General features: G+C 35.5%; 3 protein-coding genes and 1 long non-coding RNA gene across 4 annotated transcripts; 3 read left to right on the forward strand and 1 right to left on the reverse strand.

The window, feature by feature from the left end:
* Nucleotides 1-22,733: 22,733 nt before the first annotated feature.
* Nucleotides 22,734-29,294, forward strand: LOC121235390 (CBL-interacting serine/threonine-protein kinase 9). Its single transcript, XM_041131740.1, has 14 exons — nucleotides 22,734-23,132; nucleotides 23,810-23,872; nucleotides 24,742-24,813; nucleotides 24,982-25,089; nucleotides 25,226-25,306; nucleotides 26,627-26,680; nucleotides 26,766-26,891; nucleotides 26,978-27,067; nucleotides 27,234-27,356; nucleotides 27,606-27,713; nucleotides 28,040-28,156; nucleotides 28,312-28,368; nucleotides 28,482-28,556; nucleotides 28,908-29,294. The coding sequence occupies exons 1-14, from the start codon at nucleotides 22,926-22,928 to the stop codon at nucleotides 28,980-28,982; spliced, it is 1,356 nt and encodes a 451-aa protein (XP_040987674.1). The 5' UTR covers nucleotides 22,734-22,925; the 3' UTR covers nucleotides 28,983-29,294.
* A 5,464-nt stretch (nucleotides 29,295-34,758) lies between these two features.
* On the reverse strand, nucleotides 34,759-38,296 carry LOC121264998. The gene is made up of 6 exons (XM_041168454.1): nucleotides 38,072-38,296; nucleotides 37,500-37,608; nucleotides 36,453-37,332; nucleotides 36,240-36,318; nucleotides 35,915-36,151; nucleotides 34,759-35,715 (listed from the first exon to the last, which is right to left on the reverse strand). Exons 1-6 carry the CDS (start codon nucleotides 38,294-38,296, stop codon nucleotides 34,759-34,761), a joined length of 2,487 nt encoding a protein of 828 aa, XP_041024388.1.
* A 7,158-nt stretch (nucleotides 38,297-45,454) lies between these two features.
* LOC121244096 (3-ketoacyl-CoA synthase 1-like) lies at nucleotides 45,455-47,161 on the forward strand. Its single transcript, XM_041142169.1, has one exon. The coding sequence runs from the start codon at nucleotides 45,534-45,536 to the stop codon at nucleotides 47,112-47,114; it is 1,581 nt and encodes a 526-aa protein (XP_040998103.1). The 5' UTR covers nucleotides 45,455-45,533; the 3' UTR covers nucleotides 47,115-47,161.
* A 22,805-nt stretch (nucleotides 47,162-69,966) lies between these two features.
* Nucleotides 69,967-71,006, forward strand: LOC121250725. The gene is made up of 3 exons (XR_005937844.1): nucleotides 69,967-70,008; nucleotides 70,435-70,493; nucleotides 70,953-71,006. It is a non-coding gene; the product is annotated as an uncharacterized LOC121250725 (long non-coding RNA).
* Nucleotides 71,007-72,089: the final 1,083 nt, after the last annotated feature.

Here is a 72,089-nt window from a genome sequence, read left to right on the forward strand (position 1 = left end):
TGTTGACTCACCATTGGAACATTGTCCACCTCAGATAAGCTACATGCATCGGAAACGAAGATGGAAAACCAGACAAAGAGTGGCGTAACAAGCAGAATAAGACCAAAGGGCACCATCCAGAGTTGACTGTTTTTGGGGTGGTATTCATACACCCACCATCCCAGAGTTAAACCCCCCATCATCATCACCATTAACGACCATAGATAAACTATTCTTTTCTTCAGTACTCTCTCCTGCTCGTCCCTGAAACTTCCATCTCTCTCTTCCTTTCCCATCAAACTACAACCAAAACGGCTTCTGGGAAGATTTTGAAGTTAGAAAAAGAAAGAGAAAACAGTTGTAGTACTGCTGGTCTGTGTTCCCCAAAAAAAAAGAACAGAAAAAATAACATACCTGAGGGATTTTGTTACTGGTTTATGCTGGCCGTGAGAATTAGAAGAACTCGAGGTTTGGAACTACATATATATATATATATATATATATATATAAGGTGGGTGCTGCAACTGCTGGTGATCACGCAGCGAGAATATGGGAGAAAAAGAGGGACGGATAGCCGGAGATAATATGGTGTGTGGCGCGGGAGGCTAAGAGGCAAGCTGAGACCCATGACTGATGCTTTGGATTTTGCAATAAATACAATTAGTTAAATTCAATTGAGGGTAGCACGAGACGTGCCTTTTGATCAAAGTTGTTACATGTTAAATATTACATACATATAGAGGTAGGAAATCAAGACAATTACGTCTCAGGTTTTGAAACCAGGTACGTACGTGGGGATCGAAAAGGAGCCATCTGGGGTAGATGATCTGTTTGTTTTGATCTATTCAGGTACTATCTCGTGGCTCTTTTGACGAATGGTTTGTTTGTTTTTAGTAGATTGGATGGGTTTGCTATGGAACTCCCGTAGTGGCTTAATTACATCGTATCTGCCTGTAAACATCATGCAATAATTAATTAAACTACTTAATTCTGATTAATAAATTACAAAACTAGTGGGATAGATTAATAGATAGATACTTATTTTAAATTATTATATACAGTTGTTAACAAAGGGTATGGTAAACATTCCCTTTTAGTTTTTTTTTTTTTTTTTTGAAAAGGAGCTTAAAGCTCATTCATTCATTCAACAGAAGATCAGAAATACACGAGGGAGGGTCCTCAATGTCTACAAAAGTTTCAGATGAAAGGAGAGCCTTTCTAGCTAGCACATGAGCTACTCTATTGGCTTTTCTATAAACATGCTTAACGGACCAGACCTCAAATTGACAAAGGAGTTTGTGTGTATCTTGGGTAACCATAGCCATTGAAGACTCATTCTTGGCCTTTGACAAAAGAGCCGAAACAACCTATTGTAATCCCCCTCTAGGACCACCTTTGACAGACCAAGCTGCAGACCAAATTTTGTTGCCTCATACGCCCCACAAGCTTCAGCTAATGTTGGATCAGGATACAGGGGTCTACTCACTCTCAGTGCAGCAATCATAAGACCTTTGTGATCCTTGATAATAACCTCTATACCAATTATGCCTCTATATTTATCCACTGCAGCATCCCAATTCATTTTGAACAGATTTTCAGGGGGGGAGACCACCTTTCCATCTGGCCCTCTTTTGGTTGATGACTCCTTGAGGACCTGCACGCTTCCAATTCAAGCAAGGCTTCTGAGGCCTGTCTAGTCACCACTTTAGGATGCAGTAAGTCCTTTTGGAAGATAAACTTGTTCCTTCTATGCCAAATGAGTCTCGACACAGTGGCAAATTCTTCCAGGACCTTCATCTTAGCATACTGACAGAGTAAGTGCCATAGCTCTCTGAATGACATGGGAGGAAAATATTTCTTCTGAAGGAACCTAGAGCATAGGCCCCACACATCCTGAGCTGCAGGGCAGCTCCATGCCATATGGAAAACAGTTTCCTCTTCTCTCAAACAGATTGGGCACCAAGGCTTCTCAGAAATTCTCTTTTTGAACAAGTTGCTTAGTGTGGGAAGACCATTTCTACATGCTTTCCAAAGAAAATTCTTAGCAGCTGGTACCACATTAAGCTTCCATAAGACCTTCCATTCCTCAGAGAGCTACACTCTATTAGAGGATTGACCTTGACCTTGAGACAACAATTCCTTTTGGAGGTGGTATGCCCTTCGAATTGTGAAAAGGCCATCTGCAGCACTCCTCCATATAAGCTTGTCTGGGCTGTTAGATGCACTAAGAGGGATTTGAGTAATGAGTGTAGCTTCCTCTTCTCCAAACACCTCCTCAATAAGAAGCTGGTTCCAAGTTTTAGTATCTGGATCAATCAAGCTGCTAACTCGAGCTTGGATATCACTGTCCTGCCTTGCACTTACCACTTTACTTGAGATAGTCTGAGGAAGCCACTTGTCCACCCATATTTTAATACTGCATCCATTTCCAACCCTCTATATTGTACCCTTTTCAACCAAAGGTTTAGTAGCCAGAACACTCCTCCAAATGTATGAGGGTCTATGACTAGCTTCTGCTTCCCCGAAAGAAGAATTAGGGAAGTATTTCAATTTTAATACCTTAGAAACTAGGGAGAGGGGGCGTTGAATAATACGCTAGGCTTGCTTTGCCAACATGGCAAGGTTAAAACTTTCAATGTCTCTAAAGCCCAAGCCCCCCTCAGCTTTAGACCTTCCCATTATATTCCATGAGACCCAATGCACCTTCCTCCCCTTATCTTGCTGTCCCCACCAGAAATTGTACATAACAGAATTCATTTGTTTAATAAGAGACCCAGGAAGCTTGAATACCCCCATGCAGTAGGTAGGAAGGGCTTGGACTACTGCCTTTAGCAATATTTCTTTGCCCGACTGAGACAAAGTTTTAACTTTGAAGTTGCCAATTCTTTTCTTCATCCTGTCTAGAAGGCTTTTAAAGGAACCCACTCTTGATCTACCCACCAAGGCAGGCAGCCCGAGATATTGCTCATATAAGGTGCTGGATCTTACTCCAGCAATCTGGAGAATCAAGGATTGAGGTAGTTGAGGGGTATTTCTGTTGAAATGAATGGAGGTTTTTTCTTTATTTAACCTCTGGCCTGAGGCCTTCTCGTATAAGGAAAGGATGTCTAATAGTCTGCATAACTCCAAAGCATTTGACTTGCAAAAAAGCAAGCTGTCGTCGGCAAAGAACAAGTGGTTAATGTGAAGCTGACCCCTTGCAATTGGGATGCCAGAAATATCACCTCGAGCCTCAGCTAGGATTAACATATTGCTTAGCACCTCTGCACAAAGAATGAACAAGTATGGGGACAAATGATCCCCTTGTCTAATCCCTCTCGAATGAGAGAAAATTTGCTGAGGAGAACCATTCACCAGTATGGAGTAGGAAACAGTTTCAACACAATTCATGGTCAGTTTGATCCACTTCTCTGGGAATCCCATCTTGGACAAAACTGCTTGGAGGAAAGGCCATTCAATTCGATCGTAAGCTTTGCTCATGTCAAGTTTTAAAGCCATGTAGCCTATCTTCCCTTGTAGCTTGTTGTTCATGGAGTGAAGAGCCTCAAAAGCCACAATAACATTATCAGTTATTAATCTACCAGGAATGAAAGCTGATTGTGTAGGAGAAATTATCTCAGGCAAAATTTTTTTAAGTCTGTTTGCAATGGATTTGGAAATGATTTTATACAGGACATTGCACAGGCTTATGGGTCTAAAATTAATGACCAACTTAGGGTCTTTTACTTTAGGAATCAAAACAATATAAGTTTCATTCAGATTCTGAAGGCTACCCCCTTCATTGAGAACAAAAAGGGTTGCCTCGCAAACCTCCTTACCTATTGAGCTCCAATGGTGATGGTAGAAAATTGGGGGAATCCATCTGGTCCCAGGGAGCTAAGGGGAGACATTTGGAAAATGGCCTCCTCTACTTCCTTTTCAGTGAAACTTTTTGACAAAAGAGAGCTCATATAACTGTTAATTCTGGCCTCTATGCTTCCAAGGCAGACCTCAATACCTTCTGGCCAGGAAGTAGAAAACAAGCTTTTGAATAAAACCTGAAAATGGGCAGCTATTTCCTCTTGAGAGACAGCTACCTTTCCCTCTTCATCCTTTATGAGTTTAATCGTGTTCGTCTTTCTCCTTTGGTTAGTACACTGATGAAAAAACTTTGAGTTTCTGTCCCATCCTTTAGCCACTTTTGTTTAGCTCTCTGCTTCTAAGAGATGTCCTCTTCTTTCAATAGATGATCAATTTCCCCTTGGATTCTCTTCAACTCCTCCCCTAAGTTTCCTGTATTGGCTCTCTGTAAGGTATCTAGCTGCTTGAGTTTGTTGTTGAGCCTCCTCTTCGAATTTCCAAACTCCACTCTGCTCCATTTAGCTAGCCCCACTTTGCAGTTTGCTAATGAGGCCACTGACTTGTCTACCTTATTAGTGAACAACTAAGGACTCCTCCAGGACTCTGCAACCACTTCCTCACATCCCTCCCTAGTTACCCATTTTGCCTCATACCTGAAAGGTTTAGCCCTCTTTAAAACCACTGTGCCCTTAGAATTCCACGAGACCAGTACAGGCCTATGATCTGAGGAATGGATAGGTTCCCCTTCAACTGAGTGAGATTTCCAGACATCAAACCATTGTACATTTCCAAGGGCTCTATCCAGTCTCTCCTTGGTGAATTGGGCTCCTTCCCTCCTGTTACTCCACGTAAACTTGTCCCCCTTATACCCTAAGTCACTCAAACCACAGTCATTGAGAGCATCACAGAAGTCTTCCATCTGGCAAAAAGGCCTGTCAGCAACTCCCCATTTTTCATTAGCTAGCATAATTTCATTAAAATCTCCCACACACAACCAAGCCAATGGGGAATCTGGCTTTAAGGCCCCAGCAGTCTCCAACTATCCTTTCTACCACTTGTAAATGGAGAGCCATAGAAGCCAGTTAGCATCCAGTTCAATTTCACTGTTTCATCCTTTATTAAAAGTGAAATATGGTTCTGTGAGTAAGTGTCCAGTGAAACACAGAGTTCTTCTCTCCATATGAAAGCCACTCCTCCACTACAACCTCTACTATCTACCACGAAGCTACACTCCAACGCTAACCTATTCCTTACTTTTTCCACTGTTTCTCTCCCACATTTAGTTTCTATTAGGAATATGAGAGATGGGTTCTTACACTTCACAATCCTGTGAAGCTCTCGAACTGTCCGAGGGTTCCCAAGTCCTCGGCAGTTCAACTTAAGCACATCATTGGTGTTGGTGGTGCTGCCTAGCAGCCACCACCATTTGTTCGTCATCCTCTTCCTTTCTAGTCGCACTAGTCATTTGTTTCTTGTTATTAAGCACATTGGTCACAGGCTCACAGTATGTTTGCAGACTTCTTTTTACTCCACACTGGGATGCTATGTTTGAGGGGACTAGGTCAGCCATGGAGTAAGACTTGTCCCGGGCCCTCCTCTTCTAAGAGGCTCTATTTCTTACTTCTGCCAGCTCTTTGATCTGCTGGTCCAGAAAGTTGTCTAGAGAGCTAATGTGACTAGCCAGAGAACTGGAAGTAGGAATGGGCACCTCGTCTGCCTCTCTAATTTTCTTGGGCAAAGTCAGACCTTCCTTTCTATTTTCTTCTTGAAACTGGGTCCCATCAACTGTAGGTCAACCTTCCTGAAATGGCAATATCCCCTCTACCAAGACAGGAAGATCTTGAGGCACGTGGGAGGCCTGCTTTTCTATAACAGTAGGATTTTGCAGATTTTTGCTTATGGCTCTCACCTCTGGTTGTACTGTACCTGTCATAGCCTTTTTGTGGTCAACAGACCTAGCTCCTTGATCTTCACTGTTTGGAGCCTGCCCCTAGCTTTCTTCTTGGTTTCCGTGGTGTGGAGGCTGGAACGAGTTCCCACCATAGCGCTGCGTATTAGAAGCTCCTGCTCTAGGAGGGGCGGCCCTAAGCCAAGGGCCATACTGGTGGCCTGCTTCCTTCTGAACAAAACGACTATTCCCTTAGCAAAGCCTGGTATGTTTGATAGCTCCACATTCAAAATAGAAAGATGGCAGCCTTTCATATTTGAAAGGGATCCAGTGCTGCATCCCTTCCAACTCTAAAAACCTCCCTCGGATTAAAGGCTTTGTGATGTCAACCTCTACTCTAGCTCTTAATGTGCTTCCCCATCCACAACCTGCATCGTCGGTTTCAACCTCCTCCACACTTTCCATTCCAAAAAACAGCTTCACCCCAATCTCTCTTGTCATGCATGCCAGGGGCATATCGTGTGCCTAGACCCAGAAAAATTCTCTAGAGAAAGTTAACTCTTTTAATGGGGCTTGCCCGTCAATCTCTTGTAAACAAATAATGTTTCTATCAAAAGACCATGGCCTCCCCTGAAGCACCTTTACTTTATCCCGTTCATGCTGGAACTCGACAAGCATCCTGTTTTCTCCCACGTCTTTGAACTAAAACCACCCCTCAGATCTCCAAACCTTTGACATGGTTGTCCTGAAGGCCTGACGATTCACTACTCTATCTGCATTGATCATTAAGAGTAAACGTCTTTTGCCTTTTACCTTTAGCGGTTCCAGGACTTCACTCTCCACTCTCATGGTATCATACTCACGTTCCGTTAGAGAGAGCCCTTCCCATTTCTTCTGCAGTGCCTCCTCCATGATTGAAAAAAACAACTGAAAACTCCCTAGACCACGTCCAGAAGACTGAACCTCTTTGCCGAGCAAAGACTCCTCACCACCCAGTGAGACCCCCTTTTAGTTGTTTTTTAGGAAAAATTCTTAATTATATATATATGGGTCCCTATTGTTATGTAGAATAATTCTAAATTGGTCTTTGCATTGAGAATTTTGACATATGATCATCCTATGTGAAAGCATCATATGAGAAACAAGTCTCTTAATTGTTTGCCCATTTGATAAATTGTGAACGAAAAATACTGATGTGATCGATACTAATTTGTCGACGTCTTGAGACTAATAATGTGATTACACGTGTTAAGGATTTAATATGGCTAAATTTTAAAAAGAGTCATGCTACCGCCACTGAGAGTGTAGCCTGAGGATGGGTCCAGATAAGGTCATTTGGTCTTTTTTTTCATTCATTTGTTTTAACTCTTAAATATTTAAAAAAAAAATTCACAATATTATTAAAAAATAATGTCTTAATTACTAAGTAAAAAAAAAAAAATTATATTGGGGCTCATTCTAGGGACAACTAGCATTTCCCTTTTAAAAAAAAATAAAAATACCCCAATAGCATGCTACGTCAACAAAAAGTTTAAAACATAAGAAAATGCAATAAGCCTCCGTAAATGACGAAAAATTCGATGTAGGCACATGTGGTTTTCAAAGAAGAACACACTAGTGATCCGATGTGGCCATCTAACAATTTGATCTTTTAAGCAAGACAAACCCCTTTATTGCGATTGAAGACTTTATTCTGATTCTTCATTCTTCACCCATGGAAATTGTTGATGCTCTACAATTACACAACAGGCTAGAAGAGGAGAAATAGCCATTCCCGACCTCTTGGGGAGACTTGGGCCTTGATTGGTGTTGTTAGGAGCCTCCAGCAATGTTTCGGTGCGGCTGTACGGAGTAGGTGCGTACGTCCATGACAGAGGATAGAACATAAGTGCAAAGAGATAAAGAAAGATAGACACAGAAGTTTACGTGGTTCGACATAATGCCTACGTCCACGGGCGTTTGAGGAGGAGAAATCCAATATAATGTTTTAGTTTACAATCTCTCATGATCTCTCATACCTCACTGTACAATGGTGGCTTCAGATACATTTATTAGAGAAAAAACAGCTCCTTGTCCAGAGGTTGAAGGAGAAGCCGAAGATCCCCCTAGACGTCGCTCGGACCCCATATTTATTTGACTGCTTTTCCCGCGTGCCCTCTGCAGTGGTGGGACAAGACCTGCTTCGCGTTTCCAACAGATTCTCCTTTTTCCCATTTCTCTTGACAGCCCACCCCACTTTGTGACACCATGGCTCCTACCTCCCTGACACCCCCTTACCTGCCATCTGGCACTCCTCTCACCTGACTCCCCCTAGCTCCTAACATGGTGGGCTAGGTTTGGTCTTTGGGCTTCATTATTTTTAGCCCCTCACAGGAACTAACGTCGGTGACGCTGCGCTTGTTAGCAACAGTCGAGCAAGAAATGTTGTTGGAGCCATGTGGACGCTACTCAAATTTAGATATGCATTTTCCTCGCCTATTCATTTCCATCTCTATCTGTCTATGTAAATCCCACTGGCGCCATATAAACATAACTAGAGCCATTTACAATATGCCACCCAAAAGTCGCTGACTGAGTGGAAATATTGCGGGAGCCTGTCTACTGACCATCTCCATCGATCTCATCTATCTCTCTATACCTCGCATTTCTCCAGCCCTCTAAACCAGTCTCTAAGGTCTCATTTAGATGTTGAGATGAGATGAAAGATTTATGAATAGTAATGAAATTTTTTGAGTTCAGATATTTTATAGTGTTTTAAAAAATGAGAGATAAAAGGTTAAATAAAAATATTATTATAGGGGTCAAATCATCAACCTAACAGTTAGCCTCGAGATAAAGTCAAAAGTCAAGCTAAGAGATAAGAACAAACACTCAGATTTCTAAAAGGAAAGAGACTCAAACTCCTAAAAAAAAAATTCACAAGGCAAGTTGAACTCAATCACTCCAAAGAATAAACCTCTATATAAGGCAGAGATCCCCACAAATCTATCGATCTCTCCACGAACTCTTCACAAGCTGACCACAGAAGCTCCCTATGCCCAGACTCACCACAACTTCTCTACACTTAGACTAAATTCCTTCATTATACGTATTGTGAGATATGTAAAGCCATGAGAGATTTTAAAATTACCTATCATAGTGAATTTTGCCCCCAAACAACTCGTGGATGTAGGCATTATGTGTTTCTCTATGTCCCTGTTTATTTATTTTTATTTGTTTATTTGCTATTTATTTTATGGATAAAAACGAAGAGCACTGTATCAACGCCCAAATCACCATCGTGGGCTGGAGATAATCCTTTCTTCCATTCCGGTCTGTTGTGCAATTTAAGTCATTAATAATTATAAAGTTAAAATATTGTTATAATATAATTTTTTAATATAATTTTATTTTTGAGATTTGAAAAAGTTAGAATTTTTTTTTTTTTTTTTTTTATGTTTTATTTGAAAGTTTGAAAAATTTGTAATGATTAGATAATGACTAAATGAAAAATTTGAAAATTTGAAATTAAAATTTTTTGTGTTTGAGTAATATTTGTATGTAGTTCTAAGTCATACTTTGAGATTTCATCAAAGTTTCGTTGAGGGGCGGGCATAAGATAGACAAAAATGGAGCATAACACCTAGTCTCTCTAGGGCTAAGAATGTTAGTGGCTTCTTTCAAAAACTTCTAAGCTCCAAGTATAAAAGATTTCACAATGTACTTTGTTAAAAATTAAGAAAGAGTTTATGGAAACGCTTACTAAAGTTTTGTCTAAACTATGTGCTAATTAATAAAATCACTTATTAATGAATGAAAACATAAATTGATATTCTACATTTCTTGATTATGTTTTTCGTCATTGCAAGGCCATGCATCTACGGTCTCAAAAAAAGCATCATGTGTGCATGATTTGACATATTTAATACTTTTCTTATTTTGTATTGGATTCACTTGTGGTAAGGCGACTCTTCTCTCTTAATTTGTTCCTCTCATTCCTCTCTTGTTCTTTCACTAGTAAATGTTGATGACATTATTATCATAGCAATAATTTTTCCATTTTACAATTTCTTATCTGCCAACTTAATTTGGAAGGAAGAAACATAATGAAGATTGCTCAAGTAAGCAAACAAGATCAATGTACATTGAGTCGTGGCGTCCATCCGAGATTAACATATCAGGTGCTCAAAAATAGCTCAAGATTATAGGGTAATGTTTATATAAATTACAATGCAACCGAAGTTGAATTCCCAATTAGATTGAGCAACACAGGTTAACCCCATAAACCAAAAGGTTAAAATGGTTAGTAATGCATGTTAAAATATTTTGTAAGTGTGACTGTATAATGATGGTGACTATAGAGAATCGAAGTCATGAATTCATGCTTTTGTCCTTAAATAGTGGAGAAGATATGAAATGCTTCACAAAGTAAACTACAAGTCAACTTACCATATGAGACAGCAGGTCTACACCTCTCAGACACCTATAGCATAAATGTCTTGCATATCATCAATTTTCAAAAGCATATCACCAACACAACAAGATAATTTTGGAAAAATTAAAGCATACCTCTAGTACTAGAAAATTACTATGGGAAGAAGCCCCATTAACCTTTGTTGGTAAATCCATTGGGATGAGAGTATCTACAATAAGAAAATCTCATATTTCGCACCTTTGAACATGCTAAAAAGGCCAACCTAGAAATAGAGAATTTCCACCTTTGGACATAACAAAGCTTGTTCAAAAGTAAGGGCAATAATACAAAACCACAAGCTTAATACTACTTGCAAGGCTTACCACATCAAGGTGTTGCTTTTCACTGATTTTCATGGCATCACAACTGAGTATAGAGCATGGAAGGGCATGAATATATGAAATCAAACTGCAATTTATAATACAATATGCAAAGACTACAAAAGCAAATACAATCATGTGCTCTCCCTATGAGTTTGACATGGAAAATTACAATCATCAGTCTACCAAATTTGCTTCTTTGGACACCTTGATGAATTTTTTTTATTCACTTTCCAATGCCCACAATGGACACACTTTGAGTGACGTTAGTTCACGTTTAGGTTTTAACAATTAAAAATATTGATTACCAATCTCGTGATAAGGTGCACGGGATACTAGGCTACAAAGGTTGCGATTAGATATTGAGTTGAATTCAATTCTTTATGAATAGTAGTAAGTTGAGTAGTGGAAGGTGTTATATGGGGTCCATCTAAATTGAGTTTAAAGTATGTTTGGATATTAAGATGAGTTTAGTACTTTTTATAGGAAGTTGAATAAGGTTATAGGTCCCATGTTTAAGTAGGTTTTGAGTTGAGATGAATTTAATAATTTGAGAGTTGGTATTTGGATGTTAGACTCAGCTTAAAATTAGACAGAGTTCAGCTGAGTCTTGCAACCAAACGCAACCTAAGTCTATAAGTCCATAGATAATATGCAAAATGATTTCAATCATACTGTGAAATCTGATTTGCCTTTTAACCAGGAAATCATATACATAAATGCATAATTTACAGATTTCACTCTGTTAAACATAGAATTCACAACATTCAATGTAAATCATATTATCTGCGCTACAAGGACTGCCTCAAAATCATGACAGGCTTATCAAAATTATTCATTCAAGAAACTACAAATAGACACGACATCCCAAAGACTCCAAAGCATTTTGCTAGTAATCGGGGTAAAATGAAAAAAACTAAATACTCGTAAATAAATTCGACAAAAAAGGGGTGCAACAATAAGCTCTATTTCTATTCTTTACTCTTCTTACATGAACAATTCTTAAAACTTTCTAATGATGGCATATAGTATATGATTTTTAATGGACGTGGAATTGTATGAATATAAGCCCCCGTATAGACCCATTAACATGTACTGGCTTAAATCTATAATTGGAACTGACCATAACATAACTACATAGTTCATGTTGACCATAACTTCATACCAATATGATTTTTTTAAAAAATATAGGTGAAGACTCCATACCAATCTGATGAAGCCTATGCCAAACTGTCAACCAAGTTGAGTATAGCCCACAAAAAAAAAAAAAAAAATCTAGTCAACAATATTTCACTCTCCCAAATTACATATATCACGTTCTCCAAAATAGGCTAAAAAAATAAAGTTATATACAACAAACTCATCACCACATATTACTCTCTAAATCAGCTATAATGCTTCACACTATTTTGCGGATACATTACACTTCCAAAACATGGCTGATTCATTTGGCAAGGAAAGAGAATGTCATTGAAAAGAGAATCTTGCACTTTTTAAACACCTTTGAGAATATCAAGTCAGTAGAAGTGAGCATTAATGAAGCCAACTCCAGCCATTTTTTCATTACGGGCTTCCAAGCAAAGTCTGGTAACATGCAGCTCAGAAACCTAACCAATTACCGAGACAGACCATCTTTTTATAGGCAATTGAAAATTTTATTGATAGAAAACAACAGGTCATGATTTTAAGAACACTAATTTTCCCAACATGTAACAATCTTAACAAACATAAACAAATTAAAACAGAGGTGTGCCACAAATCCATACCGAGCCTAGTGAAATGATACGAGAAACTAGTCTTTCTATATCAAAATTTCCTTTATCTTCCACATCCTCTTGGTAACCAAACATAGAATTATCGAATTAATGAGTATAGGAAAAAAAAAACAACTTCCACAACCCCAAAGCAAAATAAGATGTACACAAATTTCTTCTATCTAAATAAATAAATTATCCGTTATTAAGTATGGAAAGGAAGAAGAGAGGTCGATACCTCAAGGCCTGCGTCGGCCCAAGCGAGCTCAAGAGTGAAGCGGACAACGACGGGCGCAAGATCTTCATTAGAAGTTGTCCTTAGAAGTTGGACCATGGTCGTCATTGTTCAAGCAATTTGCAATGACAGAGTTATACCAAAACTGGAGGTTTGGCGAGAGAGAGTTGTACCAGAACTGGGGGTTGGGAATTCTCTAACCACATCATCGTGGGTCTAGATGTGTAACAAACCTGCTGTAATGTAAAGATTGATAGAGAAATATCTCACTTCCAGGGTGAAAATACCTCCAAGAAAATAGAAAGAAGATGAAGGGAATAGACGAGGAATTTCTATTACTTTTGGATGATTCTTTTAGAGCCTCCCAGGCTTAATACATACAGGGTAACGCTCACCTCAGCTATCCCTCAAATGGGCCGGACTAAAAGAAACAGTAAATAGCAAAATGTAATGAAAAGTATTCTAAGGGCCCACAGTCAATGTAAACTAAACTAGGTCTTCTACTAGAGAGTTACCAGTAGACAATTTCCCAACCTTAAGATTAAGCTCCTTAAGAAGATTGGGAGAGGAGAAGGCTTGGTGTAACCTAACTCCATACATATCGACCATGGGTATATGTATTCTTCTATTATGGAAAGCACTAGCAGATGTAAGAAACACATCACCAACACCTGCTCCTCTAGCCTTAAAGCCATTGACAGTGCCTACATTTATAATCAGGTCCGGGTTTAATGCTTGGATAGATGCATAGGTTACAAGAGAAGTTGACACTGTGCCTACATCTATCAACCCCTAAAGATAAATCTTTCACTGGCCAGATCAAATTGATGTTTAGATCCTTGTAAATACCATGATACCATACCCAAGGAATCCTTGGAGAGGTCATCGATAAACTGGCACTTGTTCACTAATGGAAGTGCCTCTACCTGCATAGCTGCCATAGTTGTCATATCTTGAAGACCTTGGACAATAAGTAGAACGAGCTATTTGTCGCCGCTCAGGGCATGTACATTAACCAGTTTGTGTACTGCGGCAGGAAGGCCACTCCCATGGTCGGTAACATCTTGCCTCTCAGAGCTGTCGTGTGCAACGTTGAGAACCACATTGGTGGTCGCAACGTCCTTGCTAGGGCTTTTAAGGACTACACTATTGTTATCAACCACAACCCAAGTAACAACACCACCATGGTCAAACTCTAGTGCCAAGAAAATCGTTCCAAGTGGTTGCCGAGCAATAATTGGTCACCTAACAGATGGAGAGACAACTGAGAAACCACTTCTCAAGGTTGGGAATGCATACCATAAGTTTAGAGGAGAATGGCGGAAGAGATCGATGACACCCCAGTCCTTGCCATTGGGATTAAACCCTGGAGACGCTGCCCCTTTTGTGGATGTCGACCAGAATTTTCTTATTTTTCAACCACTGCTGCTCATTCTTCTTCTTCTTGAATTGCACAAATCTAATGCACCAACTAGGTTTAAGTTTTCTTTAAAATTGTTTATGAAATCATTTAAATGTTGCTGGAAGACTTTGTGGTATTCTTGTGTTTGATCTACTAGTACCATGATCTTATTAATTGATGCAAGAATTTCTTGCATATCATGTCGATTTCTTACTATTGTGACATGGGAATCAGATTTAACTAGATCGAATTTCTTTGTAGTTTGATAGCACAGAGATCGATATCTCTCTTATATCAATTGTAACAAACCTGTTGTAATGTAAAGATTGATAGTGAAATATCTCACTTTTAGGGTGAGAAAACCTCCAAGAAAATAGAAGAAAGATGAAGGGAAAGGATAATGAATTTCTATTACTTTCTGGATGATTCTTTTATAGCCTCCAAGGCTCAATACATATAGGGTAACGTTCACCATAGCTATCCCTCAAATGGGTCAGACTAAAATAAACAATAAATAATATAATGTAATGAAAGTATTCGAAGGGCCCACAATCCATTAACTCGCTACAACTACAGTCCAAATAAATAGCAAGAATATAATATGTAATTGAAATAACGAAATAGCAAGAAGTGGCCCATGGCCCACATTCAATGTAAACTAAACTAGGTCTTGTACTTCTTTCTTAAACTGTGACAAGATGCTCAAAGACTAGAAAATAAAATAGAAGAAGAGAAGAAAAAGAAAGGTTTCAGAAAATTACCTAGAGATAGATCGAAATATATCTTGTGGAAGTGAAGAAATACTGACCTGAGGTAGATAAAAGAAGAAGGTGTCAAGTAGAGAAATGAGGAGACAAAGAGGTGAATGAATGGATGAGTGAAACAATTAGGGTTTCAAAATCGTATTTATAAGTCGTTAGTTGTGATGGCTCTTTTTTTGTCTCAAAAAGTCTATATTATTGGCAATTTTTTTGCGACGGAGTGAAAATGGATGGAAATATCTCTTTTTGCGGCAATATTTTTCTCGCCACCAAAACAATTTATCAAAATTGCCTAATACTGGCTATAGTTTTCTTGCTATGCATTTTTTGCCGCTAAAAGTATACAATTTGTGACAAATTTGGAGTTGCTAAAAGTTTCCAATTTTGTTGTAGTGAAAGCTTCAACTAATGAAAAAATATGAATTGTATAATTTATATTTTGACTTAACAAATGTATCCTTAAGGCTTGCCTTAATAACACCAATTAACAAAGTTCTTGTACAATACCCACTCTACATATTAAGTTGTCCTAAGAGTCATGCTTTAATCTGGATAGTAAATAGAGATGAAATTAGAGGGAGCCACAAAGGGCCATGGCCCCCTTGCTCCCTACAACTTTGAATTTTTTTAATAGTTAAATATCTTTAATAAAAACTATGTATTCTACATATATTTTAATATGGAATTATATTTGGTAGGCATTTTATTTTTATAGTTTTGATACTTTCCATGTAATTTGCATTCATACATATATTTATATGTACATAACTCAAAAGAGATTCAGCCAAAAGGAGAGGAGGATTACATATGGGTGCTTCTTCAACATCAATAACATTATAATTTATAGAAGTCGCATGTTTTGCTATAGTTTAGCAACTTGGTTGGCTTTGAAATTACATGCCTTACATCCCATCACTGACAAGTAGATAGAATAACCTTCATAGCTTTAAATAATTTGCATTTTGTACTCCAATTAGTTGTTTGCTTCTTGATCCCATCACATGATCCAATAAAGAGTCGCATTCAAAGTAAATTTATTATAGTTCCAACTCTTGGCAATACTTTCTTGCATGGAAAGTTGCACTTCAGTTTTAAAGTTCTTGAAGCCCTTAAGAGTTGCCAGAAGTTGACCCTCATGATCCCTAACTACAAATCCAATGCTTCATTTGTTCTTCTTGGTATCAACAATTGTATCCCATTTGGCTTTAAACAAGTCTACTTGAGGTTTCTCCCATGGAATTGATGGTTTGGTCGATAATTATTCTAATTTCTTTTTCTCATCCTAAACTCAGCTTAATTTGCATTTATATTCCTCACTAGAGTAATAGGATGAGTGAAAGCACCATGTGTTTGGTGGGTCCCTCCACGTGAGGGAAGCCTATGTGAGCCTCCCAAGTGGCATTTTGGTAATTTTAAAATATAGGTTTTGTGTTTTAGAGGGAGATGTGTCGTGCATGTGTCAGAGTGAGAAAGAAAACTTAGAAAAGAAAGAAAGGGAGGTGTGTGGCACCATACGTACAAGAGAGAGAATTTTGTCGATTTCTTATACTTCTATTAGAATTTTGGATATCATATTTGGTTTAATTTGCTAAAATTTCAATATGTTATTCGAGAGCTTCACTTTGACTAGTGTTGATCATTTAGATTCCTCTCTGGTTGTTTACTACAAATACCTCATTGGTGAGGTCTTTCTTGTTGCTTTGATCAATATCTACTTGTATGGTGATGATTATGTGTTGAATCATGAATATATATATATATTTTTGTTATGGTGGCCTCTAGAGAAGACAATTTTTATACCTAGTATTGTTGATATTGGAAGTTTTAACTGAACCAGGTCCTGTAGCTTTTCCTTTCGCAATAGAGGGTTTTCCATATAAAACTCTTGGTGTCTTAATTGTGGGTTGCTTATTTTTTTATTCTATTTGTGGGTTTATTTTTACTAAATTTCTAATTTAATTTGCACTGAGAATGGTAAAAAATATTCCGCTTTGTATTTGGCCATCCTAACAAAGTGGTACCAGAGCTTGACTGTTTGTTTGTGCTAATTATCTGTATAGATTAAATGGAGGCTTCACCTTATAGCAAGATTAAACTCATTTCGTCCAATTACTCAATTTGGAAGACAAGGTTGGAAATGTTCTATATTGCAAAGAGTTGTTTGAGCCTATGCATTTGGCTATTATTAAACCATAAAAGAAAACTGATGATGAATGAAAGAAATAGAATAGGAAAGTCGTTATTCATATCAAGCAATAGGTTGATCAAAGTGTCTTCCATCATGTAGCCAAACAAGTAGATGATTATAGTCTTTGCATGAAATTAGAAAGTTTTTATGAGTGAAAAACTACCCATAACAAAGCCTTTCTGATAAGAAGGCTTGTGAATTTAAAGTACAAGGATGGAAAAAGTATTTTAAAGCATCTGAATAAATTTCAAGAATTGTTAAATAAGTTTTTTTTTTTTTTTATCATGAAACTTATCTTAGATGATGAGGTTCAAGTTTTACTTTTATTGAGTGCCCTGTCAGACAATTGGGGAACTATTGTTATGTGCTTAGTAATTCAGCTCCCAATAGTATGATGAGGTGAAAGACAGAATGTTCAATGAAGATGTAAGAAGGAAAGGGCATGGTATTTCTTCTCATTTAAAAGTAATTGTTACAAAAAAGTGTGGGAGGAGTAAAATCAGAATACTCCATGGTAATAACAAGTATGACAACTCAAGAGGAAAATTCACTTCAAGAAAATAGATAAAAATCCTCTACTATAGTAAACTTGGGTGTATGAAGAAAGAGTACAAAATTTTTAAAAATGAACAACTAAATAAAAAAGGTGAAGAACAAAAAGAAGAAAAATAAGTTGCAGCTGTTGCACCTGATGATAATGTGGTCATTGTTTAAAAGATTTATACTTGTTGTTTAGCCTAAGTGGATAGGGATTTAATCTCGTGTTACAGTTGCTAAGGATTGTTATAGTGTGTATTTAAGGGAAAAGCATAAGTTGAGAAGTGCTCTTTAAGGGCATCGGATTTCCTTTACCATGGATACATGGACATCCGTGTAAAACCTTAAATACATGGGTCCCACTGCATTTTTCTTTTTGTTTAGTTGAAAATCAAAAGGATGATACACTTGGTATGGTCATAGAGATGTGCTCAATTGATTGGGTCGATAAAAAATACTTGCAATCACTCCTTATAATGCAAGTGCAAATAATGGTGCAGTTACTTATCTGAAAAATAAAACCAAGTATAGGAGGGACACTATTTAGAACATGAATTCTTGCATGTGAGATGTGCCCACATCATAAAATTGTTTTTGAGGGGTTGAAAGAATATGATTATTCTATTGCAAAGTGAGAGGTGTCGTGAAATATGTTAAGTCATTTCCACAAAGATTGAGTGCATTTAAGTCATGTATACAATTTGAAGATATTACTTGCAAAAGTCATGTATGCCTAGATGTACGAGGTGGAGCTTTAACTTTCTTATGTCGGAGAGGGGTGAGAATTTTCAAAAAACTTTTGAACGGTTGGAAGAAGAAGATCCGGGGTTCATTCTTAGTATTGGAGATGAGAGTGATGATGATGATAATGGGATGAGGAGGAGAATGTCAAAAAAGTTAGGGCCTCCCAATAAGGATGATTGGGAGAAGGTAAGATTGTTTGTGAAATCTCTTAAACTATTTCATGATGCAACATTACATTTTTAGGGTGGTCAATATTCAACTTATAACTCTTTTTTTACGAAGCTAGTTACAAGTTAAGAAACAATTGACATGGAGTGTGAAGAATGTATAGTAATGATTTGACAAATATTGAGAAACTTTGATAATATAAACATGTTATGTTGGGCTTACTCTTGATCATCGGTACAAGATGTGATATCTTGAGTTTTCGTTGGAAACAATATATACTAATGATTTTACAAAAATGGTTGAGTTGAAATTGAAGGTAAAAAGTAGTTTGACCCATATGTATGATGTGTACCTTGAAACTATATAAGGGAATAATTCATATCCACAAGAACAACACACAAGTTCCTCAACTGACGATGTAACTACTATACGCAGTAGACTTGAGGATAATGTAAGCAACAGTTGCAATCTCAAAACTTTTTGTAAAGAAAGTCAGAGGCTGATAGATACCTACCCAAAAAATGTGAAGAATATGATAGGAAATTCAACATTCTATCTTGGTGGAATGTTAATTCTGTTAAATATTGCGTGCTTTCAAAAGTCGTGCGTGATGTTCTTACAATACTTGTATTTACAATGGCCTCTGAATCTGCAATTAACATAGCAAGTCGTGTACTTAATCCCTTTCGAAGTAATTTGTCTTTGATTATGGTAAAGGGCTTCATTTGTGCATAGAATTGGTTTCATTCTTCTTTTACTTTAATAGTCTTAGGATTTTAATGGATGATGTGAAGGACTTTGAAAAGCTGGATATGTGTATGTAACAAATTTATTTCCTTTTATATTTTTTTATGATTTATTTATTATTTGTTAGATTTAGGGGAATTCGACTTGTGTAGGCTCTAATCCGACATCGACTCTGACTTATCAGATCGGAGTCGGATATGGGCTTTCAACTTTGGGCTTCTTTTTATTTTTAACTTCATATTTAGCCCATTTAAAACAGAATTTTTTGTGGGCTTTAAAATATCGTTTTTTAGAAAAAATTAAAAAATAAACTCACCCATTTATTGTTAATTTACTTTTATACTAATATCTAACTTATTTTTATACTAGACATATATTGTAGTGTTTAATTACATTTTATCATACTGTAATATTACATATTATTTTTAGTGTTTAATTACATGTTATTATACTTTAATAAATTGGTATTGTATGTTATTAACTTATTATACTAGACTTATTAGTCATTTCTATACTAGTATCTTGGTTAATTCTATACTAGTATCTAATTTACTTATATACAAGACTTATACTATAGTGTCTAATTACATGTTACTATATTAATGTCTAACTTATTTTTAACTCAATTATATACTAGACTTTTTAGTGTCTAAGTACATATTATTATACTTTAGTAAATTATTATTATTATGTATTATTAATTTATTATACTAGGCTTATTTAAATATTAGTGTCTAACTTATTTCTATACTTGATTATGTATAGTAATACTATAATGTTTACATATACTAAATTATCATTAGTCTATTTGTATTAAAGTATAAGCATATTATTGTATAATAATTAGCTCATACTAATATATTATTGAGTTTAATTATATAAGTTCTAGTTATATAACTATATAATTATACTAGGATATATGATAAATATATAAATAAACACATACTTTTATAACATATATACATATTAGAGTCGGAGTCGGAGTCGGAATCGGAGGGTAAAGTCAGAGTCAGAGTCGAAACATAAAATCAGAGTCAATCCAGTGACACCTCCGACTCCGACTCTGACTGAAAAATTAAAAAAGAAATTTGAATCCGTTTTGTTGGAGTCGGATTCAGAGTCTAATTTTTGAATTTTCACTTTACCATATTGTGGAGACTTGGAGTTTTGGCCTCATTTGTGATCAATGATTCCTGTTGGTTATTTGGGTGGTGGTTAGATACATTTACTCTTATTTTAGGTGTGTAGTAAAATGGTTATAAGTGTAATTGATCCAGTTTCGGAGTGGAAAATGTATAGACTGAAATTTTTTATCTGGTCCAAAAATCCTCATTTGGATCGACCCGACCGAATCGATTACACTCCTACTTGTAAATGATTTCAAAAACTAGAGAAATAAAGTTCTCTTTTGATTAGGAGTGTAACTGGTCCAGCTCGGTCTGGTTTTGGACATTTATTAGAATTGAATCGGTATATCCAGATTTTAAAAATTTAATAACCGATATCAGACCAATTCACCATTGAAATCGAAACTTTCGATTTTTTCAATTTCGGTCTGACGTTACAGATAAACAAAATTTTATTCCAACAAAACTTTTGCAAGCGATTGACTCATATCCTTCATTTTATGTTATATTATAAAATTAAAATTTATAAAATATATCAAAATTCAAATGTTATTTTAAAAGTTATAAGATTCATTTATGTTATATCATAATAAATTGTTATACTACGATCTATAAGATTGATTTTATATTATATCAAATTTTATATTAATTTTATGTTATAAGATTAATAAACATGAATAATAAGATGTTAAAGTTTTATATTAATCAGCAGTTCAACATATAATATATATAATATAATAAAAAATCATGTAAAAAATATTTTATATATAATATAAGAAATTAAAAATAATCTATATATATTTGTTCGGTTCGGTTCAATTCAAAATTGTGTTTTAAAAATCAAAATTGGACACAGACTAGTTTTTAATTTGGTTGATTTAAGTTTGAGAATTTAAATATATTAAAAAATAATGTATATTTTTCCTTTTCTTTATTTATACTTAGTTGTGAATTTATTCTCAATATATTAAATTTAGCTTAAAACTTATATTTTTTCATATTTATGTTTTGAAGTTTAAAATTTTCAACCAAGACAATTTTATCCTTATCTCAAGAAACCCAAACAAAACCACCATATGCGGCTGCAACCAATGTAGTGATTGGATGCATTATCGTAACTATATTACTTTCTAATATTATCTTTATTGATAGTGGTAAGGATTCTTTTGATGATAGTATTGTAATTTAATTTTGAATAATGATATATATATAATATATTATAAACATATTATACAATAATATTTTAAAATGAGGTTATTTTTATAAAATTATGTTATTTTTATAAGATATTTTATAAAAATATTTTTCATTTAAAATATAGTTGTGTAAAGTATTGTAACAAATTGTTGTATGGTTTTAATTTTTATTTATATAAATATGCAAGCTTATTCAGAAAAAATAAAAATGCGGCCGCCTCGGGTAAAAAGAATAAATCTTCACAATTTCTTCACACTCCACCCTCTACTTTTTTTTAATTTTTATTATTTTTTTCTTTTATCAAATATTTATTATATGAATAATGAATAGAAAATTTGAAATAATTTTAAAAAAATAAATTAGAAAAAAATATTAAAAAACTTAAAAATTTAAAAAAATATAGAATATAAAATATGGTAGAGGTTATAAAGCAAAATTCCGGAAAAAAATTCTCTGCCACTCAATAACGTGTGGAGAAAGTTGCGCTGTTCAACGTCCACATAAGAGGATAAGCCAAACAAGGAGGGATTCAATTGGATATTCCAAAGAATCGGAGCTTTTGCAGATATTGGTCAACCAATAATTCTTCTTTGGACGTTCTCAATTATTGCACCATCAACATAAAACTTTTTTTACTTTCAAATGTCCTTTCAATTTAAAAGTTAGTTTTTTTTTTTTTTTTTCTCAGCAATTTAAAAGTTAGTTACTAGGCTGAGAGAAATATTTTACTTATTTTATGTGATAACTCGTATAATATTTTACTTATTGAAAGCCGGATAAGAACCCAAACAATATTGATTGATTTTCAACTGCCTCAAAATATGTATAATATTACAAGCTACCCCAAAAGGATATATTTTAAGTGCTGTTTAGATAGTGAGTTGAGATGATATGAGTTGATTTAAAAATTGAAAATTAAATAAAATATTGTTAAAATATTATTTTTAATATTATTATTATTTTAAAATTTTAAAAAAATTGAATTGTTTATTATATTTTGTGTGAAAATTTAAAAAAATTATAATTATAAGATGAGTGAAATGAGATGAAATGAAATCCAAACTTACTTATTCAATACTAGAACTACCCTAAAAGGAAAAGAAAATTTGAATATTCTTATACGTTTTGATCATCTTATCATAATCCTCTTTTATTGTGAAATGGAATATTTAAGAATTAAAAAATAATTACTTTTGTAGAGGAGCATGATTAACTCATTAAATAGCAACTTAAAAGGTAAACAATAGAGATGGGATTCTTTTGAAAGATAAAGAAAACGGAAAGTAAATACGTTTTAATCATGCGTTATTTCACTCAGAAAGATCCGCAGCCACGGAACCAGAAAATAGACATAGGCAAAGCAGTGGGACCCACTTATTATCTGGGCTTCCAAGTACTCCTCGTCATCGCTCATATCTAAAAACGCGTCGAGCATACTCCATATCCGACGAAACACTCCCGCTTCCGTCCTTTACCTCTGCAAACCAAATCATACACACCATCTTCTCTGTGAGCATTGCTATTTACGCCGTGGGTGGCATCTCTCTTGGCGTTGGGGAGCCCTCCGGTGTTTCGGGTGTTGCTTATGTTTGATCGGAAGTCGGGTAAGAAGATGAGCTTGAAGAAGACACCGGCGACGAGGACACGCGTCGGGAAATATGAGCTGGGGAGTACACTGGGCGAGGGCAGCTTTGCCAAGGTCAAGTTCGCAAAGAACGTCGACACCCGTGACAGCTTTGCCATCAAAATCCTCGACCGTGAGCAAGTCCTCCGTCACAAGATGGTCGAACATGTAACGGCCTTTTTCTTACCTTAAACTTCTTCGAGTTTACTGTTTGATTTATTTATTTTTTTTAAGTTTAGAAAGTGATTATTAATAAATTTATATTTTTCTAAATTTTTAAAAACATGTAAAAAAATTTAAAAAAAGAAAAATACAATTACTAATGATAACCTTCAAAATGATGGATTGAGAGCGGCACAAAAAAAACGTAAAATCACGATTTACGCCTTAAACAAAAGAATAATTAAAGAAAAAGCCACGTCCTGTAACCGAGAGACCCACATGCCAACGTGCGCTTATAGTTGAGAGCCACGTGTCACTCGTGGGACCAATGTCGTGGTGGCAGTTGTTGCTCTGTGAGAGGAAGGATTGTTGATTTTGTATGCATTTTTGGTGGGTGTCTTTCTTCCGAGGTCTATAGTACTAATGATGGGGATTTGTTCTGCATTAACTACTATTTACTCTACACTCCGTTCTCGACAGTTTTTTTATTAATTTATAAAATATAGAGTGTGAAGTAATAAATAGTAACTGATGAGAATAATTATTCTATAGTGGTGTTTTGCATTTCACTAGCCGTGTGCTTCGTTAGTTCAGAATAATGTGTATTTATAATTAGTTACTATTAAACTCAGGACAGAGGGGTTGGGTTTTACCGTTGTTGATGCTTTTTTTATTTTTTGCAGCTAAAAAGAGAAATTTCGACAATGAAGCTGATCAAACATCCAAATGTGATTAAGATTTTTGAGGTACGAGGATTCTCTTGTATTTCTTCCCATTTTGTCCGTTATTTAGGTATGGTTCGTTCAGCAACGTGCATGCTGGTTTATTAATACATTAAATATTTTTACGTCATGGTGAAATAAAAGAGTAGAATTGAACAGCTTGGTTATAGAAAATCGAATGGCAAGATGTCTGCCGGCTGAATGTTAATGCTTTTGAAAAATAAGGAAATTATGATGGAAATTGGAATGAAGATCTTCTAGATTTCTCAAGGTTATGTACGAGTAGGTGGGTGTGTGGGTGTGAGAATTTAATAACAAAATGAGTAGGTGGGTAAATGGAAATTCAAAGGGCACAATGCTTGGGCTTTAACCTTTGGTTTAAGTTATAGCCATCAATATCATGTAGAAGATTGGGCTCAAATCCTATCTTTTGCAAGGGAAAATTTTTTATTTGAGGAAAAATTGTGAAGATTACAGGAGATAGGTCTAAATCAAGTGAGAAAATGTAGGTTCTTGGACGGAGCTTTTTACCTTAACTTTATACTCTATCTCCGTACTTGGGGCCACCTGAAATTTTGTTGAGTTTCATGAACAAGGACTGAAATTTTGTCAGATGTCTAGTAAAGCATTTAAGCTTGTGCTCCATTAATGGTTGAAGCATTATCATCTGAACATATAAATTTCTGTTTAGGGAAGGCCATGGATAGAACAAAATTCCTAGAGTTTGCAAAAATGAATATGCACACAAATACACATGTATCTGTTCTATTCTGGACATCATAGACTACATCATAAGGTAAAAGTGGTCGATATGAAATCTCTGAGTAGCACATTAATGAGATGCTTTTTAATGTTTATGTCTGTATTTATATGTCTTCTATGCTTCTGCATAGGTTATGGCAAGCAAATCAAAGATCTACATCGTTCTTGAATTTGTTGGTGGTGGCGAGCTCTTTGACAAAATAGTAAGAAATTTATCTCTATACTTGGATTATATTATCAGATCATTTTTCATCTTTTATGGTTATATATAGAAGTTTCTTGTTTTGTTAGTATTTACTAATCACCAGTACTATTTCTCTATTTAGTATTTACAGAAAACATATTCGCTTATTCGTTTTTGATATTCTCAGGCCAAAAATGGGAGACTTAAAGAGGATGAAGCCAGGGGATATTTCCAACAGCTCATTAATGCTGTGGATTACTGCCACAGTAGAGGCGTGTACCACAGAGATTTGAAGGTTTAACAAAATTGCTTACCTTTCCGCTTTGAGTTATTACCAACTGGGTTTTTTCAGTAATGATTTTTGTTTCTTCTGTAATTAATTCAGTCAGGCAACAATTGATCATTTCTGTAGTATTCTGTATCTTTTGCAGCCTGAGAACCTTCTCCTAGACTCATATGGTGTTCTCAAAGTTTCAGATTTTGGATTGAGTGCATTCTCACAGCAAGTACGGGTGAGTGGAGTTCAACTATAACCTAGATCCTAAAGTTGTATATCATGTAATAGTAGCTTTCACTGGATAGGTGCACATATTGGTAATCTCAGAGGTTCAATTTCTGGGAAAGAGTGTGTCTTGTGGCCAGATTGAAATTTCATCGTTGTTAACATCTTGCATTTCTTATTTTCCCAATTCTTTATGGAAGAAATCTTCTTTCTGTTGTAGTTTAGTAAACCTTTCTGTTCTATCATTCTTTCTTCAATCTTGAACGTGCCCTTGAAGTCCTCATTCTTTTTTTACTATTATTTGAATTCATACGTATTGTCTTCTTTTTTACTCCATGGGAGGGCAACAAGGATATGTGGAGCTCTTTGAATTCTTAGTTTACACAACATTACACTGCGTTAGTAACGATTGAGGAGCTACATAAAATGCGGTTTCAATTTTACATTACATCTTTAGTCTTAGGATGGATTTATTTAACATTTTAACTCATTTATTATATCTGCATTTAAACTAGTGATTAGGCCATGTTTAATATCAGATTCTCCGGCACGTTTGGATGCTTAAAGTATTTCAAAATTTTGTGAATAGTAGTGAAATAATTTGAGTGAAAATGTTTTATTGAGTCTTCGGAAAGGAGAGAGAAAAAGTTAAATAAACATATACTTTAGAATAAGTACTGTATTGGAGTTTGTGAGAGTGAATAGATAAAATTAAAAAATTGTTTTGAATGTAATTTTTTAATATTATTTGTCTTTAAGTTTATAAAAGTTGTGTCAATTTTTGTGTTTTTGTTTTGAAGTTTGTAAAAGTTGTATTATTTTTGTGTATGAGTAATGATTAAATAAAAAAGTTGAAATTTTGAAATTGAAACTGTTTTGTGTTTTGAGTGATATTTGGGAATGAAGTTATGAGAACTTTTGAGGAAATTCTCATGTTTGCCAAACATGCAACAAACTCAGATATTTTCATGATAATAGTGCATATAAGTTGCCTTGCCCTAAGCGGTGAGAAATCTGAGTTCTAGAGTTTTGAATGGTGGTTTTAGCTTTTGAGCTTTTTAGGATATTGTGACCAGTCTCTTGTTAGTTACCTTGTGGTAGAAGCATGGGGAACTCTCATGAATCTTTATATTTTCCTATGCATACTTTAATTTCTATTTCACTTATCTTTATTTATAGTTGTATGTGGAATAGATGTTTATTCCCCGTCTGTAGATAGGACCTTTTTGTTGTATTTGCAAAAGTTGTGTGAATTTTCCAAGGTGAATGGGAAATTTTGGGGCATTATAGATAACGAAGGCAGACCTTAGTTAGATTCTTCTTAATGCAGGAGGATGGGCTGCTTCACACTACCTGTGGTACCCCCAATTATGTTGCTCCCGAGGTATACCTACAAGTTTATGGATGTTACAGAATGAATTAGTGTAACTCCATGCTTGATTTCGATCATGTTTCTGTTTTTGTATCAGGTGCTAAATGATAAAGGTTATGATGGCACAGCGTCTGATATTTGGTCTTGTGGGGTCATTCTCTTTGTACTTATGGCTGGTTACTTGCCATTTGACGAGCCAAATCTCGTGGAATTGTACAGAAAAGTAAGTCTTTTCTAGATGCTGCATCCTCTTTTTTGCATACAATGAATCTCATTTAACACATAATCGTGTTCATGTATGAATTTCAGATTTGCAAGGCTGACTTCACATGTCCATCATATTTTTCAGCTGGTGCGAAGAAACTGATCAAGCGTATTCTTGATCCTAACCCCCTTACAGTGAGCTCCAGGCCCTTTTAATTAGAGATTTATTTACTCTATTTCCACCCCTTCATTTCCTGAGACTCTGTGAATAGATAGATAATCTAGGCTGTTTAAATGTTTAAAATGGTGCCTTCATTGCATTGAAGCTTTTAGTTGTGAAAATTGTGGTACTTCATTTCAGCGGATAACAATTCCTGAAATCTTAGAAGATGAATGGTTCAAGAAAAGGTACAAGCCAGCATACTCTGAGGAGGAGCAGAATGTAAATCTTGATGACGTAGATGCTGTATTCAATGACTCGAAGGTAAGAGGGATTAACCCATTTCTCTTTTCTTTCTGTCGGTGAAGATGTCAGTGTGCTAGTTACTGACTCGTTTTCCATAAAGATTATTGCAATGTCATTATGCAATGGGGCTGATAGACATCCATGTTCCATTGCAACTCTGGAAACCATTTTTTATCTTCCGTAACATCACAATCAAAGATCTAGTCAATCTGTAAACACAAGGTCAAGTTCCACCCAAAATTTGTTATTTGTATGTTTATTGTGCAGGAAAATCTTGTTACAGAAACGAAAGAGAAACCTGTATCCATGAATGCTTTTGAGCTCATATCTCGGTCCCCGGGTTTCAGTCTTGAAAATTTGTTTGAGAAGCAGATGGTATGTCTCAAGAGTTTCTCTGCGTTCTGTTGTGAATATGAGAATTCTATGGTAAATCAATGAGTCTCACCCTTCCAAAGTTTGGAAGATTGAAATATCAATGATGCACTATATTGGTGCCTTTGTATTTTACGTTTGCTGTTTGAAAATCAATTGTGGCGATCTGTTCTCATCGTGCCACAGCCCAAACGATCCTAAAATTCAGATAATTAATTTTTCTAGATCGACCACTCTCTGTACTGATTTATGTTATTTATATTATTGATATCTGTTATTTCTGAGTACTGATCCTTACTCCCCTGCATATTCTAAACTTAACCGTGCAGGGTCTTGTGAAGCGAGAAACCCGTTTCACTTCCCAGCGTCCTGCAAATGAAATTATGTCTAAAATTGAGGAAGCGGCAAAGCCCCTTGGCTTTAATGTTCACAAGCGAAACTACAAGGTAATGATTCTCACGTTAGACATATGGTTTGTATTGTTTAGATTTGCTTTCTTTTATCTGTGCTACGTTGTATCCAAGTTCTCTCATTCTGAACTGCAAGTTCCACGTTAAGAATTCATATTTGCAAGTCTTTCTTAATTTTTCAACCATCCCAGATGAAGTTGCAGGGTGACAAAACTGGAAGGAAGGGCCACCTCTCAGTTGCAACTGAGGTATTGAGTTATTCCTTGGTATTGTATTTTAAGAACACTCTAGGCTGCTGCTTTTAAATTTTATGGTACCATACCAAAATACTTTCTGCACATTGACTTGTTTTTAACTTCAGGTGTTCGAGGTGGCTCCCTCCCTGCACATGGTAGAGCTCCGGAAAACTGGCGGTGACACGTTGGAGTTTCACAAGGTATGCCAATTTTTTTTTTTCATTTTTTTCAACTTGTTTTCTTTGCTCGAAAGCGTAGGAAACAAATGGATGAAAAATAGTTTTTTTGAATCTTGAATTTTCATCATCTAAGATCTATTACAACTGCTTCACACAACTCCATCTAACACAACTTCTGGCTAAATCTTGCTGAGTTTCCAAATTCTTAGGAAATAAAAATATAGTGGACAAAAATGCGAAGAGTTTGCTGCTGTATTGAACTTTTTCCTCTTGATTTCTCTGAAGTAAATTGAAGGTTGATGCAAATGTATGCCAGTGTTTAAGTTTTGCTATTAATGATTTGGTTGTCAATGCTCTCTGATCATATGGCAGTTCTACAAAAGCTTCTCCTCTGGATTAAAAGATGTAATGTGGAACGGTGAAGAAAATGCTGGAGGATTGAAGTAATCTCTCTGTCCCCCCTCTCTCTCTCTCTGGAGAAAGTAGCAGAATGTGTCACCCTAGTGTCGTTTCAGGAGGGTGTAAGCAATATATATGAAAGACAGGCCCTGGGAACAAGAGTCTTTGGTTCTTTCTCCTTCTTAGTTTAGCTTAATTAGTTTGAGAATTGCAACCATTTTTGTCATTTATAAGTTGATGGTTGAATAAGATTGATTACAGAAGTGAGAAAGCTCCTCCAGCTTGTCGTTGCAATGGAAAAATAGACATTGTAACTGCTTGTGATATGTAAAAGCCTATCTAGTGAAATTTTGTTAGCCATCATGTCAAAGTATTCCCAGTTTTCTAATGATCATTATTATTCAAGTCTGTCCTCTAATGCTAACGGTCATTTATAAGTTCATTCACTTCATTCTAAATTTCGTTTCCATTAAATCTCAATTCTTACTTATTTTTAAAGGTCATTCTTTCTTTCCCAATATACTTATTAGAAAAATGCTATTTTGCCCACTCAACTTGCCCCCTTATTTTGACACTTCATGTATTTTAATTTTTTTTTAACTTAATAGGTAAAGAAGTGACTATTAGTGTATTGATATATTTTTTATATTTTTTTAAAAATGTTTTAAAATGATAAAAAAAATATGAATAAAAAAATTGAAAAGACAAATTTGGCCTAATGGTCACTTGGAGTGGTGCTACTGAGGCGGCAGAGTAGCATCACTCTACTTATTAATAATTCTAATGTCTACTTAAAGTTTAATGATTAGGCATAATCATTTGCATTGCCGTAAAAGGTTTTTCATGGTTATTTCGCCAAATCATCGGGTATATCCTTCCAAAATATCTCATAAGAGCTTCCTAATGAGGTCGAAGCTCACAATCTATATTTTGTTTAAAGAAGAGACAATGCTAAAAGATTTGGTTCTACTCTTCAAAATATTATAACTACACTAAAAATTCAAGCATACAAAGCAACTGGGGATTTTGTGAATGAACATTTAAGGATTTCATAACCCACTACAATGGAAAGTATAAAACTATTTACTAAAGTGCCAGTTTCTATTTTTGAGGTCACCGACAAAACGAGCTTATTTGTTCAAGTGGCATTCTTTTGAGGTGTGATTTCCTAACCAACGTAGAAATCTAAATGGCATGCTTATACTTATAAATTTAACAAAAAGAACATAGATGAATAAATAAATCTTAGGATTTACTGTACAAATCTTAAAAGATAGATGGACTCGTGATTGAAACCATATATGCAGTTTTTGATCAAATTTGACAACAATTACTCAACAAACCTTGGCTGAAAAAAATAAATAATAACACACCCAAAGACAAAATCTACAGACAAATTAGACAAAATCTGAAGAAAAATTAGATTCTGACCTAAAATGAATTTGAAAAATAAAGTTAGAAATTTCTCTTGATCGGAGATTCGAAAGGATTGGAGCTAAAACAGTAATGTGGCTTGGTTGTGGATCCTTGTCGTGCTTTGCTTAGCCATTATATGCAAGTTACAGACGAAATTGTTGCCTCTGGGTGGAAAAGAAGAACAAAACCAGCAATGGGAAAGCAAAAAGAATTTTATGGTGACATGAGCTTCTGTTTTTTTTTTTAAGATAGTGCTACTACGCAGCCTAGATTTGACCATTCCCAATGCCCTTAGTGCAAATTGCACTAATTTTTTCAATATTTTTTAAACATCTTTAAACATTTTTAAAAAATACAAAAAAAAAAATCACTAATATACTAATAATCACTTCCTTAACTATTAAGTAAAAAAATTAAAAAATAAAATACATGAACAGTCAAATTGAAGGGTAAACTCAGTCAGCATAGTATGATTTTCTTTTTCTTTTTCTAAATAGAAAATCTGAATACTTTAATAATAAACTTATCTTTTATTGAGTCACCAGTGCTAGTAATCTTTTGTTGATGTTGTAGTAGCTAGCAAATTCAAGGGCTACTTCTGGTAACCGGCTAGAGTAAGTTTTAAGTTACTTTTTGGCATCTAATTAGCAAAAATAATCTTTTGCTGGTCAATAATAAGACTGTTAATCCAAATCAGATTTTTTCCCTAGCTAGTCTGGAACCTGGATAATCGGATTCCGGTCCAGATCAAACCTAGGCCGGAATCCGTGTTGCAAAACTCTGATCTGCTCGGTCTAGATACAGGTATGACACTCGGGTACTAGGTTTTAAACCCGATACCCAGTTAATTTTTTCAGCCCCAGCATTCTCTCTCTCTTCTCAATTCTCACCCCCTCCGTTCTCTCTCTCTTCTCACCCCCGATCTCTCTCTCTCTCTCTCTCTCTCTTCTCACCCTTTCTATCTTGTGTCGTCAGATACCTTGGAATGACGACGATGAACTGCTATGGCTTGGAGGGATGCTAGGATAGGATGCCCTTGTTTTGATGCTATTATGGTTCAGGATAGATCTCTAACATTCATCTTCTGTAGCTTTTGACTCGTGGAGATCTGTAGATTTAGATGCATCATCTAGCACGACATTTTGTGCTAGCATATTTTATTGGAGATCTATAGATTTGGAGATCCGTAGATTTCATGGAGATATAAAAAACATATTTTAAGAACATAATAATTTGAGATTTTTTTCGGATTTTTAGTGCTAGCATTTTTCTTTTTGGTTCAAGTTCAAATCTAAAGCAGTTGTTAGTGTTCATATACCTTCTTAATCTAAAGCACTTGTAATGATGGTTATTACTTTGTATGTCTAGCAGGTAGTGGTGGTTTTTTTCCCTTTTATTACTTTGTTGATTTTCGTCTATTTTGATGAAAATGTTTGAATGGAATAATCTTTGAGGAGTATTTTTATGGGTTAGATCTGGGTGTATATAATCTTTGAGGAGTATATATATGTTTGATCTTCAGGTTTGCTCGTTTTATGGATACACTTTATCAAACTCGAAGTATTGAATAAAGGATTGGTTCATTGATTCTTTTTTAAACCTTTTGATCACCTGTGGTGGGATATCTAAACTCTGTTTTATGTTCTTTTTTTTTTTTTTTTTAAGCTTCACCGTCTGGCTTTAAATATTTCTTATTATTGTGGTATGAAATGCTATATTTCTAAATTTATTATATTGGACAAGGGATGAGAAGACTTCCAAAGAGCAATGTCAATTTTTGTAGTCCATTTGTGGGTAGTGGTAGCATGAAAGTTCTTAGCCAATTAGTTCATGTTCGTTATTGTGTATTGGACTTTGATTAAAGCAACATATTGTGTTTTGTAATGTAATGTATAAATATCAAACAATGTAATATGTAGTGGATCGTATCGTGTATGTCGCATGCATTTTACATGAAGAATATTGTTTTCTGTTTTACATGCATTTTAGTTAAAAAAAGTTAATTAGTTGTCATAGCTTTAGTTATTTTTTACATAAATTTAGTTTTCCATTTTGATATATTTTGTTTATTATAAACAGTGTTCAATCTATTAGTATTATGTATTTTAACATGAATTTCTGAAAAAATATTAATAAAATGTAGGCTTTTATATAAAAAATAAATAAATAAATAAATTATGCTTTTTAACAACATTATTTTGTTGAAAAAATTGTAATAAAATATGAGTGATGCTAGTGTGCCGCCTAGCTTTGACTGCTGGGCGTGCCCACTAGTACAAATTCTATATTTTATTTTTTTGTTCTTTTCCTTTTCACATTTTTTAAACATTTTTAAATATTTTAAAAAAATACATCAATACACTAAAAGTTATTTCCTTAGCCATTAAGTAAAAATAAATAAAATAAATAAATACATAAGCGGTCAAAATGAGGGGACAAAGGTGGGCGTAACATTTTCCATAAAATATAGGCTTTTATATTTTAACAAAAAATGCTTTTTAACATTATAATTTTTGTTGAAAAAATTTAATAACATAGACATTTGTTTTTTTAAAAAAAAAAAACCCATCGAGCCTGGAATCCAAATTTCCATATTTCAAAAATCTAAATTCATTTGGGTTTCGGCTCGGTATAACCGGGCTAACTCAATAGCCAGGGGCCGAGAAAATGCTCTAAGAGGGAAATGTCATTTGCTGAATAGGGATGGGTGTAATTGGTCTGATTTTGATCTGGATTTTTTGGAGTTCTAAATCGAAACTTGTTTGGTTGGTTAGTAAGGGTTCATTTAGATACAGAAATCATATCATCTCATTATTACAACTTTTTTAAATCTTCACACAAGATATAATAAACAATTCAATATTTTCAAATCTCAAAACAATAATAATATTAAAAAATAATATTCTAACAATATTTTATTTAACTTTTACTTTCAAAAACCATTAATTTATAGTGCATATTTAATTAAAACTAATATATATTATAAAGTTACTAAATTAGATTACTTTAGAATTAATACGTTAGTAATCTTAAACCAAAACTATCACTGTCCTTGGCACAACCAATATGATCTGATCAATCTTAAAACTTTAGTCTTACACCCAAATTACATCTCAGATCACTTAATTAATTTGTGTCCAGTACTATATATTTGGAATAAGAGTTCATATATAAATATATATACACTACTACTACTACTAGTAGTCATACTCTTTGAAATGCTAGAGGGATAGCTACAATGGACTACATCGATCTGTTTCCTTCAAGTTTTAGGTCTAAATTAAGGGCTTGTTTGAGAATTAATACTTCTCATCTGATCAACTCATCTCAAAATTTATCATAATTTTCTTCATCTCAAACGTCACTAAATCACAAATACTTTTTAATTTCAAATCTTCAACTTTTTCATCTAATCATTACAAATTTCTCAAACTTTCAAACAAATTGCAAAAGTCTACTGGTTTTTTAAATCTTAAAATAAAAAAAAAATTATATTATAATAATATTTTAAGTTAATAATATTTTTTATTCAACTTTTTTTCTTCTCTTTCTCAAAACTCAATAAAAGATCTTAATTAATTCAAATTATTTCACTATTATTCACAAAATTATCATCTCATCTCATTCCGCCCAAACATCTCCAAATTAATTACGTACCCAAAAGCACTCACATAAACATAAAACAAAAAATAATATTGAAGTTTAAAAGAGTTCAAAGCTTTGGAATAAAAAAAAAAAAAAAAAGGAAATTCATGACACGAGGCTTGCTTATTCTCGATCGACTTCATGCATGCATGGCATCATGTATGAGTACTTTTTTTTTTTAAACCTCCAACTTCATTTCAAAAACCATCACTGTGGCATTCAGCCATTACATTGTTGAAGACATTATCAAAAACTAAAGGAACTTCAGCATTTACATTAGTTTGTTCTACATTTACTAAACTAGGACAAAAACTAGATCTAGTTCTATCTGCTATAACTAGAGCACTAATACAAGGGCTTATAAACTCAATATCGATAACCTCAAAATTTTGAAGGAGTGCTTGCTGAGCTAGCTGATGAGCTACTTGGTTGGCCCTCCTTCGGACATGTCTAATCTCCCATCTTGTATCTGCCATGAGGTAGTGAATATCATCTACAAGGTATTGGAGCATACCATTCTCTTGTTGGTGATGTCTTACTGCATTAACAACCTGAAGTAAATCTCCTTCAAAAATAACTTGCTGTAAACCGAGTTCTTTACATAGCTTCACAGCTGATATTAGTCCTCTAGCCTCTGCCATAGTAGCTTGTGTGCAGAAATTTATTGGTTGCATACATGAAACCAATAGATCCCCTTCAGAGTCTCTAACTGCAATCCCTACTCCAATTGTTTGGCTGCTTTCCCTTGTTGCAATATCCGAATTTATCTTGATCCAATCTGATCAGGAGGATACCAAAGATCATTGGCTATTTGATCCTCATTACCATGACTTCTCGGTGAGCATTGTTTGTGTTGCAGCTGTTGGAACTCAGTGCACGCCTGCTTTGCTTTCTGCATCAAAATAGAAGGTGCTACAAAATAGTCTTCAAACAACAATTTATTTCTTCTTAACCACAGCATTCTAGCCAGTTCTGCAAACACACATATCTCATCTTTGCCTATTCTTTGTAACATATCCATAAAGATATCTCCAAACTCATCATGAGTGATTGTAGCTTTCTGCATTTTCCTGCTTCCTAGCATCCATGCATCCTGTGCAGATGAACAAGCCCATAAAACATGCCCTAGAGTTTCTTCTGTTTGTTGACAAATTGGACATAAAGGTTCCTCTACAATCTTCCTCTTATACAGATTTTGCTTAGTAGGTAAAGCATTATTGCAAGCACGCCAAATGAACACTTTGACAGCATTTTTAGTTTGCATTTGCCATATATGCTTCCATAAAACTTTATTCTGCCCTATTGTTGAAGTTTCTCCTTTATCTTGATCTTGCCTTTGCTTGCACAATTGATAGGCACTCTTGACAGTAAAACAACCATTGCTTGTATACTTCCATGCTATATTGTCCCTTAAATGAGTGGTTTGTGCAACAGGTATTCTTATGATTTGTTGCCTATCTTCTATCCAGAAAATGTCATGAAGCAACTGCATGTTCCACCATCTGGTATTAGGATCAATGAGCTCTGTTACCTTTGCATTCGAGGACAATATTTTTACAGGGGACATTACTTTGCCAGAATTATTAGTTGGAATCCACTTATCTTGCCATATTTTAACATCTTCTCCATTGGTAATTCTCCAAATCATACCCTCTTTAACAATGTTGATTGCTGAGCTGATACTTTTCCATGTATAAGAAGGTCTGGATCCAACTTTAGCCTGGAAAATAGAGCTATTTTGTTTTTACTCAAACTATCCCATCATTTCCAATGAATCTTGGCAGTTTTGTCATTTGTACCCCACCAGAAATTTGAAATCAGAGAATTCAACTTACTGCATAAAGTTCTTGGAAGTAAAAACACATTCATACTGTAGGTAGGAATAGCTTGAACAACAGCCTTGATGAGGATTTCTTTACCAGCTTGTGAGAGGAACTTAACCTTCCAATTCTCAAGTTTTCTACACACTTTTTCACTATACCTTGAAAAGATGTGACTTTTGATCTTTCAATCACTGAAGGCAAACCCAAGTACTTTTCCATATTTGATGCAGCTCTCAACCCAGCAACTTGCAGAATATAGTGTTTTGTTTCTTGCCTTATATTATTGCTGAAATATAATGAAGTCTTGTTTCTGTTGGGTCTTTGTCCTGAGACCTGTTCATAGCTATACAAAATCTGATTTAAATTGACTCACTCTTGTATATTAGCTTGACAAAATAAAATACTATCATCAGCAAAAAACAAGTGGCTCAGCTTCATCTGTCCTCTTGCAATTGGAACCCCTGAGATCTGCCCTTTCTGTTCTGCTGTTTGGAGCTGGTCTGTTAACACCTCAGCACATATGATAAATAAGAAAGGAGACAAAGGACAGTCCTGACTAAGTCCTCTAGTAGGTTTAAAACTTTCTTGAGGGACACCATTTAGTAACACAGAAAAATATGAAGAAGAAATGCACCTCAAAATAAGCTCAATCCATTTAACATCAAAACCCATCTTCACCATAACTTCTTTCAAAAAATTCCACTCTATCCTGTCATAGGCTTTGCTCATATCTAATTTCAAAGCCATATAGCCCTTTCTTTCTTTCATCTTAGTTCTCATAACATGCAAAGTTTCATAGGCAGCCAAAATATTATCTGAAATTAACCTACCAGGTACAAAAGCACACTGGTTTTGAGAAATTATAAAAGGAAGAATTTGTTTGAGTCTATTGGCTAACATTTTAGTAATGATTTTGTAAAGCACATTACATAAACTTATAGGTCTGAAGTCAGTAATGTTCACTGGGTTGCTGCATTTAGGGATCATCACTAAATAGGTAAAATTGATGTCTTCCATGCCATGATCAGAGTGCATAAAGTCAAGAATGGCATCACTAACATCCTCCCCTATCACAGACCAATATTTTTGGTAAAAACAAGCCCCATATCCATCTGGTCCTGGAGATTTATAAGGGCCCATCTGAAAAACAGCTTCCTCAACTTCCTCTTTTCTGAAAGGTGCTATGAGAGCTTCATTCATTTGAGGAGTAACCTTTCTCTTAACAGTGTTGATCACATCTTCCATTTGCTTTGGATTGGAAGTTGCAAAAAGTCCTTTAAAAAACTGAGTGAAAGACTCTCCTATTTGCTTTTGATCAGAAATTGTCTTGCCAGTATCATCAACAATCTTGGAGATATTGTTCCTCTTTTTCTTCTGAGTTGCACTAAGGTGATAGAATTTTGTATTTCTATCTCCTTTCGGTAGCCAATTCTCTTTGGCCCTTTGTTTCCATTCCACATGTTCTCTTTCAAGCTGGTTATCAATTTCTGTTTGTAACTCTCGAAGTTGTTGTACTGATTCAGCAGTAACAAATTGTTGAAGGTGTTTAAGAGATTTGCTCCTCTGCTTAAGACTGGCTTTAGAGGCATACTCTTTTTGGTAACTCCATTACTTCAGCACTTGTAGGCAACCTACCAGTTTTGTATTAATCTTTGTGAGGCCTTCCTTGTTCCTCCCATGCCTTTGCCAAGCATTATGGATAACTTCTTCACAATCTGTAAATAGAGACCAACTGTCTTCATATCTGCAAAGCTGAGCAGGTTTCCCTGACCAATCATTCTGTTGCCCAACTGTTATCAAAATAGGACAGTGGTCTGAAGTAGAAGATGCTAGAACTTGTACTTCTCCCCCACCAAAAGCTGCACACCATTCAGAGTTGGCTGTGGCTCGATCAAGTTTTTCTTTAGTAAAATTATGATCGTGTCTAAAATTAGACCAAGTATATTTGCCTTGAATAAAACCCAAATCCTTCAACTGACAATCCTGTAAAACCCCTCTGAAATCATCCAACTGTTTTTCATCTCTTCGAGCCCCTCCATATTTTTCACTGTGATGTAATATTTCATTAAAATCTCCTATACACAGCCACCTTTGAGGTTTGAGAAGATTTAGATGTCTCAGAATATCCCACCCTTCATGTCTTTTTTCTGTTTCAGGATTACCATAAAAACAAGTAAGCATCCACTTTGTTTCTGAGTCAGAAATCCACATATTTATGTGTCTTTAAGAATAAGTATTTATATTAAGTTTAACCTCATCGGCCCATAGCAGAATCATGCCTCCACTTCTTCCAACACCTTCAACTGAAAAAACACATTGGAACCCCAACTTCAATTTAAAAGCTTCTAAGTTCTTCATATGCAACTTTGTTTCCATAAGAAACAAAATGCTAGGCTTGTGAATCTTAACCAAGAGGCTAAGATCTCTAACTGTCCGAGGGTTGCCAAGCTCTCGGCAGTTCCAACTTAGTAGCCTCATTTCTCCCGGCGGGGCTGATTAACAGCCTCTGCCGATATATCAAGATCAAGGGGTAAAGCCTGTTTCTTGCCCCTACCATCTTGCTGATTTTCCATAACATACATACCAGAGTCTTCATCAATCTTTCTCTTTCTTGTAGCATAATGAGGATGTTGTGGCAATTCATTGATTTGCTGTCCCCTTGCCCTTCTCTTCCATCTATTAGCACATACCTCAGGAATTTGCTGCATTTCACCCACATGTTGTTGTTCCTGCCTTGTCTCAAAAGGAGCAAGTTGACTAGTTCTCATCATTGCTTCTGTAGATGTTGTAACAGACTGATCCGGTAGATCTTTTGCAGTGTCAAGAACTATGGCTTTAGAATCTGCCTCCCTATGAAGCACATGTATTTCAATAAGTTTAAGATTACCTACAATGCTCTCTGCTGCCTCCTCACCTATTGGATTTTGCGTCATTAATTCCCTGCTTGGGTCAACTTCAACAGACTGAAATTCTTTTTGTGTTGAAATTTCCATCTTGTTACAATTCCCTTGCTTTGGTACAGTAGGAAATATAGGAGCAAATGAACTTCCATAACTTGAAGCTACATTTGAGCTTGATGCTCGCAGCCATGAGCCATACTGTTGCATATTATCATCTTTCTTTTCTTCCTGATTTGCCAACATTCCAACACATCCATGCACTCCCGGCTTGATGGCCCCACATTTGAAACAAAATCTAGGAAGTCTTTTATACTTAAATTGAATAAAAATTTTCTGGCCAAGTAGTTCCACAAATTTCCCTCTAATTAAAGGCTTCATTAAATCCATCTCTATTTGCACTCTAATCCACTTCCCTCAACAGTTTCCATCAAAGTCAGCCTCCACCTCAATAACTCTACCTATCGTGGATCCTATTCTACCTCCAATTTCCTTATTCATTCATCCAAGAGGTAAATTATGTAACTGAACCCACATAGTGGTAGAATTAAAATTCAGTTCAGAAGGTAGAGTAACCCCCTCAAACTTTTTCAAACAAACCAGATTTGTGTCAAACAACCATGGCTGACCTCCCCAAATTTTGTTCAAATCTCCCTTAGTTTGGAATTCAAAAACATAAAGATTATCACCTACTTTAATAATCTTTGTTCTAGCACAGGCTTTCCACACCTTTAACATCGTATTTTTAAAAGCCTCTTTGTTAATCTTTTTATTAGCAATAACTCTGCCCACCAGACATAACTTCCCTCTCTCCATGTTATTCTCTATATCTTGGTTAGTTATGACTATCTCGTACCTTTCCTCTTCAGTTAAAGAAAACTTATTCCACAATTCTGAAATATCTTCATCCATTTGATACCAGAGTTCGAGCTTGTATAGACTTGAAGTTAATAACTATTGAAGATAGAATTAAAACAAGAACACATGTAAACAAAACCTCAGACCAGGTAACACGGCTAGCTACTGTCTTGCCTAGGGTAAAAAACCTTCCACCGAAAGTGAAGGACACAATTCTACCTCACTAGAAAGTTCTCGAGGAGAGGAAACTATTTTTATGTATGAGTACTGTTGTCTGCGGACATTCCTACAGAAATGAAAATAGAAAGTTGTTGTCATCTCGATGTTATACGTACAACCGAGCCTTGAATTGAAGTCAATATTTACCCTTCAATGTGAAAGCAATTAGCACTGAAGCCGAGCTATTCCCTAGCTAGCTTATAGCTAATTAGCTAATTTAACTATCCTGTTTCCGCGGTGCCCACCGCTGATCATAAATGTCATGCATGCATGGGCCGGGTACGAAATAGTTCTCATGGTCCCAGACTCCCACGGAAGAGAGAGAGAGTGGGAGAGTTGGTACGGCCGGGTGATATGGTTGAAAATAGAAGTAGTCTATAAATATTAAAAAGTAGGTTATATACTACTTAATTTCTTATGTATCTTATTTTTATCGTATCATATAAATGGTCATGCTATTGGACCCCATCTTAATTCTACGGCTATCAAAAAATTTATAAAATAAATTCATAAATTGACATAATTTTATATGATATAATAAATATAACTTTACAATCTAATATATCATATTAAATTACATTAATTTATAAATTTATTTTTATTAGATCTCTTGATGACTAAGATATTTATCATTTTTTTTTCTACATTGATCCACTCAAGTTTAAATTCTTAGAGTCACGATTTTCATACGAACATAGCAAATTTGTGAAGAATAATGGATCAGGTGCTTTATCATTGAAAATTTCTACTTATCATGGTCTAATTATTATCCTAATGTTTAGATTTGTAAATAGGGGTGTAAAAATTAAGGGTGCTACCCGACCCCTACGGGGCGGGGGCACCCCTTCCCCACACCTCTCCCCATGTGGGGCGGGGTGTGGGTCGGATTGGACCTGTCTCTTTTCATTTAAAAAAAAATACTATATTTTTTTATTTAAAAATTATTTATAAGTGTAAAAGTAATTAAAAATACATTTTTAGATTCAATTTATAAATTTAAATTTTGTAACTATGACTATAATTTAAAAATTATGTAATTTTTAAATTTGCTAGTGCATATTTTGTGTAAATTGCAGTATATTAGTTTTTAAACTATGTAATTTTTAAATTTGTCAATGTATATTTTTTGAACAAGTCTAACAAATTGTAATATATATTTATATATACACAATTTGTAAAATATAAATATATATTTATGTTTATATATATGTATATAATATATATATATATATATATAAATGGGAGCGGGGGCGGGGCGGGGTTGGGCCCTCCCCGTCACCCGCCTCCACTAGAGGCCCTAGATGAAGGGCGAGGGGCCCCGCCCCCGCATGGGAGGAGCGGGGTTGCTCGCCCCGACATGCGGGGGCGGAGCGGAAGAGGGCGGGGCAGCAGAGGCGGGACCCTGTTGCCCACCCCGAGTAAAAATTAATTGGGAAACTGAAAAATTGGCACGGACCGGTGGAACCGGTCTGGTGGTTCATTGTATTATATATTTTAAATTAATTTTTTTCATATTATATATAATAATATAAATTATAATTATATATATATAATAATTTTATTATAATTTATAACATAAAATTTTAATCTTAAATATGAAAATTTATTTGATCATATGCTATAAACATAAAATATATATTAATAATATTTTATGGCCTAATAAATTCTCAACATATTATTTGATAAATATATAATACATTAGTAATACTAATATATTTTAGTATATTAATTATATTTCGCTTTAATTAATTAGTATACTAATGTATATTAGTATATTAATTACATTTTATTCCATAATACTAATACTATTAAAACTAAAAAAAACCAATCCAGAACCGATAAAATCGGAGGAACCGATTTAAGAGGGTAACCAGTGTGTAATTGTTTTCGAAAATGCAAAATCGATACATATCGATTCGGTTCTAAATTTTGTTTAAAACCGGACCAGATCGGACCGGACCAATTATACCACAATACAAAACATGATCATATATAACAAGTATACATTAAAAAAAGAGATTAAAATGAAAAGATTATCTTAAATCATTTTTTTATAATTATACTAATTAATGTGATATTTTAAATGATTTCACGTGTCAATTGTTTAAATTAGTAGTAATTTAAAATATACTATTACAACAATAATATAATTAAAATTAACAAAATTTAAGATGAAGACGTTAAAAAATTAAATAGGTACCAAGGTACATCATGCCCACTTGCATCAATAATCAAGTTCAACAAACATAAAATATACACACACGAGTAAGCTAGGATACTCGCACGGGGATGGTTCATAGGGTTTAATTTCTTACAACAGATGGATGCAAATACTTTTTAGATATGATATTTGGAATCGTGAAGTGTGTAAGTGCTGCGTGATTTCTTTAAAAGAATTGAATAAATACGGGAGATTTATATAAAAAAATTAATTTTTTAATAATGGACCTTTATTTTTTTAAAAAGGATTACACGATTATATATAGAATTACTTATACTTTTTGCTATTCATGACATGTTACTATGTACCAAATAATTATCATATTTATATGAGAAATAATATTGGTAAATACAAGTCTCGTATATTTCTTTTAAAAGAATTGAATAAATTTAAAATTCATATAAAAATTATTTTTTTTAATGATACATTCACTTTTTCTAAATGGAGAACATACAACTTTATACACTGTATAACTTACTTAACTTTTATACACTGTATAACTTACTTAACATTACTCTGTTTATATATACACGCACACACACGTATGACTGCCAAAGTCAAAAACTAGGATCGAGGCCGCCATCTTTTAAAGAAGCTTTGACTCTGAAACCAAGTGAACTCATATATCTAATAGCATGTCGGCCTTTAACTTATGCGTAATGATAGGTTTGCAACTTCCACTCAAATTCTTTTTTTCGATCGTTTACATTTGGCGGCATACATAAATTAATATTGTTTGTAGTAGCATTACTTCGATATTTACAGGTTAGCAAATGCATGGTAGCTAGCATATTGTTTGATGGTCCATTAATTGACGGCTAGCTAGTCACCGGCCTATCTTTATGTATTACATTTTCTGTATATATATAAATATATATATATATATATAATAACTGTTACATAAAAAGATTGTAAAAAAAAATAATCTCTGAACGTTATATGATCTGTTAATCTAATTTACAATAAAAATGATTTTACAATCTGACAAATCACATAAAATCACATCAATTTGTAAGATTATTTTTGTGTAATTATCTTGTAGCTAAAATATTTCTCTTCTATTAAGTCACCTCTCAAAAAAATAATTTAAATCAAAATACTTAGCAGCTTAGTATAATACCCTTTCTCTTGATTGATCCAACATATTCTTCAATTATATTTTAAGGCTTGGTTTGCGTAGTGAGTTGAAATGAGATGAGATGAGATGAGCTGAGATAAGATGATTTGTGAATAGTAATGAGATATTTGAGTTGAGATAAAATGAGATGAGTTAGAAATGATTTGAATTAAAATGTTTTATGGGATTTTAAAAAATGAGAAAAAAAAAAGTTGAATAAAAATATTATAAAGTTAAAATATAATTTTTTTTAAGATAATATTTATTTTGAGATTTGAAAATGTTGAATTGTTTTTTATGTTTTGTTTAAAAGTTTGAGAAAATTGTAATAATTAAGTAATGATTAAATGAAAAATTAAAAATTAAAAATTGAAAAGTATTTTTGTTTGTAACGTTTGGATATTAGTGAGATGAGAAGATATTCCTCAGTTTGGATTGAGAAACACTTTCAACGCATCTTATCTTATCTTATCTCATCATTATAACTTTCACAAATTTTCACATAAAACATAATAAAAAATTTAACTTTTTAAAATCTCAAAATAATAATAATATTAAAAAATAATATTCTAACAATATTTTATTTAACTTTTAACTTTAATATCAATTTATCTCATCTCAACTCACTATCTAAACTTAAATTTGCCACCTAGTCAGGGGCGAAACCACGCAGATGGTTAAAAGTTGTTCTTAAAATCTTACCATGTACCTAATTTTTTTGAAAGGTACCCATAAAATAAGATTATTTGGCTCCCCCATGACACAATTTTTAGCACATTATTCTCATTTTGAAATATTCTTGTTTGTTAATTAATAAGTTTTTTTTATGCCATTTCTTTACTTTTAGTATCATTTACTTCTTCTTCTTTTTTTTTTTTGTTTTTTTTTTCAGATTTTTAAGGTTTCTTTTGTTTTTTCAACAAAATTTTCATACTTTCATGACCTAGCTTTTATTTTTATTTTTTCAGATTTTTTGGTCTCTATTTTACCATTTTCTTTATTCTTTATCTTTGGTGCCTATGCAAGTAGATACATTTTCAAGGAAAAAAAAAAAAAAAAACATATGGTAGATTTACAATGACATTTCTCCAATTGTTTTTACGCTTTTTCTTTCAATTCTTCTACTGGTTTATTTTGACTGATTTTGTTAATTACAACCAACTAGGTCACCATTAAGCTAATAATTAGAGTGAAGGCAACAAATTCTAGCTAGTGAGGAATAAGGATATTCCCGATCTATATTATATAGGCTAGCTTTATAAAATTCAATCTCAACATTTAATGAAGAATTTAATTTTTGGTTCTCTTAATTTAAAAAAGGATTTTCACGGAGAAACCAATATTGAACATCATTTCGGAAGCTAGATTTTGAATCTTGCCCGAATTTAGAGATTTGAATATTTACTTCCTACTATTCCTATGGTAGTTGAGTTATATATATATATATATATATATATATATATATATATATATATATATATATATATATATATATATATCTATCCCTTCTTGGAACTAAACCCATTAATTGTTCAAAACTATCTTTTCTAACTTTTCTAGCTTTTACTAAAGCCTCTTTTTTATGTACATTAATAAGATGAGATGAAATGAAAAATTTGTGAATAGTAATGAAATAACATATAAATAATAATGAAATATTTTGAGTTAACATATTTAATGAGATTTTGAAAAATGAAAGATCAGAAAAAGTTAAATACAAGAATTATAAAGTTAAACTATTGTTATACATATAATATAATTTTTATTTTAAAATTTGAAAAAGTTGAATTATTTTTTATGTTTTGTTTGAAAGTTTGATAAAGTTATAATAATTAGGTAATAATTAGATTAAAAAAGTTGAAAAATTAAAATTGAAAGTATTGTTTATGTTTAAGTAGTATTTGAATGTTGAGATGAAATGAGATTAATTTATATCATCTCAACATCTAGACTAGGCCTAAGGTTCTAATTAACCTTTCTTACTTCCCCCATATTTCATGTTCAAATCTCTCTCTCTCTCTCTTTCACACACACATTCAACAAATTATCTGCTTCTTTCAATTATGCATTAATTCTTTTTCTTTGGAGGGTTTATAATATGAGTAATTTTACATATAATTGTGAAGTGCATAAACGCCACGTAATTGTTTTGAAAAGAGTGGGGTCTACTATTAAAAAATTAATTTTTTTCATGTGAGTCCCATGTTTTATTCATTTTTTTTAAATCGATTACGCAACAGTTGCATAATTCACGGTTGTAAATATCTTTCTTTTATAATATAGCTCAGCTTCCCATAGACTTCTTGTTTATAAATAAATAAACATAAGACGTACCCTAAAATATTATGTATCGATCAATAACCCAAAACACAAAACAGAGAGAGTAGTAGACTAAGGACGATAATGGATAACGAGAGAATAACGGCCGAAATGGCGTTTAAAGACTCGTCCTCCGCAGTTATAAGAGTCCGGCGACGCTTGCCAGATTTCTTACAGTCTGTGAAGCTAAAGTACGTAAAATTAGGCTATGGTTACTCACGCAGCCCGGCCACTATTCTAATGTTCGTTTTGATTTTGCCTCTGGCCATTTCCTTGGCGCTTAAGCTCAGCAATCTGCAACTAGACACCGTGTCTGAGTTATGGACAAACCGGAGAGTTTTGTTCCACAACCTCATTAATACAGGTACAACCTCCGCTGGTCTTGCTTTGATTCTAATCCTTTTCTGCCTGATCTTCTGGTCCAAGCGGTCCAGACCAATTTATCTCGTAGATTTTGCATGTTACAAGCCGGATGACAAACTAAAAGTTACTAGAGAGTTTTTCCTAAAGATGAGTGAAGATAGTGGAGCATTCCAGGAGGAGAGTCTCCAGTTTCAGAGACGAATAATGTCCAGGTCAGGTCATGGTGACGAGACTTATCTACCAAAAGGAATTACGTCCAGACCGCCAACATTAAGCATGGAAGAGGCCCGCTCCGAGGCCGAGGCTGTTATGTTTGGTGTCGTGGATTCAATTCTAGACAAAACCGGAATTAAAGCAAAGGACATTGGAATCCTTGTTGTGAACTGTAGCTTATTCAATCCAACCCCATCTCTCTCCTCCATGATTGTGAACCACTTCAAGCTCCGAACCGACGTTAAGTCCTACAACCTCGGCGGCATGGGTTGCAGCGCTGGCCTTATTTCCATCGACCTCGCAAAAGATCTCCTTAATGCAAACCCAAACACGTATGCCCTCGTCGTAAGCACCGAAAACATTACTCTCAATTGGTACTTCGGCAACGACCGATCGATGTTGTTATCTAATTGCATATTCCGCATGGGGGGTGCGGCCGTGCTGCTATCCAACCGGTCACGGGATCGGGGCCGTTCCAAGTACAAGCTGGTCCACACTGTTCGAACCCACAAAGGCGCGGACGACGAAGATTACAACTGTGTCTATCAAAGAGAGGATGAAAAAGGAACTGTCGGGGTTCATCTCTCTAAAGATTTAATGGCGCGGGCCGGAGATGCATTGAAAACGAATATCACGACCCTGGGTCCTTTGGTTCTGCCATTTTCTGAGCAATTCATCTTCTTTGTTACGTTGGTGAAGAAGAAGATCCTGAAGGCGAAGGTGAAGCCATATATACCGAACTTCAAGCTGGCTTTCGAGCACTTCTGCGTACATGCAGGCGGGAGAGGAGTGTTGGACGAGTTAGAGAAAAACTTACAACTCAGTGAGTGGCACTTAGAGCCGTCGAGGATGACGCTGCATCGTTTCGGGAACACGTCAAGTAGTACGTTATGGTACGAGTTGGCATATACGGAGGCAAAGGGTCGGGTTTCAGGGGGCGACAGGGTCTGGCAGATTGCTTTCGGCTCAGGTTTTAAGTGTAACAGCGCGGTATGGAGAGCGATCAGAACGATTCCGGTGGACGATTCCCGACATAACCCATGGGTTGACTCAATCGATAGGTACCCGGTTAAGGTCCCCGTTGCATAGGATATCAACGTGGCAAAGTCTAAGTGGTGGAGACGGTCTACGTCGGGTTTTCACCTTTGTGATTTCTTTAAATTCTGTTATACGCAGTGACTTTTATATATTTTTTATAATAAAATTGTCATGGACCAAAATTATTATTTTTTATTAAAAAAAGGTGTAGTCATTCGCACTAATAAAATATGCAAGAAATATGCAAAAGAAAATTTCTTTTCCTTCTACTCTTTCATATAATATGAGACAGACAGTCCACGCTGTACGACTACAATTGTTTTTTAATTTCAGCATAAAAAGTAAATAAAATAATCTCCCAACTTTTTTCTATTATTTTATTTTCTTATTTTGGTAGGAATCTAGTAAATATAAAGGATAAACTAGGATTAAATATTAAAATAAATTAGCCTTTAGATGGATTAGTCTCTAATTTCTAATTTTGGACTTTTTTTTTCCACGTACACAGCTTTGATCGATTGATTTTATCTTTGCTTCACACATCTTTTAACAGAATTTGTGCCAGGTAACACGTAAACCATCACCATTCAAAATAATATTACCTCTGTAAGTAAATAATAGTAAACCGTATAAATGATGTCAATAATAGATTCATCGTTAATGCAAGATATATAGACACATGAAGCGGATTTCATAACATTTTTTCAACATTTTGAGAAATTTCCTCAAACACTCTAGGCCCACTGCAAGAAATGCTCCCTTTCCCCGCGCCAAGAATGGCCGGGAATAACCCCAGAAATGGCTGGAAATAACTTTTTATAGTGATTTTTCTACTGCTATTATTCAAAAAATCATTGGAAAATGTCTTTCCATTTAATGTTAAATCGATAAGAAAATTATAAAATCACTAGAAAAGCCTCGCTATTTTTCCAACGATTTTCAATGATCGTCGCAATTAAGTTTTGGTAGCAAGTATTTGTCACTGAAAAAGAGTATTTGAAAATTATTTTCGGCGAATTGCACTGGCCGGAAATGATGTTTTAGAAAAAAAAATACACAAAATAGAATAAATAAAAAATATAATACACACCAAATTATATTCACTATGAAATTTCTAGATGGCCACACAAAGCTCAAGCTATATAAATTGTAATTTAGCATTTACATCAAACATTTTTATCAAACAATTATGAATCAACTATACAACCACACCACCTTATATAACCAAGAGAATCTCAAAATTCTATTCTCACATCTTTTCTTTTTTCACATTACCTAGCTCCACTCAATACATGTGAAAACTACTAAATAAAAAAAAAAAAAACCAAAACAAGAAAGAGAGTGAAAGTGAGAATAAAAAGTGAAAGGGTGCTAGCAATCATCACACCAAGTGACAAGTTCTCGTATAACTGATTACAACAAATTTCATAGTGAACCCCATTAATACAACACTTATACAAACCATTGTTCATAACCTTGAATCATAGGTTTTAGCACATCAATCTCAATAAGAAACCGAAGACTTAACTTACATATCTAACCCATAGCCTCACCAATTTTTCTAAACAAACTTCATGCTCTATTCACCACATCCTCTTAACTTCAGAGCCATAATCAAGGAGTCCTTAAAGTCACACATTTTCAACTTATTACATCCAATCCATGGCTCTACACAATCCTTGCATCTTCTCAATACAACTCCATTTAATATCTAATTCTCAAAGTAAGCCTCCAAGTGAGCTTCCATGCTTCACTTTATAGTTCATTACAAAGATCTAAGAACTTCATCATCCAAACGCCAATTTAAAATTTAAAACATCATTCCCTACATAGTTTAATTTAAATTCAATGTAAAAAGCCCTTCCTCCATTCATTCAAGTTAGCTAGCCCAAAAATACTACACAATACATATTCATTCAAATTCCATTCACCTTTTCATATTCTATATTACATAACAAAATTCAAGACCTTCCATTGAACAAACATAAATGTATAACTTCAAACTAACTTTAATCACTAAACATCACATATATACATTATATGGAAACAGTTCCCACACAAGAGATAATCTGTCATCCGCTTTCCACCACTCTATTTGGTTGTGCTTGGTCAAAAGAATAGATATGGCATTCTGATCCTCTAAAACAAGGGGATATAGAGAGCAACTAAGATATGGCATTCACAACTAATAAGCTTTAATTGGCAGCATATGTTCTTACGACGACAAAGATCGTCATAAATATTATGTATTGCGGCGATTTTTCTAATCAACGGAAATTTAATGCCGCTACACTTACAAATACTTTATTGCGATGAAAAAATCACTGCAAAAGTGAATTCTACATTAATCTACTTCGTGATTTCCCACTTCACACTGTACATTAAGCGGTGACTTGGAATTTGTAGAAAATAAGGTCTAATTTTTTCCAACGATTTTAAAATTGATGGAAAATACCTAATTATTATTTGCGGCGATTTTTAAAGTTAAAAAATCACTGCAAAAGGCCACTTTCACAATTGCAGCGATTAACAAACCATCATAACAAGTTTTTTAATATGTCGGCAATTTTTTTCATCGCAAAAAGTGAAAATTGATGCAAAAAACCAATTTAATATTTGCGGCGAATATGTCCATCACAAAAAGTGAAAAAATCGCCGCAAAAGACTAGTTTCAAAATTTTATGTAAAAAGATCGCGACGATGTAAAAATCGCCGCAATTAAAGGCTTTTTTGTGGCGATTTTATTTCCAACAGACATAAAATCGCCACAAAAAGTCTTATTTCTTGTAGTGGCTCTAACGTCCAATAAAAATAGATTCTATGTAGTTTGGATAATGAGATGAGATGAGATGATTTTAGATGAAAGTTGAGAGTTGAATAAAATATTGTTAGAATATTATTATTGTTTTGAGACTTGAAAAAGTTGAATTGTTTATTATATTTTGTATAAAAATTTTAAAAAGTTGTTATGATAAGATGAGATGAGACGAAATACTTTCACTATCCAAACAGGGCCTAAAATCTAAATCTCATTTCACATATATAATTTGAGGCTAAAATGTAAACAAAAGAGAAGACTCTTTCTATTTGTCATCTAATATTGAGCCACACATGCACATAGCGAAAAAGAACAAATAGAGACCCTTCACATCAATGATATATATATATATATATATATATATTTATATATATGAGAAATATTATAACTATAAAAAGATTACATATAGTAAACTAAAAAATTGACGTGACTTGAATGTGTTATATATGTTAGATTATAAAATTATTTTTATTGTGAATTAAATCTAACAGATCACTTAAAATTATATCAATTTAAAATCACATGATACTTCAAAGCATTCCGACGTTTTATCTTAGAATTTTACAACAAATTAGTAACTGTTCACATCACAAACCCCACACATGAGAATAATTTTTTTTTTTTTTTTATAGGGTGTGGGAATGTTTTTCATAGGGTGTAGGAGTGTTTTTCATATAGTATTGAGTGTGAGGTGGTAAATAGTGGCTGATGAGAAGAATTTTTCTTTTATCTTATTATGCATTCAACAAGATTAATTAGGGTATAACTCTTAACCGATATATATATATATTTTTTTTATACGTTAACCGATTATATGTAATTGAATGCATGATTATATATAAATTTTTAGTTCAATCACGGCTGAATTTATGAGATTGTAGTACTCAACATAAAATCCTAATTATAACGATCATAAGTAGGTGCGGGAGTTACATATTCTACCTCCACAAGGAATAGGGTTTCACCAGACCGATTGTTAATCATGATATGCCCGAAACCTCTGTCCATTCAAATGTGAGGATTGAGAAAGGTTGGGGCCCAGGCCACTAGCCACATAAACGTACATTTTGGTGAGGAGCATGCTAGTGGTAGAGCTCGGCTTAGGCTTTGTTGACATCTAAGACCTTGTTTGTTTTCAGAAAACTTCTCAATTTATTTCATCTAATCTAATTATTAAAATTTTTCTAAATTCTCATACAAAATAAAATAAACAATTCAACCTTTTCAAATCTCAAAACAAAAATAATATTAAAAAAATATATTCTAACAATATTTTATTCAACTTTCAACTTTTATTTCAATTCATCTCATCTCATCTCATCTATGTTAACAAATGGGGCCTTAGTCTGACGTAGTGGAAGCTAAACAAAATAAAACAGAAGAAAAGCTGTGTCTTCCAAGGTAGACCAATTGCCAAAGCAATACACTTTTATTATAATATCATCAACTGAACCTTCTCTCTTACAATGGAGATCAATATATATCATTTTTTTTTAATGGAAATAGATTTCATTTCGTTCAATTAAATTGAAATTACAGTTGTGACTTATCAATATAGGGAAAACCCAGACTACAAGTCAAACTATACATTGCTCTGGGCACCCCACCCCACACATAAATTCTTTTGTGACGGGCATTGTCTTAACTTTTATAAAACTCTCTCCTAACAAATCTTTCGGTTTGTGAGAGAATAACGTTCTGTAAAAACATAACTAAACGACCATTCTTTCAAAGAAGAGAAGCACTAGCACTCTTCGTCCTCTCAAGGAGGAGTATTATCACACTGTCGGCCTCCCAAAAGAGGAATGAGATTCTGCTGCTATAGACACTAAGTCTAATAGCCTATTTCTTTTTATTATTTACTAAAAACAAACAAAAACTACAAATACATAAAAAAAAAAAAAACACAAAAAAAAACATAAACACATAAAAAACTGCAAGTGGGAGCTTAGGGTTTCATCACTTCTTTGCCCGCCCCCTTCTTCTTTCTTTTATTCTTTATTCTTTTTCTTTCTTCTTCTACTGCTTTCCTTCATCACCTTCGTTTCTGCCGCCCTCCCCCCTCCTCTACTGCTTTCTCCTTTGCCCGTGCCTCCTCTCTGCGATCGCCACCCACCACGAGCACTGGCGTGAGCATTGGCTTCACGAGCCTAGACGGCACGAGCACCCAACTCTTGCATAAGCACCAGCCTCCATTGCGCAGGCGACCCTTCCACCTACGCACGAGCACCATCCACATAACTGCCGGCCATAGCCATCACACCTTCCCTCTCGCCCAGCTCTCGCCCCAGCCTGTATACCGCTCCAGACGGCTCATCACCACTTTTCGGGTCAGAAGAAGAGGATGAAAGTATAGGGTCATCCGGAAAGTGTAGAAAAGACTGCGAAGACGTAGGAGATCAATATATATCAATCCAAGAAAGTAAAGATATTGCTTTTAAACGGAAATTAATGTCAAACTAAGAAGTAAATAAATCAATTTGTTGTTTATTGGAAATTTGCAGAAAAATCAGCATGTAAATGGCGGAAATGTAGGAATCACGGTGCGGAGAGAAAGTCAAGCGTGTTGCCAAGTTTATTGCCTTTATTGTCTTGCCACTTTATTCTAACTCGTGTCCTTCATCAGTTCTCCCTCGCTTAAACAGAACTCGACCTCGAGTTATTACTGACATATAAGGGCTCATCTGGTGGGTAGTATTCAAAGAGGTCCGCCACGTTAAGAGTGGAGGAAATGGACATGTCTTCAGGGAGCTCAACCACTTACGCAATATCGTTAATTTTTTTCAAAATCCAAAAAGGTTCAAATTTCTTGTTCTTCAACTTTCCGTAGGTGCCTACAGGAAATCGAGACTTGCGTAGGTGCACGATTACTAAGTCTCCCTCTTGAAAAATTTTATCAGTTGTGGCCTTCTATCGTTCATTAGGCTTTTCCAGGTTGTTACACACTTCTGAATGCACTTGTTGGATGCGCTCGGCCATATGCTCAGTTGCTACACTAAAGCCAGGAAATTTGGGAAGGGGAACAAGGTCCGGAGTATGCTTCAGTGGACTGGTATACACAACTTCAAAATGTGTTTTTCCAGTGGAATGATTGCACATATTATTGAAAGTAAACTCCACTTGTGGAAGAGCAACGCCCCACTTCTTTGGTTTGTCTCCTGAGTACGGTTGGTCACTTCCGTTTGGCCATCCATCTGGGGATGATAGGTGGTGATATATTTGAGGGAGGTGCCGAACTTCTTCCATAGAGTTATCCAAAAATGACTTAAAAACTTGACGTTCCTGTCAGAAATTAGACTTTGGTACTCCATGGAGACAAACAATTTCCTTGAAGAACAGGTTGGCTATATTGGAGGCATCCGATGTCTTTCGGCAAGGACTAAAATGTGACATTTTGGAGAATCGATCAACGATGACAAAAACCTAATCTGCACCCCTCTGAGTGCGCGGCAGACCAAGCACAAAATCCATGCTCAAATCTTCCCATATGTTTTCTAGGATTGGTAAAGGAGTATACAACCCAGTGTTTTGTGCTTGTCCTTTCTCCACTCGAACAAACCTTCCCACATCACATCTGAGTTGGTGCCAAAAGTAATGCTCAGTTGTGAGAGAAATGGTCTTGCCTCCTCCATGCAAATCACGTAAGATGTGTTCCTGTAATGAAGACCGAGGGATACAAAGTTGGGTGCCATGGAAAAGGAATCCATCTTGGACATGGTAGTCAGCCAATGGTTGTCGTGTGATACATTTGCTTCATATGTCAGCAAAATCCACATCTTTGTCATATAATTCTTTCGATTGCTCAAAGCCAGTAAGCTCCACTTGCAAAGTTGGGAGTAATTGCATATGGCGGCTCAAAGCATCAATTAAACAAAATAAAATAGAGAAAGAGTGTGTCTTCCAGAGGTAGACTAATTGCCAAAGCAACACACTCTTTTATTATAACATCATCAACTGAACCTTCCCTCTTACAATGGAGATCAATATTTATCAATCCAAGAAAGTAAATTTATTGCTATCAAGAGTTTCATAAACTGGAAAATGGAAACTGTCATACATACTGATGTAGACTATCTGAAATGAAAAATATTGAATGGATCAAGTGAATTGGTCATTTGAGTTTACATCTATTTACTAAAAATAGAAAATAACTAACTAATGTATATTGTCTACTTTAGCCTTCTAACTAATGTATATTGTCTACTTTAGCCTTGGCCTTTCCTTCTTTGGATTTTAACTCCATGTTTTCTATATGGGATACTATACTCCGACACCCCCCCTCAAGATGAACATGAATATTGAGAATGTTCATCTTGCGTAGAGTGTGATAAAAAGGCAATGAATCCAGTGGCTTGGCAAGTATGTCTGCCAACTATAGCCGAGAGAGAATGTAAAATAGCTTGATAAGCTTCTCTTGCAATTTCTCTCAAACCAAGTGACAGTCAATTTGTATATGCTTAGTTCTTTCATGTTGAACTGGGTTGGTGGCAATAGACATTGCTAATTTGCTATCTGTGTATAGAGCTGTGGGCTGTTGATGATCAATCTGCAAGTCCTGCAAGGCATAGACCAACCATTGCACCTCACATGTTGTAGCTGCAAGAGCTCGATACTCTACTTCAGTAGAGGATCTACTAATTGTGGCTTGCTTTTTGGACTTCCATGAAATTAGGGATTTGCCCAAAAATATTGCAAAACCTGTTATGCTTCTCCTGGTGTCGATGCAGCCTGCCCAGTCACTATCTGAGAAGGCTTTGAGCTGAAGTTCTGAAGATGATGAGAAAAACAAACCTTGCCCTGGTGTATCTTTTAGATATCTGAGGACCCTCATTGCTGCTTTGTGATGGCTGACAGCTGGTTTTGCTAGAAACTGACTTAACACTTGGACAGAATAGGCAAGATCTAGTCTGATGATTGTCAAGTATAACAATCTACCAACTAGTCTCCTATATTCTGATGGATCTTCATAAAGTTTTGGATCATCAGCAGTGAGTTTGAGATTTGATTCCATTAGAAAAGCTGTAGCCTTTGAGCCTAGGTTACCAGTGTCTTGTAATATGTCCAAGGCATATTTTAGTTGGCAAAGTGAAATACCAGTTTTTTATCTTGCTATTTCTAGACCAAGAAAATATTTCAATGGTCCCAAATCTTTAATGGTAAATTGATCGTGTAAGAACTTCTTCAAGAGCTGAATTTGCTGCAAATCATCACTTTCTAGCAGCATATCATCAACATAAACAAGTAATGCCATAAAAGAAGTTGCTGACCTTTTAATGAACAATGAGCAATCAGATCTTCCATGAGTGAAACCATAAGTGATAAGAGAGTTAGACAATTTCTCAAACCATTGTCTAGATGCCTGTTTAAGGCCATAGAGATTTTTTAAAAGTCTACAAACTTTGTTGTTCTGATTAGGCAGTCCAGGGGCAAGTCCATATAAATCTCTTCATGTAATTCACCATGTAAAAAAATATTATTTACATCTAGTTGGTGAATGTGCCAATTTTTAATTGCAACAACAGCAAGTAGAAGTCGAATGGAAGTAATTTTGGCAACAGGTGAGAAAGTATCAAAAAAATCTAAACCCTCTTGTTGAGTGTAACATTTTGCCACTAATCTTGTTTTGTGTCTTTCTATGGTGCCATCAGATTTATATTTGATCCTGAATACCCATTTACAACCAATTGTCTGTTTATTTTTAGGTAAAGTTACAAGCTCCCATGTTTTATTTAACTCTAAAGCATATAATTCACTTTTCATAGCTTGTTGCCATTCTGGAAAGTAGACAACTTGTTTATATGTGTTGGGTTCAGATGTAGTTGTTATTGAGGCAAGAAAAGCTCTATGAGAAGGTGATAATCTGCTGGCAAAAAGAAAAGGAGAAATAGGATTGAAGTTACCTTTGGTAGAACCATCATTAAAGGAAGTTGAATGGGCTGCATTTGAGGTAACTTGACTGCAATAGTAATCCTGCAGAAGAATAGATGGTTTTTGAACTCTAGTGGATTTTCTGAGTTGTGGTAGATTATTGGAAATAGTATTACTCTGAGATAGAGAAATATCTTGGCCAGTGTATGAATGAAGGTTATCATCATGGGAAGTTGATGATATAGATTGATTAGGAAGAGCAGTAGGATTAGTGGAAAAATAATTGTTGTTTTCTGATGGTGGGAATAAGAATGTATGACTTTGTGGATTAAGGTGTTTCTGTAAAAGGGAGAATATTTTCATGGAATGTGTCATTTCTGGAAATAAACACTTTATTAGTGTTTAGATCCATGACTTTGCAACCCTTTACATGAGAGGGGTACGTGAGGAATAAGCATTTGACAGCTCTAGGATCAAACTTATGTCTGTGATTTTGAAGTGTGGAGGCAAAACAAAGACAATCAAACACCTTTAAGTGGGATAGTTTTGGTGTTTTGTTGAAAAGCATTTCATAAGGGGTTTTATTATTAAGAAGAGGGGTAGGTATTCTGTTGATTATATGAGTTGCTATGAGAACACAGTCACTCCAAAAAGATAATGGAATATTTGATTGAAACATCAATGCTCTAGCTGTACTAAGTAAATATTGATGCTTTCTTTCAACTGTTCCATTTTGCTATGGGGTTTCTACACAGCTTTTTTGATGTAAAATCCCATTTTTACTATAAAAATTTGTGAGAAAAAAATCCAGGTCCATTATCTAACCTTATGGTTTTGACAGCAACATTAAATTGGGTTTTTATCATTATACAAAAAGATTTTAACAGAAATGGAACTTCAGATTTAGCTTTAAGCATGTAAACCCAAGTACATCATGAGAAATCATCAACAATTGTCAAGAAATATTTATAACCTGAATAAGAAATAGTAGCAAATGGACCCCATATGTCACAGTGCACCAAATAAAAAAAAAATTAGATTTTGTATGTGATACAGGGAAAGGCAATCTTCTTTGCTTTAACAAAGGACATATATCACATATATGTTAACAATCCATAGAGATAGAAGAGTCTTAAGTGTTTGAGGGAAGAAAGTCTAGAAAGAGATACATGGCCTAATCTATAATGTCATAAGTCTAAGGGTTTTGAGAAACAGCAGAAAATTGAACTGAATTGGATTTAGAAGTTGTGCAGGAAGGTATAAAATGATATAGTCTTTGTTTCTCAAATGCAATCCCAATCATCCTCCTCTGTGATTGGTCCTGCAAAAGACAATGAGTTCCAAAAAAAGATTAGACTGTTGTGTTAGCTTAGAAACAAATAAGAGATTAAAAGAGAATGAGGGTACACATAAGACATTTTGCAGGAAAAGATTATTGGAAATGCAAATTGTACCAATGTGTGTGGCTGGTATAATCTGTCCATTAGGTAGGTTTATAGATATATTGATTGGTTTAGGAGGAGAACAATAGAAATGTGGTGAACAGATCATGTGATCTGTTGCACTAGTCTCTAATATCCAAGAGTGATCTGGTATAACAGAAACATAATTGCAAGAAAATTTACCAGAAAACTGAGCAGAAGTAACAAGGTTACAGCTAGGGAATTCTCGATATTTGAAGAAGACTGAGAAAGTTGTGAAGAATTTGCAAGAGCTAAAATCTTATTAAATTCTTTAGAGGTTAAAGAAACCATGTGAGACTCGTCCTTATTTTGATCACAGACTTCATTGGTTGAAATGACAGCATGAGCAGCAAAATAGTTTCTCTTTCCTTTTGGTCCAATCCAGTCAGGAGGATATCCATGAAGTTGAAAGTATTTGTCAATAGTGTGTCCATTATACCCACAATGTGTACAATAAAGTAAAGATTTCTTGGCCTTTTCTTTTGAAAACTTGTATTGATTTGCTACTGAAGTAGGAAATTGCTTTACCATTAATGCATGAGTTTCAGTTGAGAATGAGTTGGTCAGTTGCCTTTGGCTCTCTTCTTGAAGTAGCAAAAAAAAAACCTTTGTCATAGTTGGTAATGGTATGGAAAGAAGCAATTGACTTCTAATAGATGCATAATATTCATTTAAAACAATAAGAAATTTCAAAACATAATCTGACTGCTGCCTTTGTAACAAAAAAGGAAATATGTCACATGTGCAACTTGACATTTTTCCCAAGTGTAAGTTGGGAAAGGACGAAAACTAACATATTCATCCCATAATGCTTTAAAGATACTAAAATACTTAGTAATGGATAAAGAACCTTAGTTTATAGAACTCAAAGATTTTTCAAGATGGAAAACTCTTGGTCCATCACTCCTTAGGTACCGTGTCTTCAATTCATTCCAAAGATACAACAAGTTATTTCGAATATCTTTTGAAATTGAGGTTATCAACCAAGAAAGTACCAAATTATTGGCCCTCATCCATGTTGTGTAAAGAACTGACTGAGAAAACTTTGGAGATCGAATGGAGCCATCAATGAATGTTACTTTATTCTTGACAGATAAAGCAATGATGATCGAGCGGCTCCATGCAACATAGTTATCACCACTGAAAATTTCTTAGAGAAGAAGGGCACCAGGGTTATCGCTCGTATGCAAATAATATGAACTTGATGAATTTTCTGATGGATTATTTTGTGGAATGGGAGGACTTTGGCAGTCTGATGGATTAGTTTGTGGTATTGAGTTGACAGAGTCTGTGGAACTGATAAAGGCCATTTCAAGAAAAGCAAGAAGAGTAGAAAATCGAAAGAATCAACAGAAGAATCACTACAAAATAAAATCAATGTAGTGCAGAAAAACTTGAAGAAGTAACAAGAACGAATCAATTTCCAATAGAGAAGAGTTGCGGAATTTTACTAATATGATACCATGTCAAAAGTTTCATAAACTGGAAAATGGAAACTGTCATACGTATTAATGTAGACTATCTAAAATGAAAAATATTGAATGAATCAAGTGAATTGATCATTTGAGTTTACATCTATTTATACTAAAAATAGAAAATAACTAACTAATGTATATTGTCTACTTTAGCCTTCTAACTAATGTCTATTGTCTCCTTTAACCCTCTAACTAATTGCTTTTAAGTGGAAATTAAAAACAAACTAAGAAGGAAATAAATCAATTTGTTGTTTATTGGAAATCTATAGAAAAATTAGCATGTAAATGGCGGAAATGCAAGAATCACGGGCCGGAGAGAAAGTCAAGCGTGTTGCCAAATTTATTGCTTTTATTGCCTTGCCACTTTATTCTAACTTGTGTCCTTCGTCAAAGTCACTCTAATATATAGTTGGTTTGGATACGGATATCAAAATCTTTTTAACTCATTTTATTTTATATCATCTAATTATTATAATTTTTTTAAATTACTAAATAAAATATAATAAATAATTCAAAATTTTCAAATTCTAAAATAAAAATTATATTAAAAAATTATATTTTAACAATATTTTATTTAATTTTCAACTGCATCTCATATCAACTCAACTCAATGTGTAACAATTAGGCCTATTGGATTCTTTTCTTTTCCCTCTTGCCTCCCCCAACCCCAATAAAATTCCCCATTTTTTCCCTATCTTTTTTTTTAACGCAGCCTCAACACTGAGTAACCTCCTCTACCCCCACGACGTCTTTTGAGTTGAGCATCATCTTTCCTCATGCATTTTATCTTTTCGACGTTTTTTCACTTTCAGTTTCTGCACTTTAGAAAATTCCTCAACCTAAATCTTCATTATCTCCACGTCTAGGCAGTTTGAACTTCCTTTCCATTTTTTTTAGTTCTCTTCTTTATTTCGTTTTTGTCCATCACAGGGCTTGCTCAATGGCAAGACCACTTAGGCCATTGCCTAAGGTCCCCACTTTATACAAGGACTCCAAAAATAAAAATGAGTTATTTTTTTTAAAATGTTTTAAAAAAATAAAAATAAAACTATTTTATTAAATAAAATTTTAAATAATGTTTATATTTTTTAATGTGTCCAAGGCCTCATAATACTAAATCTAATATTTAATACAATGAAGTATTTATATTTTAAATAATTTTTTTAAGATCTTACTAAATTGAGGTATAAAATTTACATTGAGGTCTCATTTTATGTTGTTATATTAAATATAAATTCAAAAAAAATTCATTTAAATAAAATATTATTTTATTAAAAATTTTGAAAATTACTCTATATAATAATTTATATTTTTACAAATAGATTACTTAAATTTTGTCGCCTCAGTTTGTATTTAACCGCCCCTGGTCCATCACTCAGGTCTCACCCTCTCTACTTTTTATTCTCTTCTACTTGCGGTGCATTTCTATTTCCAGCCTCACAAATTCTCTCCATCCATGTCTCTCATACTCTCGGTTCTCTCTCTCAGAGTCTCTCTCGTTCACTGCAAACCTCCTTGCAATCACCGTAGCCAGGGCCATCACTCACTTCCGCGGCATCGCCCACCATCCCGCACGGCCACCATCACGCCAACGGCCTGGCTTTCACAGATGAACCAACGAGCCATTGCTCATGCTCTCAACCCCACAACCACGGGAAAGCAACCACCACCACCGTAGCCTCCACACAGTCACCGTGCCCTGTAACGCCGCTACACCCGTGCACCCCCATCGTAGCGCCACCACCTCCATCTCAGCCGTAACAGAAAGGTTTTTGTTTTTACGTTGAGAACTCTTGCCGCTGCGTGTAGTTTGGAGACCCACTTTCAGAGGCTCCAGCCACCACGTCGCAAACCCCTTCAGCCACTCAGCCTCGGTACAACCAAGAACTCCTCCACCACGCTGCCCTAGCACCGCCCAAAACCAACACGCAAGCCCCTTACACCACCACCGAAAGCCCCTGTTTTACAAACTAAAAACAGAGCAAAAACCAGCCCTTGTTTCACCGTTCAGACCGCCAACCGCTGCGGGTTAGCCACTGCCGTCGTCGGTTATGCACCGCCCAACCTCAAGGTGCCTCTCGGATTCCTCACTGTCCCACCTCCATTTCCGACCAACAGCACCGTAAGCTTCCATCTCCCTCTCGCTCTCTCTCTCCGTTCTCTCTCTCTCTCTCGCCCATCTCTTTCTCTCTTTCAGTACGCCACCGTCGGGACAGCCACTGCCCACCGCAACCCAGCTCCGCCGCGACCTCCTTGCCTCACGGTGAGTCGTCTTCCCTCTCTTGCGAGTTTCGGAAATAGATGGGTGCTTCTGAGTAATGCAGTTACGTAAAGTTAGAGGGTAGAGGGAGATTATAGGTTCATAAGATTACTATTTTACTCGTAAGCCAGAACGTATATTTCTCAGCTTGTGTTTTACAAAAGCTTTTGTCATTGGACTTGGTCTTTAATTGAAGTTGAATTTTGAGACCCTTTTTTTTTTTAAGTGATATTGAGAATTTTAAGAAATGATGGTAACTTAGGGTTAGGAGAATTTTAGGTTGTTAAGGAATTAAAATAGATTAATTTAGTTTTCCAGATTAATTATTGAAATATGTGTTCGATTGAAAATTTACGCGAGTTGCATGATTATTTTTATAGGTGACCAATAATTTCTGTTCGGCATTATTGAGGAAAAATTTATGAAACGTTAAGAATTTCAGGTAAGTAGGATTCCTATGTTAGATTTGCATAAAAATAAAAAATGAATTGAGATTGGTGTGTAAAATGTGCATGTTATGTTTTTAAAAGAAAATATGAAAAAACAATCTCAATATATATTTTACATTCACTCATGAAATATGTATGAAAGAAAAAATAAATGATTTTGACATGAATAGTGTGCCTAAATCAGAAAGATAGGCACTCTTTATAAAAAAAGCCTCTTGTTAGATAATCTCCAAATAAGTTTTTCCTTAGCATTTCTTGAACCGATAGGAATACTACAAATTAGTCTTGCTTCATCTTGATTAAATACCTCATCAGTCAACTCTTGCTTCCATACCTATCTCTCTTCATCTATGAGAGCAGAAATTGTGGCCTCAAAACCAATCTTAGGCACAGTCTGGACTGGAAAAGTATAAGGACTTTGTAGTCATTTACCTTACCAAACCTTAATACTTTTCCTATTTCCTACTCTTCAAACCATACCTCTCTTAATAAGGTCCAAAACTGACCATAAACCACTCCAAATTTGGGAAGGATAAATCCCCAATTTATCATCAACAAGCTGACCATCCTTAAAATATTTAGCTTTATAAATTTGAGCTACTAATGATGAAGGGTCCTTAATGATCCTCCAAACCTGTTTATCAAGCATAGCTTTATTAAAACAATGGAGGTCATGAAAAACTAACCCACCATTAGTTTTAGAATCACCAAGTCTAGTCCAGCTTCTCTAATGAATTCCTCTTCCTTTTTTTTTGGGACTCCACCAAAATTTAGCAAGCATAGATTCAATCCCCTTTAACAATATCCCAGGAAGTCTAAAAACACTCATTGTATAGGCAGGAACCGCTTACAAAACACTTTTAATTAAGATCTCCTTACCTGCTGCACATGAATAAAAGAATTTATAAATATCAAGTGGAAGTTATGCATGTGATTAGGGGTGTAACCGGTACGGTTTGGTCCCGTTTTGGATAAAATTTAAGACCGAACCAGTATGCACCGATTTTGCATTTCCAAGAACCGATTCCGTATCGGTTACCCCCCTAAACCGGTACTTCCGGTTTTACCAGTTTCGGTCCGGTTCAGTTCAGTTTTCCAGTTTTAATATACTATATACTATATTATATATATAATAATATATTATAGTATATAATACTATAGTGATAATATATTGTAGTATATTATAATATATAGTGATATAGTATTAGTATAACTATTAATATGCACTATATAGTATTGGTATAACTATTAATACAATAGACCATAGTGATATAAGATTTTAAAATTTAATATTATATTAATTAGTAATTTATCATATAACACAAAATTATTTTATATATAATTACATATTATATATAAAAATTATATACAATATAAAAAATTATAATATGTATATAAACCGGTCCGGTTCAGTCTGATTCGGTTTTAGAAAAAAGAAAAACCGGAACTGGATTGATTTTGACCGGTTTTAAGAAAAATAAATCTGATACTGGACCGAACCAAACTCGGTACTGGACCAAATCCACCGGTTTAGTTTACCGGTTCACCGATTTTTTTTTATACCCCTACATATGATAAACTCAATTGTTATTAATATATATATATATATAAATATATATATATATATATATTATTGGAACTAATATGATGCACAAACTTAATTTCACTTAGGCCCCGCCTATAATTTGTGAAATATGGGGCACAAAGAAAGCCCATGAATCAAAACATTCAAATTGAAGAGAGAAAAAAAATCGGATACCGGGTTTAAGGTACCCGGATCGGGTGTACTCAGGTTTTGCAATCCGTGTTCTAGCCCAGATTTGTTCCAAACCGAAACCCAGAACCGGAATTCAGTTTCCCGGGTTTCGGACAGGGCCGGAATAAACCCGGCCTGGATGAACAATCCTAAATCCAGATATATATAGACACCTTAGGCCTAGTTTGGTTTGATAGATGATCTCATCTCATATAATTATTACAATTTTTTTAAACTCTTACATAAAATATAATAAATAATTTAATATTTTCAAATTTTAAAATAAAAATAATATTTTATTTAATTATTATCTTATCTCTTCTCATATCATTCATATAACCAAATGAGACAGTAATCTAAATATTATAATCCGATTTCTAATCCGCCCATCCCTTAGGCTTATTTTATGGGCTTTTTGTTAGTCTTTAAATATATCTTTTTTTTTCGATTTTTATTTTATAAGCTTTTATGTTGGTTAAAACTAAAAGAACAAAATTACAAATTATAGATAGGTTGGCCACCTAGTGATGGCCTTGTTCATTGGTAGCCGTTACGTGACCATCTGGCACCACGGGCGACATTAAATTCTTTTTCTTTATTTTTGTTTTTTAAAAATTTAAAAGTCAAATTTTTATTATAAAATATATTTTTAAAATTTTTAAAAATATTATAAAAAATTTACTTTCCACATAGCAATCATTAATTAATATGCATGGTTTTTGTTAAAGTTGATTGACAGAAAAAAAGTTGGAAGCCTATTTCTAATAGAGAAAATTTTACATATTACACCTTTTATTATCATCTACTTTTAAACTTATCTTTTTAAAAAAGTTAAAAAATTATATTAAAGTTTATAAAAAGCACCACAATTACAAAGTAATATAAAAGTGAGCTAGTGATCTAATATATATATATAATATTATTCTTCTAATAAATGCATACCGCATACGGTTATTGCTAAGAAAATTGGGAAATGACAAGTCTCACCCTAGTTTTGTCCTCTCATTTTAACACTAGTATATTTTACTTTTTTTTTTAAATATTATTCTTAATAATTAAGAAAGTGGCTATTAGTGAATTTGTATATTTTTTAAACATTTAAATATGTTTAAAAATATTTGAAAGAAGAAAAAAATACAATTGCAGTAGTTATAATTTTGAGGGAGCAAAATGATGAACTGAGTAACAGTATCTAAAAGAGAGTAATTCTACATACAATGGTAAAGTGCATAAACGTCCCGTAATCGTTTTGAAAAAGAGTGGAGTCTACTATTAAAAAATTAATTTTTTTCATGTTGGTCTCATATTTTATTCACTTTTTTCAAAACGATTACGCAGCGGTTGCACAATTTACGATTGCAAATATCTTTTCTCTCTAAAAAAAATCTTACAATTACCTAGATCAAAATAGCCACAACGCAAAGCTGCGTTTCTCACTATAAACGAAGCATGAGCAAGGAGATGGAGGAGTATCGTATTCAAAGGAGACTCTTGATTGTTGGGTTGTATGTGCCATGTGGAGCCTAGTTTGTGAGCAGAAAATCGAGAAACAAAGAGTTTGTTCGATTGTCACTTGACATAGTGCTCAACCGAAACTCAACCCTTGAGTTTGCTCGTGGTGTGCTTGACAGTGGGTTCGAGCGAAACTCAACCGGTGAGTTCGCTCGAGTCTCACACGACAGTGAGCTCGAGCGAGACGCAAATCCTAGTATTCGCTCGACACGCCGCTCGAGTCAATGTTGATTGGTTGTTCGCTTGAGACGCGCTCGACACGCCACTCAAGTGAATGACCCAATTTTTGCAGGATTAGGGTTTCTAGTACCGTTTCTATTTATATGTCATATTTTGACTTTATTGTGTACAATTTTCAATGAGAACAAAAGATGCAAAGTATCAGTGCATATTGTGAGAGAGAAAAAGTCATAGAGAGTGTGAGTTGAAACTGAATGATTATAATATCCTTTGAATTAATAAAATTTATGTAGCTCTATAGATGTAGGCTCTGAGACGGGAATTATTAAACCTTTTAAAACTTTTTCATTTCCTTTCCAGGATATAAAAGATTTTATGTTTAAAATTAAAACATGATTTATATATTAAAAGAGAGTTTACAATGGAAATCATTAAATTAAATTAAAAAGTCATTTTACAAAAATTTACTTTCATATATTACATAAAACATGACTAGGTTTCTGTTACTGATACTTCTTCCTCATTTTGTTCCTAGGAGGGGGTGAGACATACATAAAAACAAAATGAGCCAAATACTAAATAAGCATTACTTCATATTGTAAAAATATACTAATATAGGTTTTCATTCATGCATTCATCATTCATCTACATACTTTACATAAAACATTTATTTCCTTTGAAAACATTACAAGGTGAGGTTTTTCTTTAAAAAGGTTTTTATTTCTCGTAAATCATTTCCCACACCTCGTACATTCCTTCATAAAGAACTAAATGATTACATAACATTTAATTTAACTATTATCATTTTTCCTTTGGCCAGTACACACTGTTACATCCGTGTGTTGGGGTTAGCGGTCTTCTAAACTCAGATTCCGCCCGTGGCCACATGTTGGAAATCCCTTTTAGTCAGGAGGTAGCACTGGGTGCACTACCAGTACTACTTACCCAGCATTGCAATCTGTCCAGTCTATTGGTACCATCATTCATTCATTCAGTTATGGTTATTATGTAACTCTATACATTAAAACATTCATTCATGTCATTTCCTTTCAGTCATTCATTCCTTTCAGTCATTTCCTTTTTATTCATTTCATTCATGAGTCCATTTCATTTCATAAACATCACTTCAAAAGATAAACATACACATCATCAACAAACATCATTTCATAACATCCTTTAAACATCTTTTCATAGTACCATTTAAACTTCATTTCAAACCTCATTTAAACATAATTTCAAAGCTTCATTTAAACATCATTTCATCGCGTAATTTAAAGTCATTTGTTAGCATCAATCATAAATCTCAACAATTCATTTCATGAAAAATAAAGACAATAACTACTACATATAGCATCCATCTTGCGTGCATACAACTATTCTTGAGGTGCCTAAATAGGAGCTGCCAAAGAAGGTCATTACATACTTATGCATTTAAACATTAATATTTAGCATACTTTAATCAAACATTATTTCATTTCATAATGTATTATAAAGAGAAACATTTATTTTTTCATTTTCATATCATTAGAAAACTCTAAGAGTTTGAACATAATACTTACCTAGACTCCATGCTATTTTATTTCATGCAATCCATTCATGTGCGTGTCAGATGACAACCTACATGCATTTACAACTTAATGCCATTCTTTTTTCAAGTGCATATGTAACTTAAACTTAGAACTTATATAATAATACCATTTACTTAAACTTCATTCACTTAGACATACTCTATTATTCAAGTCCATCCTCCATACTTTCCTTTACACATTTTTCGTAAATCTCAAGATCGTAGCTTGTGACCCACTTGAGGTCACATTTGCAACACATAGCCTTCTACTTCATTTTCTTATCTTTTAAAGTGAACTTGATTCATTTTAAAGGTTAAGATACACTATCACCTTCATCACGCTCTACCTATCAAACCATCCATTCTGATGCATAACTTGAACCGTTATACAACTCGACCCTAGTCAATATATACATCTCTTCCTCCATTCATGCATAATTTAACCAACACTTCATCATAATCCAAACCAAGCACAATACACAACTTTAAGCCAAATCCGAGGCTTAAATATCGTGTATACATGCTTAAGACAAGCTATCCATTACATATGATAAATTTATCAGGTACATGCTTCCAACCAATTCACATATGTACTCTACCCTTTTATCACCTAAGATCAACATATAGTTCACTAAAACGCCCGCTTGTGTAAATAAGCTTCATACACATTGACGCTAACATCCAACTCAAACCTAACCAACATAACACTTCACACAACACGTTTAACTACATAGCTTAGCTCGACACTTCACACGACATACACAACATTCAACCACATCACCAACTACACAACATACAATCACTTCAAACAATTCACAACCACTTCCAAATTGCACATTAATCCCATCACTTCACAAAGCACAACCACATCAAAAACTTCACATTAATCCCATCAGTTCACATGCACAGGGTGACGAGGTAAAATACACTAGACCCAAGATAGTTTTTAAGGCCCAGGCCATTAAGAGGACCATCACTAGAAGACAAAATATAAGAGAATGAGAGGGGACAAGAAGGGACTAGGGGGGAGGGTGTCAAAAGGCGTGGAGGTGTCAGGAGAAAGTGGGAAAGGGAAAGGGGGTCAGACATGCAAAGCAGCCATCCCTCACCACTATCGAGGGGCACGCAAGCAGAAGGTCAGATAAAAGGGACATGGAGCCTAAGGTTTGGGGGACTCTGGGACGACTTCTGACTTTTGGGTTCTTCTTCGAATTCTTCTTCAACCTGAGAGCTCCAGAGAGAACTTTTTCTCAAGCAAATAGATCTACAACTCTCATTGTATAGTGAGAAATGAGAGGCTATGAGAGACTGTAAACAAGTTTATTATAGTGAAATCTCCCCTCCCCAAGCTCTAGTGGATGTAGGCCTAGTGCAGAACCACATAAATCTGTGTGTTCATCTCTTCTTATTTTCTCTATATTTAAATATTGTTCACCGCCATGAATGTAGGCATTGACATCGTACAACTGCACCGGACCACTACCGAGGCTCCGTATCTCATCGATCGAGGCTCAGTTCGAAAGACCTGAGCTGCTGGAATCTGGCCCAAATGCGTGCGAAACACGACTTTAAAAGTGGTGCCGTCTGTAGAATCGTTATAGATCTTACGTGAACTTCGTTTGCTTGCGACAACCCATTTCAGACAACTCAGAAGAGACATAGAGGAAGCCATGGAGGCAAGGCTGAAAACCATTGGAGGAATGGGTGACGAAGCTGGTTAACAAGGTGCAAATACTTCGCAAAGAAAATGAGGAGCTCAGAAAGCCTCAATGAGTGCAGGACAAGGAAGTAGAGCCCAACGATAATGAGCATATGAAAAGTAGTGTAAAAACGTGGGATCGAAATTGTTCTTGCACTAGAAGCAGAAGAAGGACGATTTCTTTGCACGCTAAATAATATCCGAAGGAGTAGATGAAAGTTTTTCAGATAAGTATCTTGAACCTGTGCAATTTTCTTTTTATGAAAAGCATTACTGTAAGAAGGGGGTGAGTGAACTTTTCCTCGCCAAGGTTTTCAAAAGTGCACTACACTTGAATATTTTTTATATACACCTAATGTGTAGGGCCAGGGTCTCATACTCCCTGGCCACTTGAACTTAAATGTACACTGGGCACATACACATGCACAATGGGCAGACACTGTGCAATGGGTGTATCACGTCTTGACTGTGCATGGCATGCACAGTACAAGTGCACACGACAGCTCAATGAGGAGCTCACGGCAGCCTGTCTTGAGCTCGTAGGACAAGCCGGCAGCCACCGTTAGGTCCGCCGGTGCCCTCTATCCTCTACAGTGGGGCACCCTACACCGGCAGCTAACAAGCGGGCTCCATGACCTTGCAAGGATGCGGATAGCTGGAAGTGTCATGAAGCTGCCATGGCGCGGAGCAGGAGTGGCCATAACAACTCAGTGGCACCGGCGGTCACGTAGGTGACCGCCATCACTGTTTGTCCCCGTGGGGATGGTCTACTATAGCCCTTCATGGCGGGGACCTCATTGTGCAGTCCCCATGCCCGAGACCCCAAGTGGTTGATTTTCTTCTAGGCCTAGCCTCATCGTGGCATGGTGGGGATGCCGACGGCCACCTTGTGGACCATCGGCATTTTCTGTCCCCACTTGAACGCCATCTCCGCAGCAAGTGGAGGTACTCAACGGCCATACACTACGGTCAAGAGCTACGTGGCCTCTGCTCCTCGGCCAACTCACAGCTGAGGTCCACCACTCATCGGCCATGCACTGCGGTCAAGAACTCCACGACCTTCTCTCCTTGGCCATGTGCACCACGGCCAATGGACCTCCTCCTCAACCATGTGCACCACGATTAGTGGCCACAAACACTAGACTTCACGACAATCCAGCAGCAAGCATGACTCCATGGCCTCCTCTCCTCGTCCATATGCGCCCCGGGGAAGAACTCATTGGTCAAAGACATCCAGACTCCACGACAAGTGTGTTTGTCGCCAACAACTCATCGGCCAAAGACATCCAGACTCCACAACTAGTGCACTTATCACCAACAACTCATCAACCGCCTACTCCTCATTTGCTCCTCATTTGCAACCATGGGTTCCAAAAAAAAAAAAGAAAGAAAGAAAGAAAGAAATGGAAGTCAAAATAGAAATGAGGAGCAAGAGAGAAGAAATGACAGACAACAGCGAGCAAACAAAAAAAGAGAGAAAGAAATGGAAAGGGGAATAAAATTGAGGAGCAAGGAAGAGAAGAAATGACAAACAATAAAATCAGTCGTAGCAGCTGAACGCTCCGGCTTGTCCCCCTCAAAACTTATATGAACTTCATTTTACTAACATAATTATTTCTTGTGGAATGAAACACCAGTTGTATGACCTGACACGGTATCTCCAATTAGCGTAACCTACAATGAAAAAATATCGTCAATTCAATGCCTACCTTTCCTGCGATGTCAACGGGCAGGAGTGAGTCCAGTGCAAACTGTCTGAACAACATACCTCCGACAGGACCAAATGGGAGAACTGGGTTAAAGGTCATTCTACCCTTCTCGCGATGGAGAGTGGGTCCTGCCCCTCTGGCGGTCTGAACAACTTACCTCGACCCCTATCGCGGCGAAGAGCGGACCAGGTATATCGTAATCCGAACTTACCTTCCTTGCAAGATTCAACAAGTGGGAGCGGGTCCAGTTGTAATGTCCGAACAACATACCTCTCGAGAGACCAAAGGGGAGAACTAGGCTGAAGCCCATTCTAACCCTCTCGCAGTGGAGAGAGGGTCCTAGCCTCCCGGCGGCCCGAACAACTTACCCCAACTTTCGTGGCAACGAAGAGTGGAATCAGCGCCAGCCTAACCTAAACTTACCGTTCCCTGCGATGTCAACGGTCGGGAGCGGGTCTAGTTGCAAACTGCCCGAACAACATACCTCCCGCGGGACCAAAAGGGAGAATTGGGCTGAAGGTCGTTCTACCCCTCCCGCGATAGAGAGCGGATCCCACCCCCTCTGCTGCCAAAACAACTTACCCCAACCCCCATCACGGTGAAAGAGAGGACCAGCCACATCGCTGTCTGAATTACCTCCCCACGGGATAACAGAGGGAAATGTAGGCCGAAAGGTTGCCTTATCCCTCTTGCGGTGGAGTGCGGGTCAGACTTCGGCTACCTGAAGACGGAATCTCCATCAGCAACTTACCCTTCCATGCCATGTCAACAGGCGGGAGCGGGTCCAGTCGCAAACTACTTGTACAACGTATCTCCCGCGGGATCAATGGGGAGAACAGGCCTAAGGTCGTTCTACCACTCCCGCGATGGAGAGCAAGTCCTGCCCTCCTGGCAGTCCGAACAACTTACCCTAACCCCCATCGTAATGAAGAAGCGGACTAACCACATCACTATCTGGATTACTTTCCCCGTAGGATAATAGAGGGAAAGGTAGGCCTAAAGGTTGCCTTATGCCTCCTACGGCAGAGTACGGGCTAGCCCTCGGCTACATGAAGAACGGAATCTCTCTCAAAAGAATCTCCATCAGCAACATACCTCCCCACGAGATAACAGATGGAAATGTAGGCTTAAAGGTTGCCTTATCGCTCCTACGACGGAGTGCAGGTCAGGTTTCGGCTACCCTAAGAATGGAATCTCAATCAGCAACGTACCTCCCAACGGGATAACAGAGGGAAATGTAGGCCTAAAGATTGCTTTATCTCTCCTGCGGCGGAGTGCGGGTCAGCCTTTGGCTACCGAAAGAATGGAATCTACATCAATGAAATCTCCATCAATAACTTACCTCCCCACAGGGTAAAAAGGGAAAGGTAGGCCTAAAAGGTTTCCTTATCCCTCTCTGGGAGGAGTGCGGGTCGGCTCTTGGCCACTCGAAGATAGAATCCCCACCAACAGACTCTATATTAGCGAAATCTCCATCAGTAACTCATCTCCCCGCGTGGCAAAATGTGAAAGGCAGGCTTAAAAGGTTGCCTTGATTTTTTCATGGACGAGTGTAGGTCGGCCCTTGGCCCCCCGAAGACAGAATCTCTACCAACGAAATCTCCATCAGCAACGTACCTCCCCATAAGACAAAAGGGATGAGTGTAATGCCTAAAGCTGCTTTATCTCTCTTACGAAGCAGTGCGGGTCAGCTTTCGGCTACCCAAAGGTAGAATCTCCACCAACGAAGTCTCCATCAACGAAATCTTCACTAACGTAATTTGCTACAACAGAACGTCATCTCCATCAACAGAACTCCAAACGGATAGTGCCTCACACCTTTATCGCACCCCAGCAAGACAGCTCAGGTTCACAGATTTCACACTTATGATTGGAAAATACTTGCACTAAAAGGTTTGAATTTTGCAGCATCTTCTGCTTACCTTCTTGTGAGGGTCAACAAGCGAGTCCAACCTTAAGGTGACCCTGCCTGCCTCACGGTGATGTGTGGGTTCAGTCTTTTGATTGTGTGACATTACTTTTGAGACAGCATAGAGCGGACGAACATCTTCTGTTTACCTTCCCATGAAGGTCAACATATAGGTCTAGCCCTAAGGCAGCCCGACCTGCTTCACTGCGAAGTGCGAGTTCAGTCTTTCAACTGCTCGACAATACTTCTAATATAGCATCTCCACCAGCAAACTCTGGGTGGTCGCACTCATGCCATAACCACTGCTAGCGGGTTACCTTCGGGAATAAGCCTTTGGAGTTAACGTGCCTCCGAGCTCCAC

Source organism: Juglans microcarpa x Juglans regia, chromosome 1D (genome assembly GCF_004785595.1).
Source record: "Juglans microcarpa x Juglans regia isolate MS1-56 chromosome 1D, Jm3101_v1.0, whole genome shotgun sequence".
Lineage (NCBI taxonomy): Eukaryota > Viridiplantae > Streptophyta > Magnoliopsida > Fagales > Juglandaceae > Juglans > Juglans microcarpa x Juglans regia.

Coding starts and splice junctions, on each gene's coding strand:
- LOC121235390 (XM_041131740.1), top strand. CDS start 22,926: ATGTTTGATCGGAAGTCGGGTAAGAAGATGAGCTTGAAGAAGACACCG. Junction 23,133..23,809: donor GTCACAAGATGGTCGAACAT/GTAACGGCCTTT, acceptor TATTTTTTGCAG/CTAAAAAGAGAAATTTCGAC. Junction 27,714..28,039: donor ATTTGTTTGAGAAGCAGATG/GTATGTCTCAAG, acceptor TTAACCGTGCAG/GGTCTTGTGAAGCGAGAAAC.
- LOC121264998 (XM_041168454.1), bottom strand. CDS start 38,296: ATGAGGCTACTAAGTTGGAACTGCCGAGAGCTTGGCAACCCTCGGACA. Junction 36,152..36,239: donor CAGATGAAGCTGAGCCACTT/GTTTTTTGCTGA, acceptor AGCTATGAACAG/GTCTCAGGACAAAGACCCAA. Junction 35,716..35,914: donor TAAGTTCCTCTCACAAGCTG/GTAAAGAAATCC, acceptor TCTATTTTCCAG/GCTAAAGTTGGATCCAGACC.
- LOC121244096 (XM_041142169.1), top strand. CDS start 45,534: ATGGATAACGAGAGAATAACGGCCGAAATGGCGTTTAAAGACTCGTCC.